Source organism: Tursiops truncatus, chromosome 11, assembly GCF_011762595.2.
Source record: "Tursiops truncatus isolate mTurTru1 chromosome 11, mTurTru1.mat.Y, whole genome shotgun sequence".
Classification (NCBI taxonomy): Eukaryota; Metazoa; Chordata; class Mammalia; order Artiodactyla; family Delphinidae; genus Tursiops; species Tursiops truncatus.
In genome coordinates this window covers 64,427,318-64,499,406 of record NC_047044.1, presented here as the reverse complement: position 1 = coordinate 64,499,406, position 72,089 = coordinate 64,427,318, and the positions used below count along the sequence as shown (strand labels likewise).

The following is a 72,089-nucleotide window of genomic DNA, read 5'->3' as shown; positions in this document are numbered from 1 at the left end:
CTGAGACCCTTTGCTGCAGCACTTGCGCCTGGACGCACATCTCCTCAAGCAACAAAATACAAAGAACTTATAAGGGACCAAAAATAACTGAGTGCATGCGCTGTTGGGGCAAATTAGGGACAAAAAGATACAAAAAGACCAAAAAAAACCCAACTGCCACTACTTGAGAGCCAGGAGCTAAAACAGGTGTTGGGAGCAACAGCAGGGTACTGCGCATGCCCCCTGCATGCAACACCACCAAAGGGGTGGGCAAACCACCTAAGCCACTGAACCCTGGACCCACCCCTCCCCTCACCCTGTATAAAGAACGAGCTCACACTCCCTCAGGGAGAGAGCAAAGGAACCTGTTACTTGTTTTCACTGCCCCCCTGCAGGGGCCCCAGGAAAGCCTTGCAGGAGTTTCTTGTCTGGCCTCTTTTCAAGTTCTATTGATTGGGGAAGGTTAAGAACGCTGGTCAGTATCGGACCCAGACAGGGACCCTAAGAGGGTTGAGGGAAACTCAGCCTCACTGCAGGGACCCCACGTGATCCGAAGCACAGTGCTCTCAAGTGGGTATCATTCTGCTGTCTTTCAGATGAGGGAATTGAAACTCCGAGAGGTTAAATGACCTGCCCGAAGTAGGGTTGCCAGACTTAAACACAGAATACTCAGTTAAGTTTGGATTCCAGATAATAACAAACAATATTTTAGTATAAATTTTCACTATCTGAAATTCAAACTTAACTGAGTGTTCTGTACGTACATGGCAACCTTACGCCCTTCCTTACAGTGCCAACATGGCAGTGTTGGGACTGTAAGGCAGGGCTTCTCCTCTAAGCCCAGGGCTCTTTCCACCAGCCTGGGGTCAGAGGTCTAGACTCCCCACCCAGATCTGCAAATGGACAGTTATCAAAAGCTGCCTCGGGCTTCCCTGGTGGCGCAGTGGTTGAGAGTCCGCCTGCCGATGCAGGGGACACGGGTTCGTGCCCCGGTCTGGGAAGATCCCACATGCCACGGAGCGGCTGGGCCCGTGAGCCATGGCCGCTGAGTCTGTGCGTCCGGAGCCTGTGCTCCGCAACGTGAGCGGCCCGCGTACCGCAAAAAAAAAAAAAAAAAAAAAAAGAAGAAAAAGTTGCCTCTAGCAGATACTCATAGTCAAGTAAACTAATATTTGTCACTATAGCTAAATTAACCTTGTAGCCACTATGAATCTCAAGCCATATACCCTGGGGTCAAAAATTATACCTTTCTTTTTATAACTCGACTTAGTTTCTATTTTAAATCCTCCTCCTCCTCCCAGAATAGTGGAAGCACTACTTCTCAACCCTCTCCCTGGGATGTGCCGCCATAGTGAAGTGATCAAAAAATAAACATTGGTGTCTGTCCCAGTTCCTGGCACACAGCTCCTAAAACCCTTGTAATTTCCTGAGTGATAAAAGCCCTAGGAGCAACTTTTGCTCTCATATTTGGCCTTTGACTCTGGTCTCTGACACAGAGTGTCTAAATCCCTTGGAATTTCCTAAGTGATAGTAGCGTCTTTTGTTCTAACGAAGCAACTCTGGGTGGGCTCCTGGATGGCTCCTGGATGGGGGCTGGTCACCGGAAAGACCGAGCCACGATTAGAAGCTTGGAATTTTCAGCCCCGCCCCTTCATTCTCCAGAGAGGAGAGAGGGGCTGGACGGAGTTAAGAATTGATCACACCTGTGTCCCAAAGCATGGTGTTCAGAGAGCTTCCAGACTGGTGAACACATCTACACCACGTACTGGAGGGGTGATGCACCCCAACTCCAACTCCACAGGGAAGGAAGTTCCTGTGCTCCCGGACCCTCCATACCTCACCCTTTGGATCTCTTCATCTGGCTGTTCATCTGTATCCTTTATCTTACCCTGTAAGTGTTTCCCGGAGTTCTACGAGCCACTGTAGCAAACACTCAAATCCAAGGGGGAGGAGATCATGGGAACCCCTGATCTGTAGCCAAGTTGGATGGAAGTTGCGGATAACCTGGGGACCACCCACTTGTGATGGGCAGCCGAAGTGGATGGAAGGCAGTCTCATGGGACTGAAACCTTAACCTGTAGGATCTGACGCTATCTCCACATAGATGGTGTCAGTTAACTTGTAGGTCACCCGGCTGGTATCAGAGAATTGCGTGGTATGGGAAAAAACAAACCCACATCTGGTGTCAGCAGTGTTGTGAGTGAGGTCATAGCGTGAGAGCAAAGGAGACACACAGGGAAGTGTAGGTTTCCTACGCAGCCACGATCCTGGAATGCGAGCCGGCATCAGGTTGCTGTGGGGTCAGTGTTCCCTCTCGTGACCCTGCTGTCTGCTCACATTAGGCGCTGCTGAAATCCCAAGCGCTGATGCTGCAGGGACACGAAGTCCCGGGCCTTTGGGGAGCTGCCGGAGGCCACATCCTCCCTGTGCCGAGCCCGGGAGCCTGGCTGCCTCTGCAGGCCCTGACTGTGCGCTCTGCTTGGGAGCAGGGTGCAGGTTCTCCCTGCTCTCACCACCTCTCACCCCCCTCTGCCCACCCTGGGGACAAGATGGAGATTTTTCTTTTCTAGTCTTTGAGAGATCACACCTCCCTTCAGTGTCTGACCGGGAACTTCTATCTATTCTTCAGAATCGTTTCCCTGTTCCTCGGAGTTTAGCCTTTGGAAAAAAAAAAGTCAAGAAAATTCCCACCCCTGGATTTTGAAGCCAGAATCCTCACTTTTAACCATGAAGCTTTATTGTTTTTACTTTTTTCTGGCTGTATGTAGCCCACAACTAAGCAGGTTTTTGCCTATTATTACCCAAATTACATTTCACAATATAATCTTGTAACATTCCAAGAAAACCAAACTTGAACACGAAAAGCAAGTGTTCTTATCCGTGCTTCACTACAAATTCTTTATATAACATAGTAAAGGCCAATATTCAAACTCTCATAAATAATGATTATGACCTTAACAAATATACATATATATGTAAAAGTAAATTGCTTTATAAACTAAAAAAAAGGATTCCCACACTTACATACCTCTACCCCATCCGCTTCCCTCTGACAAGGAGCACAGGACCAACTAATTGCTTGCATGCAAAAGAGACAGAAGGAAATTCAGGGAGAAAAGAAAACTCTGTTGGTATCTTAAAATAGTCTTCTGCCACAACATAATGTAAGAGTTATGCTTTTGTAAATAAAATGTTTATAGAACATTTTTCATTCAATACCCTGCTGTCTACAACTCTGCAATTAAAATTAATATAATCATCTCGCATATTGCACCCAGACTAATTTTCTAAAAGCAGACTCATCAAATTACATCTGAACTCAAATCCCTCTAATGGCTCTCCTTTGTCTCCAGGATATAAGCCATGCTCAGCCTTTTCCGCAGCAACAATGGATGCCAGAAGACAACAGAACAGTGTCTCCAAAGTACTAAAAGAAAGTGTAACAAAAACTATGTATTCTGCTAAACGATCATTAAAGATAAGGGCAAAATAAACACATTTTAAATATACAGAAACGAAAAGATTTTTTTTACCACCCACACACTCTCTATATAGAAACTACTAAAGGGTGTTCTCCAGCAAAAAGAAAAGTCAAACTAAAGGTATGATGTGAGCAGCCCAATGAACCCAGAAATTGTAAAATACATTGGCACCTTTCATTAACTAGTAACTATAGTCAGTCAAAAAGCACCATCAGTTACCCCCCACCCCACCCCAGCTCTACCCACGTGTTACTGAAAATAGCAACAGGGTCCAGGACTGTTCACAGCTGACCTTTGACAACATTCTCAATCCAGCACATAAATCTGAGCTTCCATAGCCATTACTACACCTCTAGCTTGCTGTTACGTGTCGTTCTTTGTGGGAGTCTATTTACTCATCCAAAAAAGAGTCACACAAGCATAAAAGGCAGGACCTCCTCTGCTGTCCTTGGACCTCTGGCTTCAGAGCCTGTGGGGGAGGTCCTGGAAATGCTGATGGACAAGGGCTTGGCTTTGAGACACCACTGGTGGTACTTGCTGAACAATTACCCGGCGGCAGAAAAAAAAAGAAACAAACTCTCAGAGCCACTGTGGTCTGGCTGAATGTGCCAAGCAGGCAGAGCCTGGGGGAGCCCCGGCCACAGCAGGAGCCTGGGGCCTCCTTTTCGGGAGATCCAAGTCTTGACTACTGTTCCAAAAATAGGAGGTAAAAGCCAGAGGGCTCCCCAGTGGACTGGAGACCTAATTTAGATAGAGCATGCAGAAGGAAGCCTGACATCTGAACTGACAGCAGATAAAGGGTTAGTATGCTTCTTCCAATACCTGATCCAGGCTCCAAATGAGAGAAAGCGATCTCAACGACATCACATTATTAAAGGCATTCATCAGCATCCCTAATCAAAGTGTGCTCACTGCTTTGGGGCTGCTGCCTCCCCTGTAACAAAGAGCCTGATTCTCGGGCTGTAGGTAAGTGGACGAGAGCTCAGGTATGATCTTTCTGGTACTGTGATGCCAGTGAGGACCCTCGTCACTAACGTCTCTCCTTCAGAGTGGTCTGCTGATTTCGGTCATGGGTGTAACTAGATGGATATGGCTCCTCAGTGAAATCTGTCTGAAACAGGTCTCACCTTGGATGTCATTGAGGCAACCTGCCCTTCACCTCCCCTCTCACCCCATTTATTACATCTTATCGCATTCTTTACATTTACAGATTTGCTCCCCATAATAATAAAACACCTTTATTGTCCCTGACTATGTTGCAAAACCAATGCCAAGCACTTTAGACAAATTATCTCATTTAATCCTCACTTCAACTCTGTGAAGTAAGTGCTATTATTATCTCCTTTTTAAAGATGAAAAATCTGAAGTTCTGAAACTTTGGGTCATGAGAGCCAGAGCCAGAATTCAAACTCCTGGCTGTCTGAATCTTGAGTCTAAGCCCAAAAGCAGCAACAGTGCTGTTCATTCATTCACAAATATTTATTGAACAACTACTATAGATTATTCTAAGCTATATGCTAGGAATAAAACAGGCAAGGGTCCCATTTGCAAGAAACTAACATTCTAGAGGTTAGAAAACAGACAAGAAACAGTAAGTGATAAATGAAAAAGATAATCCAAAAAGTGATAAAGGCTAAGATTGCAATAAATGAAGCGAATATGCTAGAGAATGACGAAAGCAGGTGTGTGGCCGGGAGGGAAAGAGTGACTTCAGTCTGTGTGGGGAAGACCTCGATGAAGAGGTAACCTTTGGACTGGGACCTGCAGGATGAGGAGGGAAGAGAAGGCCAGGCAACGGCTTAAGGTGTGTTCAAGAAATAGAAAGGAAGCTCATGTGGCTAAGGGGAAGTGAACAAGGAGATTCTACCTGATGCTGGAAGTGAGGTTTTTTTGTTTTGTTTTGTTTTTTAACATCTTTATTGGAGTATAATTACTTTACAATGGTGTGTCAGTTTCTGCTTTATAACAAAGTGAATCAGTTATACATATACATATGTTCCCATATCTCTTCCCTCTTGTGTCTCCCTCCCTCCCACCCTCCCTATCCCACCCCTCTAGGTGGTCACAAAGCACCGAGCTGATCTCCCTGTGCTATGCGGCTGCTTCCCACTAGCTATCTATTTTACATTTGGTAGTGTATATATGTCCATGCCACTCTCTCACCTCGTCCCAGCTTACCCTTCCCCCTCCCCGTGTCCTCAAGTCCATTCTCTAGTAGGTCTGTGTCTTTATGGAAGTGAGGTTCTATTTTCAGTGTAATAAACAGCAAACTTCTCCTTTACCACCAATTCTACAGCACTTAGCGATGAGTTCAAGGTACATGTAATAGTCACTGAAAGACAGAACAATACCCAGCTTCCGGCTCTAAGGAAGGAGGTACAGAATGGTGGATCCTGTATCGACCCAGGATGCAGAATGTTCTTCCTCCCACCTCTGCTCTCCCCTGCGAGCCTGACTGGTGGCTAAAAACTCCAGAGACACAGCAGACAAATCAAAGGCTTTTTGCATTTTGTGGAACACCTGTATAAGGCGTAGGAGATGAATGTGTCATTGCTGGGTGCGTGTGTGCGGTTCCCCTATTCACGATCTGCGTAACACCTTCCTTGTTTGGCTACACGCACCATCCTCTTCCATCTCTGGAGGACAAAACATGTGTAACGTATGGGAGGATGCCATTTCCCTGTGGAGCGTAGTTCTCGTTTTGGGGTGACAGATTCTGCAGAGCCATGCTTGCTGCTTCCAAGGCACCCTGACACTGAGCAGGAAGGGAACTGGTGAAGAATCATACCAGCCTTCCCAAGGATGGGGGACGAAGGGCTTCAGCCAGTCTGTAGCTGACACTGTTTGCCCGACTCTCTTCCTTCACACTGCTTTTCTCATCTGTGATATGCCATCTGATGAAAAAGGTTTTCTGGTTATCTCCAAGCCACGGACTCACTGTACAAAGCAAGCATGCAGGCCCCTTTAAATAGCCATTTGGCATATTCTTATTTGGCTGAGAATTTTATCAGCCTATCCAGACAATGCTTCTACACTTCCAAGTGCTGTAGACAGAGAGCACATAGATATGGTCAGAGACAACACCTGGCCTAGAGAGGCAGTACTCTTCTCAGGTTCAGCCCATAGAGTGCCTGTGACCTGAGTGAACTTTGACCTCCGCATTCTACATCTTTATCATTTTTTCCTACCATGCTCACCACTGCCCCACCCCCACGTGACATCATGCTATACTGAGAGAGGCAGATGTAGAGAGGCGGCACAGCTTTAGAAGCAGAACTGGTTTCGAATTCCAGCTTTACTACCACTAGCAGTGTCACCTCAGGCAAGCTACCTAACCTCTACGTGCCTCACTGGGCCAGTCTCCAAAATTAAAAGTGTTGAGAAAATTAAAATGCAAAAAAACCCAGAGCCCCTGGCTCGATATCTGGCATCATTCAGTACTCAACCTTCTCGTCCTTCCCCTACAACCAAACGCCCATCCCCTTGGTTCCCTAAGGACACTGGCTAGCACAGAGGAAGGTGCTCACACATTCATTCTCATGAAGGTGCTAATACCCATTAACAGTTTTATGTGTTTCTCTTCCCAGGGATATCTGTGTTCCAGCCACCAAAGCTGAATCCATGGCAAAGAATTTCTAGTTCTGAGATTTCATGCTACGTGGTCATATCGGCAGAGGGTAAGAGAGCCTTCTCCTAACTACAGCTACAGCACATCACCCCATACCAAGCCTGCAGAACAGGCAAACCAGGGCTGTCTGTGAGTTTACCATGCCCTATCTCCCCTTCTTCATGGTGCTACCATAGTTCACTCAGATAGAAGAGGCTGACTGAAGAAAAACTACATAAAGCTTTGGAAATAAAATTTTAGACAAAGCAAACTTTTACTGACTCTTGGAGGTAGATCAAAACTTCATTAACTCAGAAAAGCATGAAAGTCTATTCATTCAGTCCTGCAGCCTGATTCACTTTAACGCTTTCATAAGTGCTGTGAAAGTCCAGCCTGCTCTCAAACAGCTAACTAGCCAGGATGTGTCCTCTTTCAAGCCCCTCTGCCTTCACATCTCCTCTTCTCTCTGTCTGGAAAGCTCTTATCACCCTTTCTGCACCTGGCAAAAGCCTATTCATTTGCAGGCCTAGCTCAAATGCCATCTATTCTGTAAAGCTTTTCAAAATCTTCATCCAACCATCCAGCAAAATTAGTCACACAATTCTTTATCTCCTAATGTTTTGTTCCTACTTTTGGCATAAGGCTTACCACAGTTTATCCACACAGCACGTTATAGTACAGTTAGTGGTCTGTGCTCCGTCTCCACACCAGACTGTGAGCAATTAGATGGCAAGAGCCCTGCTTTATTCACATTTGTATCCCTGGTATCATGCACTGTGCCTGGCATGAAAATGTGCCCCCCGTAAATGTTGGTGGAATCAAACTCATTAACTTTGGGGGAAGGACTGGATCTCTTCAAGCTTCCATTTCCTCCTTTATAGGAGGTGACAAAGATGTCTACAACAAAACATCAACATTCAGATTCAATGATATGTCAGATGTAAAATATTATCTTGCACCCAACATAAACCCTTGTACGTCATTAGCTCATTAGGAACTGATTAAATTCATCCATTCAATAAAAATTATTTAGATGCTGTGTCCCCAGCGAATCTCAGTAGACACGATAAGCAATGACCCTGATGTCATAGAGTTTATATCTCAGAGCGAGAAGACAGCTGATGGCTAGTACACAAATAAATATAACAAAAATTGCTAGTGATAAAATGCTTTGCAGAAAATTAAACAGGGTGTTGATACAGAAAGTTACTTGGGCAAGGGAGGTGGTGGGAGAGGCTTCTCAGAGGTGACGTTTAAGCTGGAATCCACATGACCAAAAAAACCTGTGAAGATTTGGAAAAAGAGCACTTTGAGCTCTCCAGTGGCAAGTTCATACCCTGAGGCAGGTACAAGTTAGAAGTCTATATGAGAGGAAAATGAGGTAAGTGTGATGAGAGCATTTTTACTTAAGAGAGGAGTGGAGGAGATGAGGTTGGAGAGGTAGGTATGGGGTAGATTATTTGGGGACTTAATAGACTAGGATAAGGAATTCATATTTTATTCAAGGTGCAATGAAAAACCAACTGGTTTTAAGAGTTTCTTAATCACGGTAGTGATGTGAAGTGATTTATGTTTTTAAAAGTTCACTCTAACAAGCGCTTGCTCCTGACTGTAGTAATCTAGGAAGGAGATGATGACTTGACCTTGGCTGACAGAAGCGAAGACGGAGAGGAGAGGATTTGAATACGTTTCAGAGAGAGAGCCAAGAGGACTGACTGTGGAAAATGAGGGAAAGTAAGGAACCAAGCTTGATGTGGAGATTTTGACTTGCTTCTGGGTGAGACTAAGTTTGAAAGTACAGAAAATATTTTCAAACAACTAGCAGTAGGTGTACTTTCCCCTATTTCTCCTGCTAAGTACAATTAAAAATCCTGGACATTATTTATAAATCAAATATAAGAAGACTCTAAAAAGTAGAGCGGAGGCAGATCAGCTAGGGACTCTGGGACCCAAAGAACACAGTGGTGAATACCCTGGGCTTTCCTTTTGCCTCGTATATCCCAAACGTGGGGCTAATGAGGATAGCAATCCAGAAACACCAGGGGGCACAGACCAAAAAAATTCCCCCAAAAGCGTGCTCTCTCTAACCAAAAGACTAGGAAAGGTACAGCCAAGCAAGACAGAAACTTTTAATTTTTTTTTAATATTTATTTATTTATTTTGGCTGCACCAGGTCTTAGTCTTCACTGCGGTAGGTGGGATCTTTTAGTTGTGGCATGTGGACTCTTAGTTGCGGCACGCATGCGGGATCTAGTTCCCTGACCAGGGATTGAACCCCGGGCCCCCTGCGTCGGGAGCACGGAGTCTTACCCACTGGGCCACCAGGGAAGTCCCAAGACAGAAACTTTTAGATAATACCTATTCTACTCCAGGCAAACACTGCAGAAAAATCCGTGGCCCCACTCTCATCCACACCATCAAAACCAAGTAGGAAGCCTAGTCTCCCACCCTTGTAAGGCTCTAATGAGGAGCTCTGATACCCAAGGGGCTGGTATAAGAAAAGGCCAAGTAGGGAGCCAGGAATTTTACCCCCACTGGCCGGTAACAAACACCCCAACCCTCATGGTATTCATGGAGACCACATGGGGCAAATGGACTTCTACCCCCACCCAGCAATAATGAGGTACCCATTCCCCCTCCCCACTGGGATGGGGTCAGAAGAGGAGGAGGCCTGATGGAGAATCAGGACTTTCAACACCACTCAGCAATAAAAAGACTGCCCTTACCACAGTGTCAGTGGAGACCACAGTGGGAAACAACATTCCCATCTCCACACACCAGTAAGGAGGAATCCTCACTCTCACCCCCACCACTTAAGGAGGCTGAATGGAGAACACAGATTTCTACCTCCAACTGACAGTAACAGGGTGGTGGTGCTCCTCCCCACTCTCCTACTCCACCCCACCCCTGCTGCCAGAGAAGTGTCAGATTAAATCAGTTTTTAAAATAAGGATTAAATAAAGTCCAGAACCTCATACGTAATATGAAAATGTCCAGGTTTCACTAAAATAATTCATTATACAAAGAAATAGGAAGCATTCAAACTGAATGAAAAAGACAGTAGATGCCAACACAGAGATTTCAGAGTTATTAACATGACCTGATTTTAAAGCAGCCACAATAAATATGCTTCAACAAGCAACTACAAATATGCTTCAAACAAATAAAAATAGGAAATAAAAGGTATAAAGAAAAACCAAATGGAAATTTTGGAACTGAAAAATACAATGACTGAAATAAAAATCTCAGTGGATGCGCTTAACAGCAAAAGGAGAAAACAGGAGAGAAACAGTGAACTGAAAGACAAAACATTAGAAATTAACCTGAAAAATGGAGAAGAGAGACAAAAATAGTCTCAAAGATCTGTGGGATTATTTTTTTTAAAAAAGATCTAACATTTATGTAATCTGAGTCTCACAAGGCAAGGAGAAAAATGGCAGGGCTGAAAAAGGACTCTAAGAAATAATGGCTGAAAACTTCCCAAATTTCCCAGGAGAAAAAGACCTACAGATTCAAGAAGCTAAGCAAATGTCAAACAGGATAAAACTGAAGAAATCCATACCAAGACACATCATAATTAAACTTCTGAAAGCTAAAAACAAAGAAAAAATCTTGAAAGCAGCCAGAGAAGAATGACAACTCACATATAGGAAAATAACAATAACAGCAGATTTCTCATCATAAACCATGGAGGCTAGAGGAAGTGGTATTATATTTTGCAGTGCCAAAAGAAAAGAACTGTCAACCAAGAATCCTACATCCAGTGAAAATATCCTTCAGCAATGACATGGATACAAAAAATTTCTAAGATAAAGGAAAGCTAAAGTCTTACCACGAAACCTACCCAAAAAGAATAGCTAAAGAAATTTCTCTAAACAGATAGAAAACAATACAAGGAGGAACCTTGGACTATTAGGGAACTAAGTAAATACAACAGGTTTTCCTCCACTTGAGTTTTCTAAATTATGTTTGAAGGTTGAAGCAGAATTTATAACATTGTCTGGTATGGTTCTAAATGTATGTAGAGGAAATATTTAAGACTGTTATATTATAAATAGGGAAGGGTAAAGGGATATAAAGAGAGGTAAGGTTTCTATACTTCACTTGAACTGGTAAAATGACACCACCAGTAGACTGCAATAAGTTTTATATATTTATATATATATGTATATATATACATATATATGTATATATATACATATATATAATGTAATAGAGAACCAATAAAAGAGCTATATTAAAATATATACTTTTTAAAAAGATAAATCAAAATGGAATTTTAAAATAGATTCCAGAAGCACACAGGAAGACAAAGGGAAAAAAAGAAATGAAAAAAAATAGAACAAACAGAAAACAAAAAAATAAAATGCCAGACTTATGTCCTAAAATATTGATAATTACATTAAATATAAATGGTCTAAATATATGAATTAAAAACAGAGATTAGCAGGTTGGATTATAAACCATGACCTAACTATATGCTGTCTACAAGAAACTCACTTCAAGTATAATGATATAAGAAGGTTGAAAGGATGAAAAAAGGCATATTATGCTAACATAAATCAAAGGAGTGCAGGAGTGGCTATATTAATATCAAGCAAAGTAAATTTCAGAAAAAGAAAATTATTAGAAACAAGAAGAGACATTACATAATGACAAAGTAATCAATCCACCAAGAAGACATAGCAATCCTAAATGTACACGTACCAAGAACAGAGCTGCAAAATATATGAAGCAAAAACTGATAGAACTGAAATGAGAAATTGACAGATTCCCAATTATAGTTAGAGACTTCAACATTCCTCTCAAAAATTGATAAAATATCTAGGCAAAAAATCAGCAAAGACATGGAAAAACTCAATACCCTCAACCAACAGGTAGGAATTTATAAAATATACACTTAACAACAGCAGAATCCATAGTTTTATCTCAAGTTCCCACAAATCATTCACCATATCCTGGGTTATAAAGCAAACCTCAACAAATTTTAAAATAATAAGGATAATAAGGGAATACTACAAACAATTTTATACACACAAATTAACAATGAAGAGATCGATCAATACCTCAAAAACCAAAAATTAGCATATATCACTCAATATTAAATAGATCATTTGAATAGCCCTATAATATTAAGGAAATTTAATTTGTAATTTAAAACTCCCAAAAAATAAATCTCCAGGCCTAGATTGTTTCACTAGAGAATTTGATCCAACATTTGAAGAAGAATTAGCACGAGTTGTACACCATCTTTTGCAGAAAATAGAAGAGGAAAGAACATTTTCCAATTCATTTTGTGAAGTTAGTATTACCTTGGTACCAAAACCAGACAAGCAAGGAGGGAAGGAAGGAAGGAAAAAGAAAGAAAAGGAAGAAAGGGAAAGAAGGAAGAAAGAGGAAAAGAAAGGAAAGGAAAGGAGAAAGGAAGAAAGGGAGAGAAAGAACACGGGCCAATATCCCTCATGAATATAGATGTAAAAAAAATTCTTAACAAAATATTAGCAAATAGAACTCAGAATTATATAAAGAGATTTATATACCATGACCCAAAGGGATTTATCCCAGGGATGCAAGGCTAGTTCAATATTTGAAAATCAACCAATATGATCCACCATATTAAAAAGCTAATGGAAAAAAAAATCACATGATAAGTAGTGCCAAAAAAGCATTTGAAAAACATTTAACACCCATTTTTGATTTGAAAAAAAAAAACTTTGAGAAAAATAGAAATCAAATGCACTTTCTTCAACTTGATAAAAACTTTCCTTATGTTCCTTCATGGAAATCCTTTTTATAAGTCTCTCCACCTTCATCTTTCCAAAATTTGTTGGTATCTTATTTCCTAATGCCCTGTTGCCTTTCTTTTTGCTGTTCGTGATTTATTTATTTGTAATCCTTTACTATTATTTTAGTAGGATCTGAGGAGAGGGGGGAAAGTGATGGTGCTTAATCCACCCTCTTTATCCAGAAGTCCCTACTCGTTCTTTTAATTACCACTCCCTCTGAGAAGTCCTCTTGCTGATGTTAGACCATGGAAATCTCTTAACTCCTAATTCATTTAACATATAACTGTCTTCTGTTTCATTTTTATTAGCCTTGTGAGTCCACATCTAGGTTTTAAGCTTTTTAAAGTAATAATGGCTTTTTATATTTCTATTTACCCACTGAATATCCAGTGGGTATATCCAGTATTAAGTGTTCACTATTTGATTGCTAAAAATAAGTAGATTAATTCTATGAATTTATAATATGACCCCATTCCTATATTCCAATTTAATTTTTTATTAATGTTTTAATGTGGTGGACCAATGAACATATTACATCATGGATTTCACAATGCACCAGTCCTATTATACATGACAGCTTATGGGAGAAGGTGTAAGAGTTCACATCCAAGTCCACAAATGAAAAGCACACTGCCATCTCCTGGATCAAAGCTAATAATGCAGCCCTTGAAAAATGAATACAGCTCCGAGTAAAAAGCAGATCTATGAAAAGTAATTATAGGTGAAAATGAGACTCTTTGCTCTCCTTCTAACAAATGTTAAGGATAATATAATTAAAATCAATATTGATCACTATGGTAATGAAAATCTTAGTCCTGAATTCAGGTCATTTACAGCTAGTTAAGGTGACCTGTTAAAACTGTCTTCCAAGTTCATCTAAGGAGCCGCATTCCCTTACATGATTTTCTCCTCTGAATGTCCACCCAGCCTGGACTCAAAGCTCTCATGTGGTCGATATTAGAGAAAACTTTGTTCTGCTTTGCTCTATCAAAAGCAATGACAATTAAATGAAATGAAAAATAAGATGGCAAATAGGCAGTGCAACCTGACTGTAGCATTTCAGACTGCAGGCTGGAGTTTTTACCACAGACTAGAAATCCACATTTTGACTGGCTCTGATTATCCAAATCAGGCTTTCTTGGATGGGAAAGAAGGTGATAGGGTGAGTCAAAAGGGCAAAGTCCAATCCCAGGTACCCAATGTAACAGACAAAATCAAAATCAAGCCAACATTTGGGGACTCACAAGCATTTCTGCATTCTTGTGTGTTTCCCGGCTTTTCTTTTTCCTTTGGGAAGATTCTCCCGTTGTTCTGGGAAACACAATTCGGGGTTTGGTCAAGGGAAGTCCTGAAAGCAGGAATAACACAAGTGCCAAGTGCAGAGGTTGCAGGCTGAGATGCTGAGCCTTCAAATGTAAGGTCCGTCTTCACAGAGAGTAGTGAAACTCTGCAGAGACTATGAGGTTTGCTCATAAACTGTGAGGTTTGGAACTGGGCTTGTTTCACCTGACTTAGGCAGCTTGTAGTGGAGCAGGGGCACCAGTGCAAAGAAGCAGTGGGCTCCGGGAGCAGGGACGCCTGTTCTCTTTTCTGTCCCCTAATGCTCTGATGGCATCCTCAAGTATTCGGTAACGTTTTGTTAAACTCTGCCTTCTGGTATCAGCTGAGTTTGGGAAGCTAACGGAGAGGCCTGTACCCACACGTGGGATTAAACCGGCCTGGGGAGGAGCGAAGCCTGGAGGCTGTGAGGGAAGCCTGCAGCAGCCGTCCAGAGAAGAGCTGACAAGGAGCAGTCAGGATGGACTTGTGCGCGGGTAAGCACTCCCTGGGCTGGGTGTCGCTGGGACCCATTAAAGCCTGGTGTCTTCCAGTGACACAAGGAGGCAGCTCAGGTTGTTTGGGGGCATCAAAGTGAGGAATGATCCCCTAGAGCTGGAGCCCTAGTGATGATACCTAAGTCTATTTAAGTCTGGTATTCTGCATCTTGGGGGCTTCACATGGCCTTACTGTTTGGTCTGCAGTAGAACTGAAGGCAGATGGGGGCCATCTTACAGCATCCTCACCCTCTACTAACCTCAGCCCAGCTGTTACTGAGGTAACAATAACCAGAGCTCTAAGTTAGGAGTGCGTAGCACTAAACTGACTCAGCAGAACGCTCACCCTGGAGACTCATGGATACTCAAAAGTCAAGTTGTGAGCCCGGGACCTCGGCTTCTCCAGGCCCCACTCAGGCAAAGCTCTGAACCTGTGGGAGGCGGCAGGCTCCCTACCTTACGCTTCTCCATTTCCCCAGTTAGATCACCCTTTTCACTTCTGGATTACCCTAAACTCCACCTTGGCTTTGGTGTCCCAAGGCCTGCCTTTGGAGTTTTGCAGAATCCTCTTCTCCAAAGCATGAGGATGGCGTGGGTTTTATCAGATAAAATTATCTCTGCTAATGGGCCGATTCGCTCAAATTCAAACTATTATAAGGCCTGGGCCGAGTAAACTGTTTGTGTTTCCAAGAGGTGTAGAATAGGTTTTCCAGGCACTGCAGCAAGCCAGTGGGGAGACGTATCTGGCAAGGGGCCCTCTGGCACTGCTCAGAGACCGAGAACACGATCAAGTCTACAACCAAGCAGAGCTTCCACCCTTGCCAGACTCTCTGGATAACACTGCTTGGGTCTTGAATTGTAGTCTCCTGGTGCTAAAATAAGATCAGTAGCTAGAGAAACAGATTGGCACATCAGTGGTCTCTATCTATTGCTGGCTAATAAATACATGAGTGCTTTCCTTTGGTCCTCTTGCCATCCTAATAAACTACCACTTGACCAATGAGCAAGTAACTAACCACAGAGAATTCCAGGATGTTTAGCACTCACAAAAGGCTTCATACAAAGAGTAGAAAAGAGAGGATGGAACATGATATAACGTTTGGGATATCAAACCAATGACCACAAAACAGTGACAACTTCTTGGTCTCAACTTGGCCTTTTGCCACTGCAAATGCACTCCTTTCCCAAAATTCAGGATCTGCCTTGATGAATTTTTGCTCTGATGTCACAGAACATACATATTCCATGATTCCATGGAATCAAAAAAGCAAATCACTATAAAAAGCAAAATCACTATATTTTATTACGTAAATGGACTCTATAAAGTAAATATCAAAACAATTTATTGATGGTAGAAACTGGGAGGCAGGGAAAATAGAAGAGAAACAGGTATCCCTGTATGCCGGTAGTTAAAACACACGACTATCATATACAGACACAGCCATTTCCCACCGCACACGCGGGCGTGCATACACACACAAACATGTACTTCCCTCTCTCTGGCCCAAGGAAAGACAGACATTTCTGCACACTGCGTTCTGACTGCATTTTTGGGACGTCTCTTCCTCTTCAAAGCCCGGTCTGATATTTATTTTAGATCCAGGTCCCATGCACTAAAGTACTGAAGGAAGAATACCCTTCCACATCCTACGGGTCCCTAGAAAGACCTTGTGAAAGTGGAAAAGGGGACTCTGCTTGGTGTAGGACGGTGGGGCCTCTGACATGGTCAGTATGGGGCACTGACTTTGGGGTGTGAAAAATGCGTAAAAGGGGTCAACTGAATGGTGACAGATGGAATTTTGGTGGTGAGCACACACTATAGTGTATATGGAAGTAGAAACATAATGTCATACACATGAAACTTAAATAATGTTATATATAAACCAGTGTTACCTCAATAAACAATAAATTCACTTTCATTTTGACTCCTATGCTTTCGGCCACGTACATGCTATTTTCTGACGATCCAGGGGGTGGCAGTAATAAAGAAATCCCAGCTGCCAGCCTGCCTCTCCCGTGGTCCTGCTTTTGTGTTATCACGAAGATTGTTCAGCTGTGACTGCAGCGTAGAAGTAAGAGTGTCTAAGTCAGTCTGACCTCTGCTGGACTCCCAGCTTCACAGGACAGCCTATCTCTCTGAGCATATTGTAAGCATTAAGTGAGATGATATATGCAAAGCCCTGGTACAGTGCCCAGCATACAACAGAGTGCATACAAATGGTAGCTAACAGTATCACTAGTCTGTTTGAACTGTTAGGACCAATAAGAGAGTTCCACAAAATTCCTATTCCCTTTCCACACTAATTTAGTATTCAAAAAATGTTTGCGGGTAGGAGCTCTCTGAACACAGTCCTGTAAAAGAGAACTGAAATAATCCCCATTGACGATGAAAAGGTCTTTAACGTTCAGGCAAGTGCTTTGAGCCAAACTTAAAAGGCTCTTCATCTGGATTCTTCAGCCCATTCTATAGTACTTGAATCCATTCATTCATTTATTCAGCAAATATTTATTAACTTCCTATTATGAGCCAAGTAATGTGCTATGGAAACCATCTCTTGAAAACACATTGCATGTTTATATCCCACTGATATGCAGACTAGTTCTAGTTCCCATTGAGTCCACACTCAGTGGTTTGTGGTGGAAAACTTGACTCAGTAAAGTCCATACCATTACTGGATTCCATGTGAGGAGACCTGATAGAGGTTTCTGGAACCAGCACAGAGTTCTGAGTTATATCACTATTCACATGACTTTGAGCAAATAATTTAACCTAAGTGCTGCCCTAAATCTCTCAAGTTTCAAAGGTCAAATAGGACGAAGTGTCAAGAAAACTATACAGCACAGAGCACACTGTTGTGATAAAAACTGTATGTTCTCTATGGTCCTGATTCTTCGGGACAAAATTCCAGATGTATTCTAAACGGTGCTGCAAATTCCATTCTGCTACGTGATTAATGGAATGATTGAGTCATCTACCCTTGTGTGTCTTCCCCACTCTGGCTATAGGAATGGCTGTTTTTTTAAACTCTCCTTTTGTAAAACTGAATTAATTCAGCATCACTTTTGCCTGGTGTTTGTGGACAATACACAGCAACAACTGTCTCCAGCTCCACTCCCTTCCATTCAGTGAGCATTTATCCTGCGCCCAACTGTGCTCTGCTCTATGCAAATACAGTAGGCCTCCACCCCCAGACAGGAAGCAACTCGGGAGGCTCATCAGTGAAAGACAACCGGACAGGGGTTGGAAGAGCATTTGATGTATTTCAGTAGCGTGTTAGCAGCTGAGAATCTCTTATTACTGACAACATTTTCACACACTTTTCAATATTTCTATACTCAACCTTTATTAAGTTGCATATTTTATCCTGATTTCATCGGCCCCACACCACCCAAGGGATGTCCTTGGTTTCATGAAACTATTTTCCCCCATCATCGGCCTCAGGGTCATCATCAATATGTTCAATTTGATGGTTTTAAATGTTGGTCGGTAAAGCAAGCAGATTAGTTTCAGTAGATTAAACCAGACCACTGGAACTCAGGCATACCTTCCTCATTTACACTATTCCCCAGAGATAATAAACAAAAGAAGGATTCTAATGAGGCCTAAATTTAGTTTTACCCATGTCAACTACATGGCCTGTTCCCTTTTATTCTCTGACCCCTCAAGCTGATTATTTCAAAACGTGAAGTTTAAATGCTGCAGGGTCATTATGTAAAATATAAGATCCTCCAGGAAACACACCAAATGACAAGTCTACTACTGCTCTTCTCCCTGCGACCTCTCCTGCGTGAACAGCACTGGGTTTTGCTGTGCCATTAGGGAACTGCCGTCACAGCAATTTCCACTTTGCCATTTTACTACCCATCTGCCACTCAGGACAGTTAGAATGTCGTCACCCCTCCCCCACCTACCCAGATCCCACCTGTCCTTTGAGGCCCGCTCAGACCCCACCTTCTCCCTGCAACCTTCCCTGTCTGTTCCCCACATCTCCAGCTCCAGAACCGTACCTCCGTTGAGCCTTTCATCACTCTCAGTCCTGCTGGCTTTGCAGCTGTCAGCACAGCACCAGTCGCTGCCAAGGCACCACACGGATTCCATGAGCTACGTGGGAATCTACTGTCTCCCATCTCCCATGTGCTCGGCTGGTTGCCATCAGAGAAGTCAACACAAAGCGAAGGAGTGCTGTCTTCTTAGATAAGCTGCCCACGGCCCCGGATCCTGGGATAGGAAGAGCCTAGGAGAACTGAGACACCAAGCCCTCCGTAGGCCCTCTGCACTATTAACCACAGTCGCCACAAGAGTTGCATCTAGTGCGGCATACACAGCAGATGAACATTTATGAAGTACAATTACCCAGAGGCCTTTTCTGCTTACTTTTAAACTCCACAGTAAGCATCAGTTAATGAAGGTTTCCACATACTGAGGTTCTCAAGTAGGAGCAGCCCTTTTCAGATGTAAGGAATTCTGCCTCCTCACCACTGCCAGGCTGGGATTAGAAGGCCACGTGGACTGCTGTATAGAAGTAAAAGACATCACTCATCTTGTTAAATGTCCTACGGCTAGATGAGCTGGTGTTAGGGCTGAGTTAAAGGGAAGCTATCCATCCTCATGCTTCAAGGAGAAATAGTTGAGTTTTTATACCTGCACAAGCTCAATAAAACAATCATGTTAAAAAGGCTTTTTAACCAAGTCCTTTTTTGCCCCAAATTATTATTGATTTTAATCCTACTGATATGGGGATAACCCATACGATGTATAGTTTCATTTTTCTTCTATTTTCCAAGTGATTTCTGTGGAAAAGTTGTGAACAGTGTAATTCTCCAGTGAATTAGACATTCTGCTTTATTTTGTAATGCCACCTGCTTTATAACTCACTTCATGGAAACAACTGAATCTCTCACCTCTTTTTCAAAAGCCAATGTGCCTGAAAGTCTACTTTCTACCTTTTCAGATTTTTAAAAGCATGAAAACAAGGTTTCTTTAACCACATCTGTGAAGATTAGCTGTAGCAAAATGTCTGCAATCAAAGCCAATCAGTAGCAGCCCCCAAAAAAGGAAGGATTTGGTATGTGGTAAACTAAATTGATAGCTTCTTTGTGAGTTGGTTTCAACATCACTGAATCTCACTAAGGAGAAACTGTTTTCCTAGAGCCAGGATTAATGAGCGTCCTACATTAAATAACCACAGTGAGAGAAGAAATGCACTAACTCTAGCCTAATCTAAGAAGAAAGGTGGTAAGACTGATCTATCAATAAACGTTAACGGAGCCTCTGTCATGAACAAGGCCAATGTTAGCACTAAGAACACACATGACAGTGTCACGACCATCAAGGAGCTTAAAATCTAGTATGGAGTCAGGATGCGCGCACATGAAAAATTAACAAATAAAAACAAATGAAAGGAGGGACTTCCCTGGTGGCACAGTGGTTAGGAATCCACCTGCCAATGGAGGGACACAGGTTCAATCTCTGGTCCGGGAAGATCCCACATGCCGTGGAGCAATTAAGCCTGTGAGCCACAACTACTGAGCCTGCGCTCTAGAGCCCACGAGCCACAACTACTGAGCCCACGTGCCACGACTACTGAAGCCCACGCACCTATAGCCCATGCTCCGCAACAAGAGAAGCCATTACAATGAGAAGCCCGCGCACCGCAACGAAGAGTAGCCCCCACTCGCCACAACTAGAGAAAGCCCGTGCACAGCAACAAAGACCCAACGCAGCCAAAGATAAATAAAAAAATAAAATTAAAAAAACAAACAATAAAACAAACGAAAGGAGACTGTAGCCAATCAAATTCAAACTCTATCCCATACAACAGTCTTGATAGTGCATGGAATTGCCTACAACCCCCAGGGCAAGTCAAGGGGCTCATGACATGTTACATGACCTCCACCTATGCTGATCCCTCTGCCAGGACCTTTTCCCTCCCATCATGCACCTGGACCATCGTTCTCATATCTCAAATCTCATATCAAACACTGCCTCCTCCTTCCCTGTGCCACCCAGTCTGACTCAGAGCTGCACCCTCTGTGCTCCCCCAGTGCCCTCTCCAAACTATCAAGGCACTCATGACACTGTACTGCAACTGCTGGTTTATCTGACTCCCCAGCTACACTGCGAGCTACTGGCGGGCAGAAACTGGGCCTGTGTTTTCCCCGGTGCTTAGTCACCTACCAGCACATTACAGACACTCAAGAAATGTTTGAATAGACGTGAATGAATACCACCACGCCCTGTGGATTCTCCCTCCTTAAGATATCTTAAACTCAACCTGTCTTCCATCCCTTTGCACCAGTCAGCATAGTATAGAATGGTGGTTGGGCAAGTAGCCTTTGGATACAGACTACCTGTTACCAGGTGACCATAGGCAAGTTACATAACCGATATATGCCTCAATTTCCTTATCTGTAAAGTGGAGATAACAGAACCTACCTCCTAGGTTTGTTGAGGATTTAAATGAAAAAAGACATAAAGCCCCTAATGTCAGGCAAATAGGCAGTACTTCATGTTACCCATTATTATTAGTTCAAATGTTATTTATCTCCTGCATTCTTGTATTCTTCAATTGGTCTCCCCGTTTCTAGCCACACCATCACCAATCCACTGCTCATCACTGCTACCAGAATGATCTTAAAACTCAAACCACATGTCACTCTCTTTCTTAAAACCTTGAGTGGTTCCCCATCACTTTCAGAAAACCAGCCTCTCTGTCACTGTGTGGAAGGCCCTTCATGCCCTGGCTCCCACCCTCTCAGCCACCTCCCCACAGCCAAGCCCCCACAAGCACCCTCCTGCCTATCACCTTCTTATTAATGACTGCAAAATCCCTGCAAAATCACCTTCTTATTAATGACTTAAGAAAAACTCAAGTCATTCTATTATTATTATGTATAAGCTATACTTTATGACTAAATTTCATTGCCTGTTTATATATCATAAGACTATACATTTAGCAACATATAACATTAATAAACTCCAAGCATGTAGTAAAACACTGAGCTATACAAATTATGATCTAATAAGTTATACCATGAACTGGGAAAATTATCTTTTTAAACAGATTGATTATTCCTCAAGGAATTGTAGGCATAATAATATGTATGCTGCAACAAAAATAAAGTCTTAAATTTGACTGTCTTATTGATGCTAACAGCTATAGGATGGTGACCTAGTATTTTTTTTAACATGACAGCCTCTAAAATTAAATTGATTTTAGCAATATTTACAGGATGCCCAAAATTTGCTAAGTTGCTACTTTGAACATTTACTAAAATTGATTCCTACCATCAATTCAATTAAATTTTATATTCAATTTAATTTACCAAGTGGGCACCTAACTGTGCAAAGGACTGGGCCAGGGACCATGCAGAACGAGGATAAGTAGAACACTAGCCTGGATTTCAAAAGCTCACAGACACCACACTCACATGAGCCACGCACACACAAGCTATACACTAATTACTACCTTAAACATTCCTAGTTTTTAAACTTTTACACCTTGCTTTAGATTACCTGCATTCAGTTGACATATAACATGGACATGGATATCATGAGGAAAAACAGCTGTAGCACTGAAATTTAAGTACGCTGTGACTCTCTAAGTAACCTATTTACAAAGTCTAACTGAAAGTCTCCTTTCAACATAAATACTAAAAATACACATCCTGCAACTAAGCAATTTTGTGATAGTGAACTGGCACAATGGTACGAAAACATTTTATAATGAAACAATCTGATATCTACTTAACTCCCTCTATATAACTTTATTCATATGCTAAGGAAGCAACCTTGTCATGTGGTTATAAAAACTCATGAAAATATTTTTAAAAATGTAACACTTACGGGGCACTGAGAATGTATCTAAACTTAACATTTAAAATGACTTATAGGACTTCCCTGGTGGCACAGGGGTTAAGAATCCACCTGCCAATGCAGGGTACACGGGTTCAAGCCCTGGCCCAGGAAGATCCCACATGCCACACGGAGCAAATAAGCCCGTGCGCCACAACTACTGAGCCCACGCTCTAGAGCCCGTGAGCCACAACTACTGAGCCTGCATGCCACAACTACTGAAGCCTGTGCACCTAGAGCCCATGCTCCGCAACAAGAGAAGCCACCATAACGAGAAGCCCGTGCACCGCAACGAAGAGTAGCCCCCGCTCACCACAACTAGAGAAAGCCCAAACACAGCAACAAAGACCCAACGCAGCCAAAGATAAAAATAAAAAAAATTTTGTTGATAAAAATAATAAAATAAAATGACATAAAACACCGATCTTTACAAGTATACCTCATTATTTATATTTTTATTTTCAGAAAAAAACGTATAAATAGTTCACTTAAGTATATTTCTCACTAGTTAAATCACAATTCACTTTATATTTAATTAGCTTACATCCAAAAATGGTACTTTTCCTGTATATCATTTTCTTAAAAAGCAAAACATTTTATTTTCAGTAGAAAAAAATTTACATATGAAATCCAAAGGCAATAATTTCAGTAAAAATGGAAATCAACCACCATATCTTTTCTTGAGTTCTTCAACAGAATTATCATTCAATCCTGATTTGTCTATGTGATTGAATAATACACGTGCAACTGAAAAAGAAAAAAAATTCATTTTAATCTCCATTTTTAAAAAGTAAGGCAAAAATTAAAGGGAGTAATCAAATCTGTTAAATATTTTTTACATTATAAAGCAATCATTAGGATTATTTATAAATTCTAATTCAGATATTTAAAAAGCCAACCTGAGAACAGAAAACTATACAGCAGTCCAATGATGTTTCTTAGCAGAATATTTTGCTTTGGCAGTAAAAAATTTCCCCTACATCCTCAATGACATTAACTTTGCAGATGAAACATAATTCATTCTGTACTACCCTAAAGATTTTTGACCTGTGTAACAAGTATACTTTTACTTATTTAATATTCCAATTAACTTTTTCAAAACTTAAATCATTTTATTTTAAAAGAAAAATTTATATCACTACTATAAATTAAGAATTAGCAATAACATTCACAAAAATCATGTTTGATTGGCAAGCTGTACATTTTTATAATAACAATTAAAAGTTAAAAAAAGATTTGCTTATGAGTCATTTAATATCTTTCATACCACTGAAATGGCCGGTCTACACTCAACACTATGGAAAACGCTATTATAGTTCATACATTCCTCAACATTAAAACTAGCTAACAGTTTTTAATAATAATGACATAATAAAAGACAACAGCAGCTACTATTTATTGAATATTAAGTTACACGCCAGGAACCACTGTAAGTGCTTCCCATGTTTAACTTAGTGGACAGTGGTGACCCCACCAAGACAGTACTGCTGGTAGAGGCCAGTCTGAAGGGCCAACTCACATTCTTTGAGCACACTTCAAGTTATCACATCATAGTGGCAAGAAATCCATTCACTCATGCACTTATACTAAGAGGTTATTATGTACTAAGCACCGTTCTACACGCTGAGACCTAGAGAACAAGGTAGACAAAGTTCCTGCTGTCATGGAGCTTCCATTCTATTAGGGAGAGAGAAATAATAAACAAATACTTAAAATACTGTCAGCTCGTTCTGTATTATGAAGAAAAATAAAGCGAGGTAAGATGACAGAGGGTGATGAGGAAAGGGAGGCAGGCAGTTACTGTGAGTAGGCCTGTGAGGAAAGGTGTCTCTGAGGAGGTGACTATTAGGTGGAAACTGCATGAAGTGAGGAAGAGGCAGGGGAGGATAGTCTAGGCTGAGGGGTAAGTCAAACACAAAGACCCTGAGGCTATAAGAAGTTTGGTGATTTGGTATATTAAAAAGACACAAAGTCAGTGAGGTGGGGCAGAATGACTAAAAAAAGTGATAAAAAATGAGGTCTGCATTCAACTGAATGCAGATAATACTTTAAGGGACTGTTTCTGATTAAAGATTAAGCAGAAACTTCTTTTGGTTTACCCCTATTAGGAATCTCTCTAAATTACATGTCCACTTCCCTAAGTTCAACATACAGAGTATTTTTCTTAGTGATTCAGATTCAATGTCACTGCTACATACATAAAGAAGAAACAGAAAAGGAGCCCAAAGTATGTTTAGTCCAGAAAGTATCTGAAAATCATAGTTTTTGCTATTTTTAAACTAAAAAACTGGTACTCCTGCATTCTAATGATTTTTCTCTTTTTCCTAAAACTACAGTATAGCCTTAAAACTCCAAGTACAACTGACCCTTGAAAAACGCAGGTTTCAACTGCACAGATCCACTTACAGGAGGATATTTTTCAATAGTAAACACTATAGCACTACATGATCCATGGTTGGCTGAATCTGTGAATGAGGAACCTCACATCCTGTGGACCGAATATAAAATTGTACGTGGATTTTCAACTGTGTGGAGGGTTGGCGCCCCTAACTCCCATGTTGTTCAAGGGTCAATTGTAATTGAAGTTTCTCCATAGTTTGATTTTACTTAAATTAGCTTTCCCCAAAACTGACATTTTATGCCAAAGACTGAGATGTAGAAATAAACAAGGGATCTAACTCCTCAGGCTCATCACCTGCCTCTTTCTACCCTCTAACTCTACAATCCAGCCACACTGCACTCCTTTTAATTTTCTGAGCTCAATTTGCTCTCTCCTGCCTCAAAACCTCTGCACATTCCCACCTCCTTCATCTGACTCCTGCACTTTTTTGAGAATTCAGCTTAAATCAAAGAAACTCAAGGAAATTAGCTCAAAAAAATGGGTGAGACCTCCGATGCACCCACGCCCGGTTGCAAGCTCCTGTGGCAGGAACCCTGCACGAGCTCCATCATGCCAGGAGCTCAACCATTACATTATCACTGTGTTTTCTAGTAGAAGAGCCCAGAACACCTCAGTTTAACTCCTGGGTCTGGCTTCCTAGCTATGGAACCTCGGTCAAGTTCCTTACCTGTGTATGCTTCAGTTTCCTCCTTTGTAAAACCAAAATGATAATCATACCTACACCTCACAAAGTTGTTGTCAGGATGAAAAAATTTAACTTTACTTAATCTAATAGTAATTCAATTTAATTAGCTTAATTGTAATTAATTTAATTGTACATAATTGACATTCAATAAATATTTGCTATCATTTGTTGAATAAAGGAACACACAAGAATAAAGAGATATGAAAAAGCTTTCTTCACAGAACTCACTTTTCTTCTCAGGTTCTGACATAAACATCACTGCCATATCAAACCTTCTTAGTTCAGAAAGTCTTTGTAAGACTTCAAAGATGAGTGATGGCTTTTCTTTCCTGAAATAATCCAAATAAAAAAACAAATGATCAATTAAAAGCAGCTCATTGTCTGCTTACTAAAATAATATTTCTAATTATATATAAATAAGGTCTTCATGTATCATTTTCCCCTGCATACTGTCTATATTTTAAGTGCCCAAATGAAGAATTTTATCAAGTCAACTGAAAAAACTGTAATATTCTTAAATGTGTGGCACAGCACAGACGTTATTAATCTGCTATAATATTTGCCACTTCCATACTCTACCTTTCTCTAAAAAAATTTTAAGTCATTTTTCCTCCTAATCATTTCCTTTTTCATTGTTTGTACTTGTCATCTCTTTACAACTTCTGCAACAGCTAAATTTATAAGAGAGCTAATTTTGCTATACAAAAGGTAATATGACATGAAAAAGAACGAAGTTCCCAAATCACTAGAAACAGCTGAGCATTACAACATGAAAGCATAACTAAACTTACTTACTCAATGTAAAAGTCATGCAGAATTTTAATGATATGGTTGAATACATCTGGATCTAGATTTTTCTGAAACAGCTTGGGATACAAGGATGGTTCAATTTGCTTGGGAAAAATATAAGGTGTTAGAAAATTCAATTATGGCAACAATCACAAACTATTTATATAATAATTGCTTAGTTCAACATAGTAAAAAATAACTATTATGCATTAGTATTCAATGAATAATAATGGAGTCATACTGAAATGCAACTATGATAGAAGAATGAAAGTTAGAGGAACTATAAAATAATCACTCTGTTCAAGACAGAGAAAAATCTCATGGAGAGATGTGTACTACCCAACAGAAACAGGAAATGAAAGAGAGCTCTCAAGGACCAATAAAAAGAATTAGAGAGTTTAAAAAATAGAACTACTTGAAAAAGACAATGCTAAAAATCCATTATTTGGTGAATTTCATATGAGTTAATTCTTTTTCTTGAGCAAATAAAAGCTCATTTTCAGGAAACTGACGGCCTAAATATTGCAAGCATTGCTTGGCACACAGAAGGCACTCAATGTATTTTAGCTTCTTTCCTCATCTTGAAGGATGAAGAATTAAGTTTAAGTCATGATGTATGAAATTAGATTAAGTTATTTTAGAAAACAAAATTTAACACAGAACCTTTTTCAGAGGTTCACTGGTTGCAAATATTTAAAATGGTCTGACCAGGCTGATATACGTTATCAGGCAAGGGATAAGAGCATTTTCTACAATCATATTATAAGCAAATATAGTACTATTATTATATAGTGACCAAAGAAGTTCTTTGACCTCTAACTTACAGGAGAACTACCAGCTTCCTCCCTCTTACCTTCAAATATTGATACAACATATCTGGAGAATTTTTCAGTTGTCTGAAATCAGATTCAAGCTGAAATGAGTTTGCAGGAACTGGAGGAAGAGCAGTCCTGATAAACTGAGCAGGTGTTTTGTCTACCTCTATAGAAATCTTCTCACTGAAAGTCTGACATACATCCTTTTTCAAATTGACTTCAGGTCTGAAATATTTCAGAAGCATCAAACAATTAGAAGAGAACCACAGGGCTTCCCTGGTGGCGCAGTAGTTAAGAATCTGCCTGCCAATGCAGGGGATACAGGTTTGATCCCTGGCCCGGGAAGATCCTACATGCCGCGGAGCAACTAAGCCCGTGCGCCACAACTACTGAGCCTGTGCTCTAGAGCCCGTGAGCCACAAATACTGAGCCCACGTGCCACAACTACTGGAGCCCACGCGCCTAGAGCCCGTGCTCTGTAATAAGAGAAGCCACCACAATGAGAAGCCCGTGCACTGCAACAAAGAGTAGAGAAAGCCTGCAAGCAGCAATGAAGACCAAAGGCAGCCAAAAATCAATAAATAATAATAATAAAAAAGAAAAACAAAGAGAAGAACCACAAATAGTCAAAGCTTATATAAGGAAACATCAACAGAGATTTTTAAATTTCTGACTTTATTAATACTGTATTATCTATTTATATCCTGCCAGTAGTAAATTCTTTCAGCTGATAATATATGTATACTTTTGGCAAGACAGATTATACTTGTGCAAATTTTCAGATGCTGGTTACGTAATGACTATTCTCATTAGCTGAGCTAATAGCCTGGCCACCTTTTGAGAAAACATTTCTATACACTGCATTATTATATCACATATACTCACAAGTCAACCTTTCACTCTGAATTATGGGAATTACCACAGTTTCAAGAAATATTCCAAGAAGGAAGAAATGCTTCCTCCTTTAAAAAAAAAAAACAAAAAAAAACCTGCCTACTTAAAGTTTTCCCACAATCTATAATGTCACTGTAAACAACTACTAAAGTTCAAAGTTTAAAACAAAAAAACCTTTTAATAGGACTGTTGAGTAGCAATGCAAAAATATATGAATCAAATTTCAACACCCCAAAGTAAACTACTAAACTATGTCTTTTATATTCTCATCATTAAGAAAATGCATGACTTTTTGAAAAATTCCAAACAAAATTTAAAGAGCCCATGAATATCTTAAATATTAATGGCTAGAATAATGATAATGCCTAAATTCTACATTGTTTATGAAGCTTCCCTATAAAAAATTAAAAATCCTGAATTACAAAGTGAAACATATTTACTGAAGTTCTAGAAAAGAAAATGCACAAAATCAATTTGTTCAAGATACTTTCATCACTGTTTGCAGATGACATGATGCTATACATAGAAAATCCTAAAAATGCTGTCAGAAATCTACTAGAGCTCATCAATTAATTCAGTAAAGTTGCAGGATACAAAATTAATACACAGAAATCTCCTGCATTCCTATATACTAACAACGAAAGATCTGACAGTGAAATTAAGGAAACACTCCCATTTACCACTGCATCAAAAAGAATAAAATACCTAGGAATAAACCTACCTAAGGAGACAAAAGACCTCTACTGTGAAAACTATAAGATGCTGATGAAAGAAATCAGAGATGACACAGATGGAAGGATATACCATGTTCTTGGATTGGAAAAATCAATACTGTCAAAATGACTATACTACCCAAGGCAATCTACAGATTCAATGCAATCCCTATCAAATTACCAATGGCATTTTTCACAGAACTAGAGCAAAAAAATTTTTAATTTATATGGAAACACAAAAGACCCTGAATAGCCAAAGCAATCTTGAGAAAGAGAAACAGAGCTGGAGGAATCAGACTCCCTGACTTCAGACTATACTACAAAGCTAGAGTAATCAAAACAGTACAGTACTGGCACAAAAACAGAAATACAGATCAATAAAATAGGCTAGAAAGCCCAGAAATAAATTCACACACCTATGGTCAACTATCTATGACAAAGGAGGCAAGGCTATACAATGGAGAAAAGACAGTCTCTTCAATAAATGGTACTGGGAAAACTGGACAGCTACATGTAGGAGAATAAAATTAGAACATTCTCTAATACCATACACAAAAATAAACTCAAAATGGATCAAAGAACTAAATGTAAGCCTGTATACTATAAAACTCTTAGAGGAAAACACAGGCAGAACACTCTTTGACATAAACTGCAGTAATACCTTTTCTGATCAAACAAAAATAAACAAATGGGACCTAATTAAACTTAAAAGTTTCTGCACAGCAAAGGAAACCATCAACAAAACGAAAAGAAACCACAGGATGGGAGAAAATATTGGCAACCGAAGCAAACGACAAGGGATTAATCTCTAAAATATACAAACAGCTCATGCAGCTCTATGTCTAAAAAACAAAAAACCCAATCAAAAAATGGGCAGAAGATCTAAACAGACATTTCTCCAAAGAGGACATACAGATGGCCAAAATGCACATGAAAAGATGGTCAACATCACTAATTATCAGAGAAATGCAAATCAAAACTACAGTGAGATATCACCTCACACCAGTCAGAATGGCCATCATCAAAAAATCTACAAACAATAAATACTGGAGAGGGTGTGGAGAAAAGGGAACCCTCCTACACTGGTGATGGGAATGTAAATTGGTACAACTGCTATGGAGAACAGTATGGAGGTTCCTTAAAAAACTTAAAACAGAACTACCATATGATCCAGCAATCCCATTCCTGGGCATATACCCAGAGAAAACCATAATTCAAAAAGAGTCATGTACCACAGTGTTCATTGCAGCACTATTTACAACAGCCAACACATGGAAGCAACCTAAATGTCCATCAAAAGAGGAATGGATAAATAAGATGTGGTACATACACATAATGGAATATTACTCAACCATAAAAAAGAATGAAATAATGCCATTTACAGCAACATGGATGGACCTAGAGATTATCATACTAAGTGAATTAAGTCAAAGACAAATATCATGTGATACCACTCATACGTGGAATCTAATTTTTTTGAAAAAGATATAAATGAACTTATTTATAAAACAGAAACAGACTTACAGATATTGAAAACAAACTTATCGTTACCAGAGGGGAAACGTGGAGGGGAGGGATAAATCAGGAGCTTGAGATGAACATACAAAAACTACTATATATAAGATAAATAAGCAACAAGGACCTACTGTATAGCACAGGAAACTCTGCTCAATATTCTGTGATAATCTATATTGAGAAAGAATCTAAAAAAGAATGAATATATGTATATGTGTAACTGAATCACTTTGCTATATACCTGAAACTAACACAACATTGTAAATCAACTATACTCCAATAAAATTAAAATATATTTTTTTAAAAAGATACTCTCTCTTATTTCTAAAGTCCTCAGTGTGGTAAAGGAATAGTGATCATTCCTTCAGCAAAACTTCTCTTACAGTTAAAAGAAAAACTACAATGTAAAGTTGGATAGTTCAAAAAACTATGTGGATGAGTACAAACCAGAAGTCTCATCAGCAATATCTATTTTCTAGTGGGATTACTGCCATTCTAGATGACTATCAGATAAAAGTATTTCTACTCACTGCAGAGCTGAAGTATCACTGATTTCTTCTATTTTCAATACTTTTGCTTTTGGGATATCACTTGTGGGCAGAAGGTCATCCTGGCTTGAGTTCTTCTTACTTGTGCCAGCGGTTGCTGTTACCTTTGCTGGATTAATAGGATTACGCTCTGGAGCAGCAGCAGTAGTAGTGCTATCTGGCACATCAACAGTCTGTATCAAATTACCAGTTTCTTCGATAATAAGCTTCTTGAGTGGTTTCTAAAACAATTAAAATCAATTCTTTGCATCAACATACAAAGGTTTCCTATTTTAGGGGCATAAATTAAAAGGTTACAGTGTTTTTACAGCCAACATCCCAGTTGTAAGTAAATTCAATTTGGAGTCATACTGCCAGACTACCATATGTAGGTCTAAATGGGGGAAAGAAGATGCATATATAAATAATTACAAGGCAATGGAATATGCATTATAAAAGGTACAGGTACAAAGTGCTAAAAGAACAGAGGAAGGAAGATAAAAATTGACATCGGGGGGCTTCACAGAAAAAGTACCCAGGAATGGCAGTGTTGAAGGGTATGGTCAGTGGAAAGGTGAGAAGTCCAGTAGGGCTGGTGCAAGGGGAGGAGAGGTGGAGACAAAGCCTGAAAGGCTGCTTAAAGGCAGCTTATAAAGGGACTTGTGTGCTGTATCAAGGAGTTTGAAGTTTATCCTAGAGGCAACAAAGCCAAGAAAAAAATATGACCAAGTGACATCAGTATTGTGGGCTGAAGGCAAGTAGAACAAGGCCAGGCAATAACCTGCATTCTGTATGAAAGAAAAGATCCTGCATGTCGCAACGAAGATCCTGCAACTAAGATCTGATGCAGCCAAATAAGGAAATAAATAAATATTTTTAAGAAACAAAAACAAAAACCTAACTGCTGGATAAAACCAGCCTAGAATTAAAGATTTGCCAAATAATTTACACAAAGTTGGCAAGTACCTGACCACAATAATGGTCTTTAATTTATTAATATAAATAGCATTCACTATTTATTTCAATCATAACAGGTGGCAAATATTTTCAATTTCTTCCTAAGTTTACATGTAATACTCTTTGCTTTTTAATAAAAGACGTTCTTCAGTATACTCTAAGTTTTCATTCCAACTGTACAGTTGAATTTTAAATCAGAAAGCTGTAAATATGAAAACTTTTGACATATATACTAAACTCAGTGTTAAAACCAGGCATTCCATTAGCATAACTAAGAAAAGACCTAATGGTAACAACTGAGTGTTACTAGATGAATGCACATTAAATAAAAAAGCTATTAAAAGTCTGTTAACAGAATCCCCTTAGCGGTTCTATCTTTAAGGATAATCATGTTAATCTAAGGCCTTTGCTTTGCTGATAACTATCAACACCAATAGTTTTCTATCAAGATATTGACCAAGAATGGATACGTGTTAGTGTTAAAAAATAGTGTTAAAGAACAGACTATAAAAAATAGACTGTAACTACTGAATTGTATCAATGCATGCCGCAACTAGAGAAAGCCTGTGTGCGGCAACAAAGACCCAACACAGCCAAAAATAAATAAATAAAATTATTTTTTAAAAAAAATAATAAACAGAAAAGGAGAAAGAGACAAAGGAGACCAAGCAGAAAGGTGAATTTTTTATATGGGGAAACAGGAAAACGAAAAAAATTAAATATTTTAGTGGAGACCAAGAGATCAGGACAAACTCTCATTTACCACCATCCTACCTAGGAACCCCAGGCCCAGCTGACCTACATTACTGCTCTCCTACAGTCTCTCTATAGAAGATATATTAACAGTACTCCCCGCTGCAAACCCTCAAGCACAGGACACCCCAACCGAGCCTCTCGCTTGAATAAAGTAACCCCAGGACTCTTTTTTCTCCACCTCCTGGGCCTTCCTTTCTTTCCTGACCACTTTCCTCAGTGTCCAGCTGGCCTCACACATATATGACTGAAAAGGAAATTAACATTTGTTTTACGTGAAACTGCCTTAGCATTATTGGACATTATTTCCTTTGATCTCAACTAACCTGTGAGTTATTCTCAACTTAAGTAGAAAAAGTAAGAATCACATAGGGTTCACACTCGCCTAAAATTTTAAAGCTTATGAAATGGGGCTCAAATCAACTCAAAAGCATCATACCAAACTGCACCTACTATTTTTTAAATAATGCCCACTTTTTTAAATGGAGACCTATTATAAAAATAAATAGCAATTTTTCCCCTTCCCACTAGGATAATGATTTTGTTTCTGTTGGATCAGTTACAAAATGGTTTACCCCAGATCTCTCAATTCATGAAGGTGTTCTGTTTTGAGATCCAGCCACAAAAGATTCAAATTTATGTTGCATTTTCACAGCTATTAACATAAACTGATTTTTAAACTGAGGGAGAAGAGTACCCAACAGATTTATAAAAGCTGTTTAGGGTATACTGGCCATGGGACATTCTTCCATACACAGATATCTGATTTACCACATGGTAATGTCTTTATAATTATGGACAGCAAAAGTCTGACAAAGGCTTTGTTTTTACCTTTTGAATTAACTTCTGTGACAAAGTTTTACAAAGAGATAAAAGTTTAAATCACATTGGATTAAACATTTAATCACCTTTATTGTTAATAGAATAATAGCAAGTGAATATGATATTTGAAAATGAACATGATATATGAAAATGTATGAAAGCAACTAAGATTTATGCCTGGCACATGAAACAATTATTATCTCAGAAAATTCAAGAATAAAGTCAAAATAAGAACCCAAGAAAAATATTAAACAAAGAATTTCTCTATCTCTTACTAACTTGAACTATGAGCTTGGCAAAACACAAAACTTTCTTTGCCTCACCTTCCTTCGTAAAAGGAGGATAAAAATATCTGCTCCGACTTCCTTGTAAAATTGTTATTTCTCTCAAAGCATCATCCATGCATAACAGTTACTTCTAGGGTGTAGGGAGATCATGATCAGTGAGGGGCACACAGGGAGATTTTTGGAGGCTGATACCTTTCAATTTTTTGACCTGGTTGGTGGTTTCACAGATGTTCACTTTATTCTTTAAATCTTAATTTGTTCTATGTACTTTTCTATATGCATTTTATCTTTCATTATTTCTATATATAATACCATGTAAATGTTAGAAATTACCATAGAGTCACACACTATATAGATACATATCTATATATATAAACAAAACAAACCACTGCATTTTACCAGCTACTCTTTCTGTTCCAATATTGCAGGAAAAAACTGGCTTTGTTGGATTTAATGAAAAACAGTATGGCATACCAAAAACAATGTGCAGTGTATATTCTTAAGAATAACTCTGCCTATACAGGCAATACCTTGGAGATACTGCAGGTTCAGTTACAGACCACCACAATAAAGTGAATATTGCAATAAAGCAAGTCACATAAATCTTTTGGTTTCTCAATGCATATAAAAGTTATGTTTACACTATACTGTACTGTTTTAAGTGTGTAATAGCATTATGTCTTAAAAAAACGTACATACCTTAATTAAAAAATACTTTATTGCAAAAAAATGCTAACCATCATCTGAGCCTTCAGCAAGTCTTTTTGCAATAGTAACAAAGATCACTGATCACAGATCACCATAACAAATATGATAGTAATGAAAAAGTTTGAAATATTGCAAAAATTACCAAAATGTGACACAAGGACACGAAGTAAGAAAATGCTATTGGAAAAGTGGCGCTGATAGACTTGCTCAGCACAGGGTTGCCACAAACCTTCAATCTGTAAAAAACGCAGTATCTGCAAAGTGCAATAAAACAAGGTATGCCTGTACTAGATGTTTGCCAAAGTGCTAACTTTAGATCAAACCCCACAGAAGATGCAACACTACTGTAATAAAATCCCAATCTCAAATAATAGTAATAGAAATAAAAATATTTAATTACAAAATGTAAAACAGCTCCAAATTCCTTTAAAGCCAGAAAATATGTAGAAATATTTAGTGCTAAATTAAAAGTCGCTTTAAAAAGTTACCCCAGAACTTTAAACAGCTCAATTTTCCCCAATTTGATTATGCCAATATTCCTAAGAAGTATTTTTTAAAGATTCTAAAAATGGCTCTTGGAAGAGATTTCAACATTTCTTTTCAGAGTCTACTAACTCAACATTTGTTTTCAGCTCTTATTAATAGAACACTGATATTTAAATAGCAAGGGAAAAAATTAAAGGGCTTTACTTACAGTTGATCCAAGATGAGGTGGATTATCAATGGGTTTTATCACGTTTTGCCTTTGAGTAGAATCAAGAAAGACATCATCCCAGTGTCCTTTCTCAATTAATTCCTTGAAAATAAATTTGTAACCATGACTATCAAAATATGCTCAAGTTAATCACGTAACAAATAAATGTGTTTATGCTTCAGAAAATAAGACCATATTTTGGTGGAAAGAATGCATACCTTTTTAATTTTGGAAAGTTCAGTCACTGCCTGCTTATTTCCAGGTTCCAGAAGTAAAACAGTTTCAAAATCTAAAATGAATTTTTAAGAAATATAATAAATTAGTGAAAATACTTTATGGAGTTCAAAAAATTATATATTTAGTTAGTAACCCCATATTTATCTCAAGAAGTTTTACTCAGGATGCTAGGAAACTGGTGAGCAATAATAAGAACTAACATTTACCAACTGCTATTCTAGTTGCTTTATATGAATTCTCATGTAACATGACTACAACTCCACTTTACAGTGAAACAACTGAGGCCTTGATCTAGAGGTCATCTAACTTACCAAAACTCACACTGTTAACAAACGACAGGGTAATCACCAAACATAAGACAGAATCTAAGAGAATCCCAGATAATGGAATATTATTAAGCCTTAAAAAGGAATCAAAGTCTGATATATGCTACAACATGCATGAGCCTTAGAGACGTGCTAAGTGAAACAAGCCAGAGACTTGTTTGATTACTACTACTGTATGATTCTACTGTATGATACTACTACTGTATGACTACTTGTTTGATTACTACTACTGCATGATTCTACTCACATGAGGTACTAGAATAGTCAAATTCAGAGACAGAAAGTAGAATGTTGATTACCAGGGGCTGGAGGAAGGGGGAATGGAGAGTTATTGTCAAAAGGGTAGCATGTTCAGAATGGAATGATGAAAAAGTTCTGGAGATGTGTAATGGTGATGGCTGACAACAATGTGAATGTACTCAATGTCACTGAACTGTACACTTAAAAATGGTTAAAACAGTACATTTTATGTTATGTCTATTTTACCATGATAAAGAAATGCATGGGCTACAGCTGAAGCCAGACTTAAACTGCCAGATTTAAATGAACATTCAAAACACAAAGGCTGAAAACCAATTATGTAAGCATTGATGTGTCAAGAAGTTAGAAAACCAGCAAATTAAGCCAAAAGACAGATGAAGGAAGGAAATAAAAAGCAGAAATATGTAAAACAGAAAACACACAAGAGAAGTAAGTTGGTTCTTCAAAATAACTAACAGAATAAATATGTAAAAGATCATGAAAAAATAAGAATAACTAGTATAAGAAAAAAAGCGGGGGCATCACTACAGTCTCATATTATCCTCTACCTCCTGGTTGCTGACTCCCTTTTCATTCTTGCCTTTTTCTTGCTTTTTTCCTTCTCACCTATAATTCGAATTTTTCATTAATTTTGGTCAGATTGTACTGTATGCTATTAAAAGATAACCAGGTCCACTATGGAAGCTGAATTCCTTCAAATCTACAAACGTATTCATGATCTAAACTGTGAAAGAAAATGTACTTTTCTAGGTTCTGTATCCTTGAAACATGGGAAGGCTATGCAAATCTCTGCTTCTATAACAGGAGTGTCAACAGGAAGAGTGAGGGCCGGGTGTTATAAAAATAGTCTTACCTTGTTTGGCCTCATTAAGCTTTCCCAAAAATGTTCTTGCAGTTCCCCTTCTGGCAAAGGCTTTAGAATATGAGCCATCTAATAAAATAGCTTGTGTGCAGTCTTTTTCAGCCTCTTCATACCTATTAAACATGATAAAACAACCAAGTGGAAAAATGTAGCTTACAGCAAACTTCATATAAACTGAGTTTCTAATATAAAAATATACATATAATTTCAATTACCAGCTCCCAAATCTGTGTTTGAGGGAAAAGACTAATTTTTAAATTTTTTATTCTCACCAAATTTTGGAATCATCTGGTGAGGAAAGAGAAGGTATCAGATTAAGGGGAAGTCAGGAATGAGTCTGCTGGAAGGATGAAATTAATGATGATAAAATATGAGTAGAGCAGACAAAAGAACACCACTGCTGGCAGTGTACCTCCCCTCCAACTCTCAGTATGTACAGCTACTATAATAAAAATTATAACTGGCATTAAATCTCCAAACTTCATTAATATTTACCCACAGTACACATCACCTAAGGAAAACAGCACACACAGAACTCAGGATCCATTATATACGTGAAAGCATACCACCTACTACTTTTCATAAATTCTACTCAGTCATGCAACCAGCAATTAATTCAGTCTGAGTACTGCTTTATGACAACAAAAAGCTAAGAAAAGCTAAAAAAAAAACCAAACAATAGAAAAAACTTGAGACCCTCATATATATTAAAATGACATTAATGAATTATTGTGAATTTATTTGGCATAATAATGGTATTGTGGTTATGTATGAAACATCCTTCAGGGATGAAATATCATAATGTCTCTGATTTGCTTTACAATAATTCCGGGGGAAAACAGCTGAAACAAATATGACAAAAAAGGTATGGCTAGTGAACACTAGATGATTTGGTACATAGAGCTTATTATGAAAAGTTTCATAATAACAAATATTTTTTTAAAAAGGAATCTTCTGTGATCACATTCTTCCCAAGGCCTAAGTGAATGCCATTCTACCTTCAAAACAAGACCTAGGGTGAAAAAGATTAAACACCTCTGAATTCTTTAATTCACTTTTCAGCAAGAGAAAGAACATGTTTGTGTGTGTTCGTGTCCATGCCCCAACCAGTATATGTTCTACTTGACTGATTATATCATTCTCCCATTCAAGATACTGCATGGTCCCCACATATTTTACAATAAAGTCTGCAGAGCACAAAGTCGGGGGCTTGCATGACGCTCCAGCCTTATCTCTATCACTGCCCCTGCATGCCAGCCATCATATGAACCACTTGTCCTTTCCAGAGGTACCATGGAATTTCCAACTCCTGTGCCTGTGAACCTGCACGAGGACACTCGACCTGTTTTTTCACCTCACTAATCATACTATCCCTTTAGATCTCGGTTCAGGTCAAACTCCTGTTTGAAAGAGTTGCTCTTCTCCTTGTTCCTCATCTAGTCTGTAATATCTGACAGCAGTCACTATGTAGAAGAGAAAACTTCTGATATTAACTGAATCTAAAAGACACACTAGAAAAAGATACAAATAAGAGTCACGTAGGGAGACCTTCAAGATGGCAGAAGAGTAAGACGTGGAGATCACCTTCCTCCCCACAAATACATCAGAAATACATCTACATGTGGAACAACCCCTACAGAACACCTACTGAACGCTGGCAGAAGACCTCAGACCACCCAAAAGTCAAGAAACTCCCCACATACCTGGGTAGGGCGAAAGAAAAAACAGAGACAAAAGAATAGGGATGGGACCTGCACCTCTGGGAGGGAGCTGTGAAGGAGGAAAAGTTTCCACACACTAGGAAGCCCTTTCACTGGTGGAGACAGGGGGTGGGCAGGGAGGAAGCTTCGGAGCCACAGAGGAGAGCGCAGCCACAGGGGTGCAGAGGGCAAAGCGGAGAGATTCCCGCACAGAGGATCGGTGCCGACCAGCACTCACCAGCCCGAGAGGCTTGTCTGCTCACCCGCCGGGGCGGGCAGGGGCTGGAAGCTGAGGCTCGGGCTTTGGTCGGAGTGCAGGGAGAGGACTGGGGTTGGCAGCATGAACACAGCCTGAGGGGGCCAGTGCGCCACAGCTAGACAGGAGGGAGTCCGGGAAAAAGTCTGGACCTGCCTAAGAAGCAAGAGATCCCTGTTTCGGGGTGTGCGAGGAGAGGGGATTCAGAGCACTGCCAAAACGAGCTCCAGAGACGGGAATGAGCCACGGCTATCAGCGCGGACCCCAGAGACGGGCATGGGATGCTGAGGCTGCTGCTGCAGCCACCAAGAATCCTGTGTGCGAGCACAGGTCACTCTCCACGCTGCCCCTCCCAGGAGCCTGTGCAGCCACCACTGCCAGGGTCCCATGATCCAGGGACAACTTTCCCAGGAGAACGCACACGGTGCACCTCAGGCTGTTGCAACGTCACGCCGGCCTCTGCCGCCGCAGACTCACCCCACATCCGTAACCCTCCCTCCCCCCGGCCTGAGTGAGCCAGAGCCCCCTAATCAGCTGCTCCTTTAACCCCATCCTGTCTAAGCTAAGAACAGACGCCCTCAGGTGACCTACACGAAGAGGCGGGGCCAAATCCAAAGCTGAACGCCCTGTAGCTATGCGAACAAAGAAGAGAAAGGGAAATCCCTCCCAGAAGCCTCAGGAGCAGTGGATTAAATCTCCACAACCAACGTGATGTACCCTGCACCTGTGGAATACCTGAATAGACAACGCATCATCCCAAATTCAGGAGGTGGACTTTGGGAGCAACGATATATTTTTTTCCTTTTTCTCTATTTGTGAGTGTGTATGTGTATGCTTCTGTGTGAGATTTTGTCTGCACAACTTTGCTTTTACCATTTGTCCTAGGGTTCTGTCTGTCCATTAATTTTTGGGGGGTTTTTTGTATGTTTTTTAGCATTTGTTATCATTGGTGGATTTGTTTTTTGGTTTGGTTGTTCTCTTTTTTCTTTTCTTTTCTTTTTTTATTACTTTTTAATTTTTTTATTTTAATAACTTTATTTTATTTCTTTTTTTTCTCTCTCTTTCTTTTTTTCTCCCTTTTCTTCTGAGCCATGTGCCTGACAGGGTCTTGTTGCTCCAGTCAGGTGTCAGGCCTGTGCCTCTGAAGTGGGAGAGCCAAGTTCAGGACATTGGTCCACCAGAGACCTCTCAGATCCACATAATATCAAATGGCAAAAGCTCTCCCAGGGATCTCCATCTCAACGCTAAGACCCAGCTCCACTCAACAACCAGCAAGCTAGTGCTGGACACCCTATGCCAAACAACTAGCAAGATAGGAACACAACCCCACCCATTAGCAGAGAGGCTGCCTAAAATCATAATAAGGTCACAAACACCCCAAAACACACCACTGGACACGGACCTGCCCACGAGAAAGACAAGATCCAGCTTCATCCACCAGATGCAGGCACCAGTCCCCTGCACCAGGAACCCTACACAACCCACTGAACCAACCTTAGCCACTTCGGGAAGACACCAAAAACAATGGGAACTACGAACCTGCAGTCTGCGAAAAGGAGACCCCAAACACAGTAAGATAAGCAAAATGAGAAGACAGAGAAACACCCAGCAGATGAAGGAGCAAGGTAAAAACCCACCAGACCAAACAAATGAAGAGGAAATAGGCAGTCTACCTGAAAAAGAATTCAGAGTAATGAGAGTAAAGATAATCCAAAATCTTGGAAATAGAATGGAGAAAATACAAGAAACGTTTAACAAGGACCTAGAAGAACTAAAGAGTGAACAAACAATGATGAACAACACAATAAATGAAATTAAAAATTCTCTAAAAGGAATCAATAGCAGAAAAACTGAGGCAGAAGAACGGATAAGTGACCTGGAAGATAAAATAGTGGAAATAACTACTGCAGAGCAGAATAAAGAAAAAAGAATGAAAAGAATGGATGACAGTCTCAGAGACCTCTGGAACAACATTAAATGCACCAACATTCAAATTACAGGGGTCCCAGAAGAAGAAGAGAAAAAGAAAGGGACTGAGAAAATATCTGAAGAGATTATAGGTGAAAACTTCCCTAATATGGGAAAGAAAATAGTCAATCAAAGTCACGAAGCGCAGTGAGTCCCATACAGGATAAATCCAAGGAGAAACACGCCAAGACACATATTAATCACAGTATCAAAAATTAAATACAAAGAAAAAATATTAAAAGCAGCAAGGGAAAAACAAAAAAATAACATATAAGAAAATCCCCATAAGGTTAACAGCTGATCTTTCAGCAGAAACTGCAAGCCAAAATGGAGTGGCAGGACATATTTAAAGTGATGAAAGGGAAAAACCTACAACCAAGATTACTCTACCCAGCAAGGATCTCATTCAGATTCGATGGAGAAATCAAAAGCTTTACAGACAAGCAAAAGCTAAGAGATTCAGCACCACCAAACCAGCTTTACAACAAAGGCTAAAGGAACTTCTCTAGGCAAGAAACAGAAGAGAAGGAAAAGATCTACAAAAACAAACCCAAAACAATTAAGAAAATGGTAATAGGGACATACATATTGCTAATTACCTTAAATGTAAATGGATGAAATGCCCCAACCAAAAGACACAGACTGGCTGAATGGATAAAAAACAAAACCCATATATATGCTGTCTACAAGAGACCCACTTCAGAACTAGGGACACATACAGAGTGAAAGTGAGGGGATGGAAAAAAGATATTCCATGCAAATGGAAATCAAAAGAAAGCTGGAGTAGCAATTCTCACATCAGACAAAATAGACTTTAAAATAAAGACTATTGCAAGAGACAAAGAAGGACACTACATAATGATCAAGGGCTCAATCCAAGAAGAAGATATAACAATTGAAAGTATTTATGCACCCAACATAGGAGCACCTCAATACATAAGGCAAATGCTAACAGCCATAAAAGGGGAAATCGACAGTAACACAAACATAGTAGGAGACTTTAATACCCCACTTTCACCAATGGGCAGATCATCCAAAATGAAAATAAACAAGGAAACACAAGCTTTAAATGATACATTAAATAATATGGACTTAATTGATATTTATAGGACATTTCATCCGAAAACAACAGAATACACTTTCTTCTCAAGTGCTCATGGAACATTCACCAGGATAGATCATATCTTGGGTCACAAATCAACGCTTGATAAATTTAAGAAAATTGAAATTGCATCAAGTATGTTTTCCAACCACAATGCTATGAGACTAGATATCAATTACAGGAAAAAATCTGTAAAAATTACAAGCTCATGGAGGCTAAACAATACGCTACTTAATAAGCAAGAGATCACTGAAGAAATCAAAGAGGAAATCAAAAAATACCTAGAAACAAATGACAATGAAAACATGACGACCCAAAACCAATGGGATGCAACAAAAGCAGTTCTAAGAGGGAAGTTTATAGCAATACAATCCTACCTCAAGAAACAAGAAACATCTCAAATAAACAACCTAATCTTATACCTAAAGCAATTAAAGAAAAAAGAACCAAAAAACCCCAAAGTTAAGAAGAGGAAAGAAATCATAAAGATCAGATCAGAGATAAATGAAACAGAAATGAAGGAAACAATAGCAAGATCAATAAAACTAAATGCTGGTTCTTTGAGAAGATAAACAAAATAGATAAACCATTAGCCAGACTCATCAAGAAAAAAAGGGAGAAGACTCAAATCGACAGAATTAGAAATGAAAAAGGAGAAGTAACAACTGACACTGCAGAAATACAAAGGATCATGAGAGATTACTACAAGCAACTATATGCGAATAAAATGAACAACCTGGAAAAATGAACAAATTCTTAGAAAGGCACAACCTTCCAAGACTGAATCAGGAAGAAATAGAAAATATAAACAGACCAAAAACAAGCACTGAAATTGAGACTGTGATTAAAAATCTTCCAACAAACAAAAGCCCAGGACCAGATGACTTCACAGGCAAATTCCATCAAACATTTAGAGAAGAGCTAACACCTATCCTTCTCAAACACTTCCAGACAAAGACGTCTCAGAGAAAAAAAATTACAGGCCAACAGCACTGATGAACATAGATGCAAAAATCCTCAACAGAATACTAGCAAATGGAATCCAACAGCACATTAAAAGGATCATACACCATGATCAAGTGGGGTTTATCCTAGGAATGCAAGGATTCTTCAATGTATGCAAATCAATCAATGTGATACAGCATATTAACAAACTGAAGAATAAAAACCATATGATCATCTCATTAGAGGCAGAGAAAGCTTTCAACACAATTCAACACACACATGATAAAAACCCTCCAGAAAGTAGGCATAGAGGGAACTTATCTCAACATAATAAAGGCCATATATGACAAACCGACAGCCAACATTGTTCTCAATGGTGAAAAACTGAAACCATTTCCACTAAGATCAGTAACAAGGCATGGTTGCCCATTCTCACCACTATTATTCAACATAGTTGTGGAAGTTTTAGCCACCGCAGTCAGAGAAGAAAAAGAAATAAAAGGACTCCAAATTGGAAAAGAAGAAGTAAAGCTGTCACTGTTTGCCGATGACATGATACTATACATAGAGAATCCTAAAGATGCTACCAGAAAATTACGAGAGCTAATCAATGAATTTGGTAATGTAACAGGATACAAAATTAATGCACAGAAGTGTCTTACATTCCTATAAACTAATGATGAAAAATCAGAAAGAGAAATTAAAGAAACACTCCCACTGACCACTGCAACAAAAGAATAAAATACCTAGGAATACACCTACCTAAGGAGACAAAAGACCTGTATGCAGAAAACTATAAGACACTGATGAAAGAAAATAAAGATACAAACAGATGGAGAGATATACAATGTTTTTGGATTGGAATAATCAACACTGTGAAAATGACTATACTACCCAAAGCAATCCACAGATTCAGTGCAATCCCTATCAAACTACCAATGGCATTTTTCACAGAACTGGAACAAAAAATTTCACGATCTGTATGCAAACACAAAAGACCCCGAATAACCAAAGCAATCTTGAGAAAGAAAAACGGAGCTGGAGGAATCAGCCTCCCTGACTTCAGGCTATACTACAAAGCTACAGTATCAAGACAGTATGGAACTGTCCACAAAAACTGAAATATAGATCAATGGAACAGGATAGAAAGCCCAGAGATGAAGCCACGCACATATGGTCACCTTATTTTTGATAAAAGGAGGCAAGAATATACAATGAAGAAAAGACAGCCTCTTCAGTAAGTGGTGCTGGGAAAACTGGACAGCTACATGTAAAAGAATGAAATCAGAACACTCCCTAACACCATACACAAAAATAAACTTAAAATGGATTAAAGACCTAAATGTAAGGCCAGACACTATAAAACTCTTAGAGGAAAACATAGGCAGAACACCGTATGACATAAATCACAGCAAGATCCTTTTTGACCCACCTCCTAGAGAAATGGAAATAAAAACAAAAATAAACAAATGGGACCTAATGAAACTTCAAAGCTTTTGCACAGCAAAGGAAACCATAAACAAGACCAAAAGACAACCCTCAGAATGGGAGAAAATATTTGCAAATGAAGCAACTGACAAAGGATTAATCTCCAAAATATACAAGCAACTCATACAGCTCAATATCAAAAAAAGAAACAACCCAATCCGCAGATGGGCAGAAGACCTAAACAGACATTTCTCCAAAGAAGATATACAGATTGCCAACAAACAAATGAATGCTCAACATCATTAATCATTAGAGAAATGCAAATCAAAACTACAATGAGGTATATCACCTCACACCAGTCAGAATGGCCATCATCAAAAAAATCTACACACAATACATGCTAGAGAGCATGTGGAGAAAAGGGAACCCTCTTGCACTGTTGGTGGGAATGTAAATTGATGCAGCCACTATGGAGAACAGTATGGAGGTTCCTTAAAAAACTAAAAATAGAACTACCATATGACCCAGCAATCCCACTACTGGGCATATACCCTGAGAAAACCATAATTCAAAAAGTCATGTACCAAAATGTTCATTGCAGCTCTATTTACAATAGCCAGGACATGGAAGCAACCTAAGTGTCCATCGACAGATGAATGGATAAAAAAGGTGTGGCACATATATAAAATGGAATATTACTCAGCCATAAAAAGGAACGAAATTGAGTTATTTGTAGTGAGGTGGATGGACCTAGGGTCTGTCACACAGAGTGCAGTCAGTCAGAAAGAGAAAAACACATACCTTATGCTAATACATATACATGGAATCTAAAAAAAAAAATGGTTATGAAGAACGTAGGGGCAGGACAGGAATAAAGACGCAGATGTAGACAATGGACTTGAGGACACCAGGAGGGGGAAGGGTAAGCTGGGACGAAGTGAGAGTGGCATGGACATATGTATACTACCAAATGTAAAACAGATAGCTAGTGGGAAGCAGCTGCATAGCACAGGGAGATCAGCTCAGTGCTTTGTGACCGCCTAGAGGGGTGGGATAGGAAGGATGGGAGGGAGACACAAGAGGGAGGAGATATGGGGACATATGTATATGTATAGCTGATTCACTTTATTATAAGGCAGAAACTAACGCACCATTGTAAAGCAATTATACTCCACTAAAGGTGTTTTAAAAAGTCACATAATAGTTCTTTCAAATTAAAAAATACTGTTAACTTGTCATAATATACTTATGTGGTTATCAACTAAAGTAATAAAACACAATAAATTAGAGCTCTCATAAATGTAAATATAATCACCTATTAGAAGGTATTATTCTTGGCACTAGTCAAACCTAAAAATGTAGGCCTTACAATTTTTAAATCATGTGCAATTCTGGAATAGCAAAATTCAAAATTTTCCTAAGTTAGTAAGATATGCAATGATCTTTACTCTGACTAATCAAAATAATACACTTCTAATGTGTCTATTAATTTCAATGAGGTTAAATATACAATCAAAATTTTCTTATATGATAGAGGTTCCTATCCTGAGATCCTGTGAGAGATCTGAAAACTTGGTTGGGAAAAATACTGTACCCTTATTTTCATTAACTTTTAAATGAAATGCAGCTTTCCTTTCAATTACAAGTGTAGATAACAAACCACAGTAGTAAAAACAGTACCTATGACTTTGTCACCAATAAAAATCAGTTATTTTCATATCACATTACATTTGTTACAGACATCTTTAAGATAACACAACTACTTCAGGAATACAGTGGCAGTTTAACCTGCTGTTTGTTTGCATGTGATCATAGTACCCCTGTTTATAAATGCTCTTACGACACAGCTGGCCAGCTACCAGGCAATGCTGTCCCTAGCAGTCACTCGGATGCCAAAGAATGAAGCCATATGTTATCACACTGGTATAATGTAATCATCTGTGCTGCTTTCTGGGCATTACCTAGACATACTGGTTGATCAATATGTGGAAGATGTGTCAAAGAACACCCCCAAATTCTAGTGGCTTTATTCAAACTTTCACAATAATATGTCTTTAAAAAATTTTTTAACTTTAACTTGCCTGTATTTTTATTTTTAACTTGCCTGTATTTTAAACATAGTTTCTCATTTTGTACTATGTTAATTTTTAAAAGTATGTATACCAATGTATCACAAATTTTAATATTTTTAAAACTCTATTTCAACATAGTTGATTTCCTTTGTAATCCTAAATGTATCACTATGCAGTTAAAAATATTATCTTGAGAAAGGTGCATCATGCAGCCCAAGTGGTCTACGGCACCAGAATAGTTTAGAATCCTTACTTATAATATTTATAGGAATTTTTAATTCTGTAACTAGTGTGTAAAGTATTATTACAACAGATTCAAAGACATAGTTTCTGTCATCAGATATTATCCTGCTGACTGTCCAACATGGAGCCCTTGAGCGCATCCAGAAATATGTGGTTAGTATCACAGGACCAAGTTTTAGTTGTATATGTAATCAATCAGCAGTTTCAATGACAGCAATTCCCTTTTGTTATATATGTATACACTTCCAGGTAAGATTCTGCCCAAAGGGTTCTGAGGTTAAAAATAACTTTCAAATCGCTAATTCAGAATAACATAAAGAAATAAAAGAAGCGTTAAATTGTGTAATGACAGAGCATTAAAACTGGAAAAATATTTTAGAGCTAACTTTTACTGAATATGTACTATGACACACATACACAACTCTCTCTCTCTCTCTAACTTTAATGCTTAGAAGTAAATGAATTAAATTTATTATTTAGCTAATATGCCAATTTATGGTAAATTTCATTTTTCATCTTGAAAAGAATTAAAAGTAACCAATACTTACTTCTGAATCTTCAGATAGGCCATTGCTCTATTAGCTGGAAGAAGGGCATTAGCGCCATCTGCTGCTATCCCTCGAGTATAGCATTCGATTGCTCTTTCATATTTCCCCTCTTTGAAAAATGCATTCCCCTGTCATTTTGGAAAGAAGTATGGAGAAGAATAAAAAAGAAAATGCAAAAAAAAAAGTTAGTTGAATTCAAATCTTTAGCAACACTGCAAGTATACCCATCATTATTATATCAGTAATTAAACTATATTTTAATTGCTAAAAATCCATGATACTTGTTTTAGAATCTGTTAGTTTGGATTGCTTTTCCAATGGTGTTAATCTCTTTTCAGTACTAAAAAAAAAAGTATGCTACTATATTACCTTGTGGCATTAACCATATTTTATTAATTAAGATTGGACAAAGCTTAAATTAAAAACACATTTTAATAAATATAGGCCCAGGGGTTTCCCTGGTGGCGCAGTGGTTGAGAGTCCGCTTGCCGATGCAGGGGACACGGGTTCGAGCCCTGGTCTGGGAAGATCCCACATGCCGTGGAGCAACTAAGCCAAGGTGCCACAACTACTGAGCCTGCACTCTAGAGCCCGTGAGCCACAACCACTGAAGCCCGTGCGCCAGAACTACTGAAGCCCGTGTGCCTAGAGCCCGTGCTCTGCAACAAGAGAAGCCACCACAATGAGAAGCCTGGGCACCGCAACGCAGAGTAGCTGCCGCTCACGGCAACTACAGAAAGCCCACGCGCAGCAACGAAGACCAACATAGCCAAAAAATAAATAAGTAAATAGAATTTTATAAATAAATAAATAAATATAGGCCCGAATATTATACTCTTTAGTAATATTAGAATCTGTACAGGGAATTCCCTGGCGTTCCAGTGGTTAGGACTCCACGCTCTCACTGCTGAGGGCCTTGGTTCAAACCCTGGTCAGGGAACTAAGATCCCACAAGCCACAAGGCACGGCCAAAAAAAATAGAATCTCTACAGAAGAATTTCAAAACTCAAATAATTTTTGTGAAAGAACAGAGTATCAGACTGTACAGCTCACTCTTCAGTAACATTAATATACCTAAACATAGGATAAATTAAACTGTATTGGAATGTGTATACTAGAGTTCACTGTAACATTTATTTCTAATCAGAATCAGATATATCACAATCAATAATCATTCCATAAGTATTTGTTGTGGGTCCATGAAAGGCTATAATATGTTAAATTAAATCTCAACTCAGGATTTCTAAAGAAATTTTTATCAGAAATAGTTCAGTGGGAGTTAATGAAAAATAAGTAAGAATGAATTGTAATTTATTTGTATTTTAAATTTATAACCACAATATGTAAATATATGTTAAAATGCTCAAAAATAATTTGTTTCCTAAACTTAAATACTTTTTTAATATTATGTATTAAGTCATCAATTACTCAAAGTTTTAATTAGTAGGCCCCAGAAGTTTTAGTATATTTAAGTCTCAGTTTCTACTGAAGAAGAATTTTAATATAATATTAGGAAAGACAGAAACTTAACTGATACACAAAAAGCTAAGAGTAAGCTCAGAGAAACATATATTTGTTGGAATCCTGGATTACCCGATCTTTCTCTGAAATGGCCTGCTGTTTATTCTGTTGCTCTTCAATTTGTTTTTTCTCTCCTTCAGCTGACTTAATCATTGTATCAGCTTCCTCTGGATATGAGTTTTCTTTGGAAGTTAAAGCCTAGGAGACATAGCAGTCAGCTAAAATAAAACAAGTAATGGAAGACGCATACATATTTGACTTTAAAACAATAAATTATTCAAATATATTAGAATTCCTGCCACATTTCAAATAATTAAAATAATATTTATGCCAATTCAAAATCTTTCTACTTACTAAAATAAAAAGCAAAGAAATTTAATGTGTATCTTATTCCAATTAAAATAAGTAATATTCACTAAAGACAGTTGTTCATTTATTTATTCAACAAATATTTATTGAATTTCTACACTGTTCTAGGAACAATTTTCAAAAATAAAGAAGGTATTTGAGACCACATCACCAAATTTCTCAAATTTAATATTCATAGTCATTATTTGACCTAGGACAAAACACGAAAATACACAATACAGTTCACAATTATAATCAAGTTGATATATCTACCAACAGATTTTATGTGCAATAAGTAATGGCAATATTTAAAGGCAGACTTTCCCCAATCATTGTCACTTTTTTATCAAAGTTTCAACAGATGGCAAAATAATTATAACTGATTCAACAGCAAAGTAAAAGGAATATGTAACTGTTCAGTATCATTTGACAGCAAATTTTACATTTAAGTACCTATTTTCTTACTGTTAAAAAATTAGTATTATTTTTGCTATATAGACCATAAAGATGGAGCAACTTTAAAACTATACAAAATCAAAGAAATATGCAAAAGTACAAAAATCAAAGCACAAGCCAAATCAGAAAAATCAGTGAGATAAAGAAAAATGATTCTGACATCTAGGAAAAAGTGAAGCAGCAGTAGTTCTAAATATCTCAGACAACTTTTTAAGATAATAACTAATTAAGAATCTTTAAATACCATTATACCACCTCTAGCTTACACATTTGTTTAGTAAAAAACTCTATAGTACAAAGAACTAAAAGTAGAAAAATGTCTATGTTACATAGTACAAAGTCTATGCAAAAACCTTTACTTTATCAAATAAAAGTAATAAGTAATGTACTTAATTTAAATAACCAGTTTACCTGATTAATTTTCCTGAGTTCATTTGTAGCTTCAAAGTTATTGGGTTCCAGTTCTAATACTTTTTCATAATCTGAGTAAAACAGAAGATAAAGAATATTTGAAAGACATATGAGATTAAAAAACCGGTATAGAACAACAATCATTTGCTTACATGTGACAAATAGCTAACTATCCTGTAGCAAAACTAAGAGGAACTAAGAAACACTAACATTATGCCACTGGACTGCCTCCATTCCCCCAGGACAGACAAAACCCTGACAGAATCCTTGTGACAGATCACCTTCTTCTACCAGCCCCGGGAAGAATACTTGCTATCATAAGTTATACTTCATAAAACCAAGAAGGAGCACAATCTTTCAGACATCAGCGTCATTCAGATTTTGTGATTTGTACTATGCAAACCTATTTTATGGAATAATGGAAGGCTTAGAATTTACAAATAAATAAAAATGTGTTAAGGCTTTACATGCATTACCTCTAGCCTCATAATAGCCAACAAGATGTTTTAATCCCTATTTTACAGATGAGAAATTGAAAATCAGAGAAGATACGTAACCTTCTCCTGGTCACACAGCTCATGGTCAAATGAGAATTTGAACCAAAGTCTAATTGGTGGCAAATAACATGCTCTTTTCCCAAAATATCAAGACACAGTTTAAATTGCAAAAATGAGTTTTATTCAATAATAGACAGATCTCTGAAGGTAGTAACTATCATTCTCTATTATTCTTCATATAGCATCAGTTAAATTAAAATTTTAAATAATTTTTTAGATATGGATGACTTGGAAAATATTAATACCTTTTTTGGCATCCTCTAATTTTTGCAAAGCAACTCGAGCAGCACCTCGTCTTGCATAAGCCTTTGTATAACTTCTATTCAAGGCAATTGCTAAATTACAATCAGACTCAGCAACAGCAAATCTACAATTTAAAAAAATAAATAAAAATCATCTGTTAAACCAAAACTTCAAAAAATTTGTTTCTGAAATCTCTGAAAAGGGAATTTACTTCCCAACTGAAGGCATGTTTCCCATCTCCTTTTAGTGAAGCCCACTAAAACCAATAATTCCTGATGCTGAGACTTGAGCACTACTCCCTTTAAAGCAAAGAACAAAAATGCCCACTATCACCGCTTTTTCTCAGTACTGTGCTAGAGGTCCTGGCCAATGTAGTTCCATAAGAAAGAAATAACAGCCAAAAGAACTGTAAAGGAAGGAACAAAACTGACATTCTTAGATGATATGATGGTCTACCAAGAAAACTCAAAAACAATCTGGAGACACTGTTAGAAATAATGAAAGTTTAGCAAGGTGGCTACTCTACTAGAGATCAGCAACAAAAAACTGATAAATCTAACAAAAGATGTACAAGATCCATATGCAGAAAATTACAAGACTGTCTTCAAAGACATCAAAGAAGTAGAGCAATTTCACATTCATCTATAATAAGACACAAAAACACAACAATATAATTCTCTCCAAACTGATCTATAAATCCAATGCAATTGTAATTAAAAGTTTTCAAGGAATTTGACAAGATGATTCTAAAATTTATATTGATAAGTAAAAGTTCAAAAATACCCAACATTCCTAAAGAATAATAAGGTAGGAGAATGCCCTATACCAAATACCAAGAAATTATAATTATAATGCTATAATAATTAAAGAGAGTGTGGAATGGTTATAGTAATGGGCAACAGATCAACGTAAAGAATACAGAGATGAAAAAGAGATCCGTGCAAACTTGACATATGACAACAGTGGAATTGCAGATTCATGGGGAAAGCATGGATATTCAACAAATAGGTCTGAAACAACTGGGATATTCATGTGAAAAGATATGAAACTGGAATTCTACCTTCAGCATATATAAAAAGACTTAAGCATGAAAAGTAAAACTTTTAGGAGTAAATATAGGAGACTGTTACGAACTCAGGGAAGGAAACTACTTTAACAAATCATATTTTTCAAAGTGCCAACATTTTACAAAAATCAATAAATGAAACACATTAAAATTAAAAATTTCTGGGACTTCCCTGGCAGTCTGTAGTTGAAACTCTGAGCTCCCAATGCAGGGGGCACAGGTTCAATCCCTGGTTGGGGAACTAAGATCCCACATGCCACATGGTGGGGTCGAAAAAATAATAATATACTTTTTAAAAATAAAATTAGGTGGCGCAGTGGTTGAGAGTCCGCCTGCCGATGCAGGGGACACAGGTTTGTGCCCCGGTCTGGGAAGATCCCACATGCCGCGGAGCGGCTAGGCCCGTGAGCCATGGCCGCTGAGCCTGCGCGTCCAGAGCCTGTGCTCCGCACCGGGAGAGGCCACAGCAGTGAGAGGCCCGCGTACCGCAAAAAATAAACAAATAAATAAAAATAATAATAAAAAATTACATTAAATTAAAAATTTCTGCTCACCAAGACTCCATAAAAAAAGGAAGACCAACTACAAATTGAGACAAGATAATTATTATAAATAAACACTAAAGAATTAGTATCTAGAATAAAGAACTCTTAAAAATCAACAGCAAAACAGCCTAACAGAAAAATGGTCAAAAGATAAAACAGACGTTTCACAGAAAAAAAATAAATAAGTGGTGAATAAACATATAAGAAGATGCTCAACCTCATTAGAAATTGGGGAAATGCAAGTTAAGGCCACAGTGAATTACCATTTTACACCCCCTAGACTGAAAACAATTCAGAAGCCCAATTATACCCGTGTTGGTAAAGATACGGAACATTCACTCTTATACACTGCTAACAGGAATGTTACAACTACCCTTGTAGCAACTGGTTACCACCATTTAAAGTTGAACCTGTGCACATCCTATGACCCAGCACCAAGAAATAGGTACAAGGGTGTTCACAGTATCACTGTTGTTAAATAAGAAAGGGAAGGAGGGTGGAAGGCAGGGAAAGAAAGCAGGGAGAAGAAAAGGAAAGAGAGAAAGGAACAAACCAACAATCCAGCAACCGGAGAATGGATACATAATGGTATATTACTAAAAAGGAACTGCATGTAACAGTGAAAATGAGAGATCTACAGCTATATGCAAAATACAAACAAACCTTAGAAAGATACTATTCAAAGAAATAGACAAGCCACAGAAGACTACATCCAGTATGAAATACTTTTAAAGCTCAAAAATAAGCAATGTTATACAATATATTATTTAAAGATACATACATATATAATGAACTTTTTTTTTTTTAAACCAAAAGAATGATATACAACTCAAGATAATGGTTTACTGGGAGGGACAAGGGTCAGGATATGGAAAAGAATATCAAAGGTAGCTTCAAAAATAATGTTCTGGTTCTTAAGCTGGGTGGCAGGCTCATGCAGGTTTATTTAAAATTTTTCTTCATCACTTACATAGTGTAGATATCAAATATTATAAAATGTAAATATTCCCCTAATTTGTCAGGATATGAATAGCACGAGTTTCAAAGATCTAAAAATATTCTATTTCAAACAGTAAAAACTCAGACACCAATATAGTTCGTATTTCCAAATAATTAAAACAGTAAGCATGTCCTCCTTGATGGTATTTGTCTTTTTAAAATTTCTTATGATAGGTCAGTTCCCTGCTTAGGATTAAGACCATACACATTTATGTTCTTCAACATTAAGTATTTATTTAAAGGGTATGACTTAAACAAATGTTGAAACACATTTTAAGTTTACCATAATAAAATTTCTCTGTGTTAAATAGTGGATAAATAATTTTTCAAAATAATGAAGCAAAATTAATTTATAAAAAACTTTTACCCAGCTGACGTTTTTTGCACCTGTGAATTAGGTAAAGAGCATCCTTACTCAACTTTTAGAGGAGGAACACCTCGGTAAAGTGGGCTACAGGAGCAGGGTTTGAGCACCTGAATGTTTAAAACGGCTTAAGTAAAAGAACTGAATAAAAGGGAGTGAGTTACAAAAATTTGTAGTTGAAAAGAAATGTAAAACTTTTTCAAGCGTTCCCACACATTTTATCACGAAAGTTTTTTTTTTCAAGTCTCCATATACACATACAATATTCACACACATTATGGAAACTCCTTACTTTTTCAGTCTAAAGTACGCTGATGCTCTGTTTGTTGGCAACACAGGGTTATATGGGTCAGCACTCATGCCTTTGGTGTAGCATTCGATCGCTTCATCATATTTTCCTTGTTTGAAGTGTTTATTACCCTGAAAAAGCATACGAGTCAGATATATACTGGCACAGAATTCCAGAGCCATTTTCTTTCATTATTATCCATCTCTTCCTATCTCATTAGCCATGTGATCAAGGCTCACAGGAAAGGCAAGGGAATTAAGCAAAGTGGTCTTTTTACAAGTGCTAAAATTCACTACATAGTCATAGTTTGGTCACAATCCAAGAGCCCTGGCAGAAAAATGAGTAAAATCCCTAGCATTATATACTTCTTGTTGACAATATGAACCCACAGAAATGTAACAAAAGAAAGGCACAAAGATAAATTTTAATCTGAAAGAGTGCCACCTCTTTGAAAAGCAATACAGCCAGTTTTACAATAATGAGGCATTCCTCAGGGAGATGTTGAACGTTCCAAAGAGCAACCAAAGATGGTCTGTGATATGGAAGAGTGGGATATGATGTCCATGTCAAGAATCACGCGCTGATCTGATTAGTATTTCAGTCTACTACTTAAAGCCCTGGAGTAACTCTCTGTATGCTCCAAGCACTTTACATATAATAATTCATTTAATAACACAACCACCCACTGAGGTTTAGTAATAATATTAATCTTATTTTACGGCTGAGAAAACTGAGTACATACAGGCAATTTAAAGAACTTGTCACAGGATGTGAACCTAGATAATCTGGTTTCAGAGCACATACTCCTAACCACTACACTGTACTGCCTCCCAATAGCGATATAGCCAATAACAGCTTAAAGTTTGAACACCCCCTAAATTATGCTGTAGAAATCTTGGGATGGACATGATTTTCTACATATCCTGCTTACTTGAAGGAACCAACGGCTAACCTAAAGAGTACCTTTTCTTTTAGAGCAAGAGCCTTTTGTGAATCTACATGAATCCCATCTTCTTCTGACTCCGATTCTTGCGACACAGAATCATGGGTACTCTCTTCTTTGTCAAGCTCATCAAGGATACTGTCCTGAAATCAAAAGTAGGGAAACAGTGTTCATAATTACATGACCATTAAAAACAGAAGATAAACTCCGCCCCCCCAAAGAACATTCAACAGAACGTTAAGTTGTTACAATCTAAGGACCCAAAGGCCTACAAAAGCAACTCAAGTAACCTCTCATTCTTAAGACTAAACCCAGACAAAAGGGTATTCTTGCTTAGAAAACCAAGATCCAAACCACTTAGAGAATCTGACTTTGAATTCATAAAGTAAGCTAAGTCAATAGAGTCTAAAAATCACCGCTAAATCACAAACTATTAGCAGTGAAGTATTATTCCTTTACATAAGAGAAGTTTGCAAATAACCCCAAATCTATGTAATTGCATCCAACAGCAGAGAAAGGTTTTATCTAAAAACCTTTTTTTTCTCTTATTTTTAAAACAAAAACTGCTTGTAGAGCACAATTAACTCCTGATTCTCACAGCAACCTATGAGGTAGACATAATTACCCATGTGTTTCACTTGAAGGAAATGACAAACAGAAGTTAGTTAACTCACTCAGGGTCACTCAGCTAGTAAGTGGCCAAATGAGGATCTGAACCCAGGCAGTCTGCCTCCTCCAGAGGGCTCTCAATGACTATATTATACTGTTTCTCAGTCTATTCCAAATATAGCTGACTCTACCAAAGAAAATACGTAACATGCTAGTCCAGCAATTCCCAATCTCTTTTGACTCACACATTCCTTTCATGGTAATGAATCATTTCATGGACCCCATCAGTATTTTTTTAATCATTTTTTTTAGCACATATAATAAAAGAATGATTTTTAGTTAGAGATTTTTCTTTTTTTTCCCGCACCACTTGGCTCACGGGATCTCAGTTCCCCAGCCAGGGACTGAACCCAGGCCACGGCAGTGAAAGCCCAGAATCGTAATCACTAGGCCACCAGGGAACTCCCTAGTAAGAGATTTTAAACCAGTAACCATTAAAGAGTTCATTAAAACTCATGTAAACGGGGTTTCCCTGGTGGCGCAGTGGTTAAGAACCCGCCTGCCAATGCAGAGGACACGGGTTCAAGCCCTGGTCCGGAAAGATCCCACGTGCTGCAGAGCGACTAAGCCCGTGAGCCACAACTACTGAGCCTGTGCTCTAGAGCCCGTGCTCTGCAACAAGAGAAGCCACCGCAATGAGAAGCCCGCACACCGCAACAAAGAGTAGCACACCCTCTTGACGCAACTAGAGAAAGCCCGCACGCAACAACGAAGACCCAATGCAGCCAAAAATAAGTAAAATAAAATTTAAAAATTTATTAAAAAAACCTCATGTAAACAAAAACTTAATTATTATATAAACAAAATCCTTTCTGTATTTAACAATATACTATTTTAAATAATTTATGTAGGAAAAAATTGTTGATAAATTAAAAAGCAAAATAAGACCTATGCTTAGTTTCATTGAATGAACATTCAAAGATGGACTGAAATTTAGCTATGTGTTTTAGCATGAAGATTCTAGAAATTCCATCAGCCTACCAAGATTAAAGCCAAGACTGTCCAACCCTGTTACACACACATGTGTAGAAAACTAACAGCAGCAGAACACCAAAGCCGCTGCTCAGATCTGAACTAGAATGGAACAACCATGACTGCACTGGCCACACAAACCAGGAGTTCAATCAATATCTGTTGAATGAATAAATGACTGTAGAAAGCAACTCTCTAAGAAATCATCTGACATGATGCCTTTTAGGAAAGGGCATTCTAAGAAGATTCCAATTTATGAAAAGGAAAAGGCTACATAGAAGGGGGTAAAGTTACAAAAAATGAAAGCAGATTAAATAATACTTAGCAGAGAATAAATCATGTTCAGAAAGTATCATTTCCAACAGTAATAAATTCAAGACCCAAAATCATACTTCTCTTGCATCGAGACATTACTAAAGCAGATGACATACTATTTAAATAATAATGTGTGCTCTCTCTGGACTCAATTAGCCTTGGTTTCATTAAGAAAAATACAACCAGGGCAGAAGACCTAAATAGACATTTCTCCAAAGAAGACATACAGATGGACAATAGGCACATGAAAAGATGCTCAACATCACTAATTATCAGAGAAATGCAAATCAAAACTACAATGAGGTATCACTTCATACCAGTCAGAGCAGCCATCATCAAAAAGTCTACAAATAATAAATGCTGGAGAGGGCGTGGAGAAAAGGGAACCCTCCCACTCTGCTGGTGGGAATGTAAATTGGTTCAGCCACTATGGAGAACAGTATAGAGGTTCCTTACAAAACTAAAAATAGAGCTACCATATGATCCAGCAATCCCACTCCTGGGCATATAACCGGAAAAGACAAAAACTCTAATTTGAAAACATACATGCAGCCCAATGCTCCTAGCAGCACTATTTACAATAGCCAAGACATGGAAGCAACCTAAATGTCCATCGACAGAGGAAGGGATAAAGAAAATGTGGTACATATATACAATGGAATATTACTCAGCCACAAAAAAGAATAAAATAATGCCATTTGCAGCAACATGGATGGATATGGAGATTATCATACTAAGTAAGTCAGACAGAGAAAGACAAATATCATATGATATTGCTTATATGCAGAATCTAAAAAATAAAAAAAAAAGATACAAATGAATTTATTTATAAAACAGAAACAGATTCACAGACTTAGAGAACAAACTTACGGTTACCGGGGGGAAGGGTCGGGGGGTAGGGGTAGATTGGGAGTTTGGGATTGACATGTGCACACTACTATATCTAAAATAGATAACCAACAAGGACCTACTGTATAGTACAGAGAACTCTGCTCAATATTCTGTAATAACCTAAACGGGAAAAGAATTTGAAAAAGAACAGATACATGTATATGTATAACTGAATCACTTTGCTGTACACCTGAAACTAACACAACACTGTAATCGACTATGCTCCAATATAAAATAAAAATTAAAAAAGAAAAAGAAAAAAGTGATACAAATGAACTCACTTACAAAACAGAAACAGACTCTCAGACATAGAAAACACTTTATGGTTACCAAAGGGGGAAGTGGGGGAGGGATAAATTAGGAGTTTGCGTTTAACAGATATACACTACTATATATAAAACATAAACAATAAGGACCGACTATAGCACAGGGAACTATATTCAATATCTTGTAATAAGCTATAATGGAAAAGAATCTGAAAAAGTACAGATAAGTGTGTGTGTATATATACATATAAAACTGAATCACTTTGCTGTACATCTGAAACTAAGTTGTAAATCAACTATACTTCAATTTAAAAATTAATTAAAAATAAATGTTTTATAAAAAGAGAAATACAACTAATTTGAAAAACCATTTGGCAGTATCTTCTAATGCTAAATGCATATACAAACTATGACCAAGCAAATACCATCCCAGGTGCTATATCCATCAAAAGACATGTACAAGAATGTTCATAGCAGGTTTATTCATAACGGCCCCAAGCTGAAAACAACTCAGTGTATATCAACAGGAGAATGGATACACAAACTGTGATATATCCACACAATGGAATTCTGATCAGCAATGAAACAGAACAAACTACTGCTACTGACAGTACAGATCAATCTCAGACAATAACAGCAAAAGAAGCCAAACAGAGAACAGTGCATACCGTATGATACAACTGTAAGAAATTCCAAAACTGGCAAAACCTATCTACAATGTTAGAGATGACTACAGTGGCCACCTTTGGGAGGTAATCAACCGAAAAGGGAGGTTTCTGGGATACGAGAAATGTTCTATATCTTGATCTGGATGGTAGTTTCTCAGTTTTGTACATGAGTGAAAATTCAGGAAGTTGTACATTTAAGATTTTGGGACTTTACTGTATGAATGTTATACCTCAATAAAAATGTTAAACAAAAAAGTGCAAAGAAAATAATACACATAAAAATCAGAATAGTAGTTACCTCTGAAGATAGAGAGGAGAAAAGAAGATGGGACAGGGAAGGAGCACAATGGCAGCTTCAATGGGATTGAAAAAATTCTCTTTATGTTAGGTGGTGGGTTTATGTATTCATTTTATCATGCTTTAGAACACGTATCTCTACAAACTATTTTGTATGAATCAAATATTACATAATGAACACTTTTAAAAAGACTAAAAGCCAGTGTGTATTCCAAATCAACCTAACAAAATCAACCCTTAGGGTGGGTCAGAGTCTAGAATAAGGCTGGCCAACAGGTTCCCGTTCACAGGTTGGCCTGACAGTGGCTGCTTGGAATACTGGGTAGAGGGTTATGAGGCAGAGTAATTAATTCTCCAGCTACACTGTGTCTCATGTGTGGGAGATGGGAGGCATGCACCACACCAGCCTAGAAGGGCCCTTCCTGAAATCAAGATAGCCCTAATTCTACTGTCACGCAGCCCTAGCCCTAAGACTAAACCCAAAGGCATTCTCTTTTAGCCAGTATTCTACAGGTCCTTCAGTCTATTAAAAAAAAAAAAAAAAAATGTTGGTAGAGTCCTTCTTTTCTCATATTATTACTATCTTAGAATTCTGGCTGTTTACGGGTTAGAGATGATGAAGAGGAAGGAGGTAGGCGCAACTATAGGTGGAGAGGTCTTTGTGGTGATGCAATATTTCTGTACCTTAATTGCAATGGTGGTTACCCAAATCTACAGGTCATAAAATGGCAAAGAACTATACATACATTGCACCGATATCAATCTCCTGGTTTTGATACTGTACTATAGTTAAATAAGATGTAACCATTAGGGGAAACTGGGTGAAGAGTACACTGGATCTCTTATGTACTATTTGTGCAAAAGGAGAAAAAAAGAAAAAATAGGAAAAAAGAAAAGAATCCAGCTGTTTTAGCCACTATTCACTGATAGAGGACTGTAGGAGAAAAAATAATCTAGTTAACTGAACAGCTAGGTATTTAAGTTTTTATTCCACACAAAATAGTCTATAAGAGAAAGACACAGGTCCTAAGAACTCTACATGATTTTTCATTTAATCCATGACTCTTAACTAACTCCAAGAAAATTTTACTCAAATACTAAGAAGCATATAACCAGATTAACTTACCACATCAAGTTTTGCCCATGCCTCATAATCGTAAGATTTTATCCTGTTTTTTGTGTTTTCATCTTTGGTTTTTTTAGATGACTCTTTAACTTTGCCTTTCTTCTTTTTCCTAAGATTCCCATTTCGAATAGGAGGTAAATTCTAGGAAGGGAAAACAACACAACGTTTTAAGACTGCTCTTTTCTTTTCTGTATAACTAGCGATGTTCAAAATTCTCACTAAAGTATATTTTCAAGTAAAAGTAATTTTTAATTTAATTTTCAAGTGGTTAGAAATACCAATTCACTCATTTATAATGATAACTTATGCCTGAAAAGTTTAATTCATCCTTTGACAAATACTGAACATTGTTCAGTCATAAGAAAAGTATTGATATTACCTAGAAATTTTAATTATACACTTTGCATTTTAGGATTTGCAATCCTAAATTCAAAAACTGCCTGATCTTCAGCCTTGGTACAATGATTTAGCAGCAGTACAATGGCACACTGAACTGACTCCACATCATTACAAACAGTATGAAAACGCTATCCGTATTTGAATGCACTGTCTTAAGAAAACCATTTGGTTGAGCCTAGGTACTACCTAAGTTTTTACGGCAATACTGTACGTTAATATATCACTAAATATATAATTACATATGATATACAGAATTATATACACACCCACATATTTTATGATTCTGTTCATTTACCTTAAAATTATCACATGGTCTTCCTTTCAGGAACTATTCACTAAGCCTTAAAATGTCTTAATATAGTTAATACAATTATTACAAAGACTTTAAAAAGTAGAATTTTTCAAAATGTTGGCAGAAAGCAAATCACTTCAATCAGTATTTCCACAAAACATTTTAAAGGTGGTGCTTTACTTTAAGATAGTTTTGCTGGATGCTAAAGTAGGAATTTAATTAAGCAATTTACCTCTTCAGGAACACCACTCTGTCTTCTAAGTTCCATATCCTTTTGTTTAATATCTTTTTCCCAGTTTTCTAAATCCCTCATAAAGTCTTGTAACTCTTCTGCATTTTGTTTCACTTGTAGTTGTAATTCAATTGCTTTACTTGCTGAAGTCATTGTGGCCTGCACAGTTTTTATCAACCAACCTCTGATAAGAATTAAATAGAATTATTTGGTTTATTTTTTTTGAAACCCAGCTAATTAATGATCTTTACCTCTTCATAAATGGCCAAGATACATGTAAGGAAAGGAACCTACAGTGATGCAGAAGAAAGAAAATATCAGTATATTATGCTTAAAATGAGTCAATCAATGTTTGCTGAATAAACAAATGCAAAGTAAACAGATAGGTTGGGCATCCATGCAACGTGAATGAAAGGCAACAGGGAGGAAATCACTGAAAATTAGCAAGCAGCCTATGGTAGCAGATTGGCTGCTCATCTCTGGAGTTTATAAGTTTAGCCTAATTACCTCCTTTACTCTTTTTTTTTTTCAACATTTATTGAACTTTGGCTATGTGACAGGCCCTGTATCAAGATTTAGGGATGCAAAAACAAGACAAGGTCCCTTCTCTAGTGGAGGAGAAAAGAAAATGATCGAAGTACTGAGTAACAAAATATTATGCTAGGCAGGGTTTCTCAACCTTGGGACTACTGAGATTTTGGGCCGGATAATTCTTTGTTGTGGGTTGGCCGTCCTGTGCATTGTAGGATGGTTGGCAGCATCCCTGGCCTCTACTAACTAGCTGCCAGTATTACTTCCTTCCCTCTGGACTGTAACAAGCAAAAATGTCTCCGGACATTTTCAAATATCCCCTGGTTGAGAACCACTGTGCTAGCGGTACATGCAGATGCTAATGGGGCTGACCACAAAGGACAGGTATAAATCAGACAGTAGAGTGGCAGGTTCAAGGAAAGAGTCCCCAGAGGTGCTGAAATTTAGCCATGTTTCAAAAGGGGCCAGCCAAGTGATTAATGTGGAGGAGTGGGCCAGGAGAATGAGGGACTGGGAGGGAGAATAACGGAAGAGAAGACAAATATGGGACAGATCAGGAAATGCCAGGCCATGAGATCTGACCTACAGTCTGAAAGCTGTGGGAAACATTAAGGTGGTAAAATAAAAGGGACATGATGACTCATTAGACTGAGGAGTTGGTGAGCAGAGAAGGACTCAAAGGCTTAGATTTCTGGTTTGGGAGCCTGGTAAGATTAGTGGTACCACTCTGAGTCAGGAATCACAATTTTAAAAGGAAAAGAGGTTTCAGGATTGCAGAACATGTGTTAAGACAGATTTTTTTCAGTTTGGGATAAGGTGACTGAGTTCTTATGGGACATCAGGACATAGCCAGTATGTAGTTACAGAGGGCTAGAAATATAAATTTGGGTGTCACTAGCATAAAGGTAGAAGCTACAATCATGAGATTTGGATATGTTTAATTACTGTGACAATGGGGGGGGGGGGGCGCTGGGGGAAGCCTGAAGAACACATATCTAGGGAACAAACCAAGGAAGAAATGCCAACACAGTAAAAATCAGGCAGTGGCATCTAGAGAGCTGGGAGGAAAACTTGGAGTACTGTCACAGAAGAGAAGTTTTAGTTCAAGAATACGGAAAGTTAGCAGTGTCAAAGGCCACAGAAGTCACATGGAGGAAATAAAGTGCATTATATTTAGTCATATAAAGATTTAGTTTTAATGGGATTTTTTTTAAGGAGAGAAATAAAATGAGCTGAGTAAATGAGATTATATGGGGATTAGCATAATTTTGCCTTTCATAACCTAAAATTGCCCACGAGTATAGGGGGGAATCGAGGAGCAAGGTAAAAGAAAATATAGGAAAGGGGATGCGTGATGCGGCAAGGTCCCCAAAAAGGTGGGAGGGAATTCAAAGCTTAAGTGTGTATGGGGTGGACAGGGGGGTGAGGGTTGGTTAGGATGGGAGAGACAGAAGAGATTAGAAAAGGGATTCGTTTAGGAGGAGGAACAGATGTTTGCAACCGCATATAGGTCTTCTGACCCCCCGGCCTTGCGTCAGAAAGTAAACTAAACTTAAGCTTCTTTCAGGCAGTGCCCATGTTTGATCACATACGTATATCTCATTAAAAAACAAAGCTAGTACAATGTTTTGCCGAAGGACTCAAAAATGTGAATAAGGGCTTCCTTGGTGGCGCAGTGGTTGAGGGTCCACCCGCCGATGCAGGGGACGCGGGTTCGTGCCCCGGTCCGGGAGGATCCCGCATGCCGCGGAATGGCTGGGCCCGTGAGCCATGGCCGCTGGGCCTGCGCGTCCGGAGCCTGTGCTCCGCAACGGGAGAGACCACAATAGTGAGAGGCCCGCGTATTGCAAAAAAAAAAAAAAAAAAAAAGTGAATAAAAGCGCAGCAAGCCACTGAGATACGTTGGGGGGTGGGGGGGAGAAGAAACCTTTTCCATTTCACCTATCACCTCTGCTCCCACGGAACCTGCGTCCAGGCAGGCAACCAGAAACTTCCACCGCCTGGGGTATCAATTTCATACCCAATATCCGGGCGAGCATTGCACACCCACGCCAAAAGGGGGCGGGCCCCACCGAGGTACCCTAGGGAGGGTGGATCTAAGGTCCTGACCAACGCAAATCGCCCAATAATCCAGGCAGCCGGGGTGGAGAGACCGACAGCAAGGCTGTCCGTCCAGGCCCGGGCTGCTCGGGGCGAGCCCCTCCCGGAACGAGCTCGCCGGTGCGCCTCTACCCTAGACACCGCCGCGCCGCCCCAACGCCGGGCCCTGCCGTCCGCCCTTGCCCTCTCGGCCTCACCCGGGACCCACGGCTGCACCCCTCCTCCCGCAGGGCGACCCCAAAAGCCTCCTCGCTGCTGCAGCCGGTGATAACCGCAAAGCCGGCTCACCTTAACGTGCTGTTACCGTCCCCACTGCCGCAGCTTCCCGCCCGCAATGACTCACGCCGGGCCCCGCCTTCCTGGGCTTTCCCACAAGTCCCCGCGTGCCCTCGCCCCGCCCCCTGGAGCCGGGTCGGAGCGTGCGCAGAAGGTCAGATACACTGTGCCCTCTTCGGGGTAGAACCAGCCTAGAGCGTTGACAGGTGTGTTAAAGGAAAATCTCCTGTTTTGCCTGCTTCCGGTATGACCAAACTTCACACTAGGTAATCCAAAAACTGCAGGATCATCCTGACTTGTTCTGATTCCCCAAATAATAACGCCTTGAATAATTCCTTGGATTCCCCTCAGTTTTTTTTTTTTTTTTGCGGTACGCAGGCATCTCACTGCTGTGGCCTCTCCCGTTGCGGAGCGCAGGCTCCGGACGCGCAGGCTCCGGACGCGCAGGCTCAGCGGCCATGGCTCACGGGCCCAGCCGCTCCGCGGCATGTGGGATCTTCCCGGACCGGGGCACGAACCCGTGTCCCCTGCATCGGCAGGCGGACTCTCAACCACTGCGCCACCAGGGAAGCCCTCCCCTCAGTTTTAATATTTGCCTTGCTGTGTGTAATGGTATTTTACAACCTTTGTATGATAATCATGTGAGAAAGTTACTGTTTGTCTACCATAAACAGGCTATGTAAACTAGTAACTCTAGCAATTTTTGTAGTAGTTTTTTTTTCTTTAAGTTCTTGTATTCGGCAAACCAGTTTCTCAGTCTGCCTACCTTGCACCTTTGCAAGTAAACTCTTTCCTTTTCTAAATATCTATTTCTGAGTCTTTCTTGGATGTGTGTCGGTATTAAGGTCTGTCTTTAGATTTCCCTGGCCACAAAGAAAAAAAGAATATGAAGCTTTTAATATTTTGTGCTTCTGCTTCCTGTACGAGTGAACTTTCTCTCATTTTTCATGGCAACTCTAAAACTGTAAAACAAAAGTAATTTTAAAAGCCCACAAAAACAAACAGAAACAAACAAACCTTTCCATTTGAAATAGCTCTGTGATCTTAAACATTAGACCAAAAATTCAGATTAGTGGCTCTCAAGCTTGACTGAACTTTGGAATCACCTTGGGAGTGTGGGGAAAAGAAATACTGATTTCTAGGACCTCTCCCCAGAGACTGTGATTTAATTAGCACAGCCTGGGCATCCTGATTTTTTTAAAAGCACAAGATATAGCCATGCAGTTGAGGCTGGGACCCACTAATCCAGGTAAGGATCAGTGAAAAACCACCCTGGGGACCTTCCTTACAAAGTCATCAGCACATCTTTCCCACTGTATAATTATTTGGTATCTTTGTATTTTCAACTCATAGTAATCAAATCATTAACTGTCACCAAAATATTTACTAAGGGAATGATTCTTTTGTCTTTTGTGTTGGCGGACAGAAAACTGACTTTTAAGGGATTTTTTTGTGTGTGTTTTAAAATTAATCTAATAATAAATAATTTTAAAACAGATTTATAGATGTTCTTAACAAAAGCAACTCTGTTGGGGTTTTTATGGGTTTTGTTTTGTTTTGTTTTGTTTTGTTTTTACCACACCGCAGGGCCTGCTGGATCTTAGTTCCCCGACTGGGGGTGGAACCTGTGCTCCCTGCAGTGGAAGTGCAGAGTCTTAACCACTGGACCACCAGGGAAGTCCCAAAGCAAGTCTATCTTTAAAAATTAATTCTGTCAGAGTCAACTGAGATGAGAGAGAAGGGGGCCAGCTGGCTGTTCTAGTAATACCTCATAGACCCTCTCACATCTTTCTGTCTCTCTCTCTCTCTCTCTCTCTCTCTCTCTTCACATAATAATCAGTTGTTGCTTGGTGAGTACAAAATCAAAGTGAGAGGAGTTAGTCAGATGGTCTTGATGGCCACCATCACCTAATCCTGAGGCTCCCACTGTCCTACAAAAACCTATGCCTGTAATGGCAGCCTTCCCTCTGCAAGGGAGGTTGAGGGTTTTTTATTATTGGCAGTCATGTGCTCATCTAAAAACAAGAATTCAGTAAATAAGGAAGGAGAGGAAGGGAGCAGATACTGAGGGGCAACCAGTAACCTCTATCAAAGGCCTTAATTATTTGTCAAAAGAATAGTGAATGAATGAGTTGATACTGCTAGAAATCCAGCCTCACTATAACCTGAGGAAGAAGGTTGAATTCTGCAATGCTGATTCTTCCACTTACTGAAAATGTAATCTGAATGTAATCTGTACACTGAGGCTTAATGTAAATTAAAATTAAAATGGAGAAGATAAAAATACCTACTGGAGTAAGAAAATGTATGTAGATGGCCTACTTAGCACAGCTTGGGACATGGTAGGAGCTCAACAAATGTTATTTCCTGTCTCTCCCTCCTGTAAAGCTAAGGTCCAGACCCGGGGATTTAATAACTCTCTCCTACATCTCTCCCTGTCTCCCACTTGACTGTCTGGAAGACCTCTGAAGATGTCTCTAAGAAGCACAAGTACTGGGCACCAGGAGATAAAGGTTAAGGTTGATAGCAGGGAAGGTAAACTGCCTCTCCTAATGCAAAATGAAATCTGTATAATAAGGAAGACAAGTAAGAATTGTAATAAGACATAAGCATGTTATTTTACATTCCTCATCTCACAGCAATGGTAATATTATCCCCATTTTACTGGTAAGGACGCTGACCTGAATAATTATGAAATTTGCCCGTACAGCCAGCAAATGACAGAGCCTGGTGAGGTACCTGGGCAGTCTGTCTTCAGAGCTGGCACCTGTGACTGCCCGTTCTACTACGCCCTGTCTGGCTCATTTGACTGTGACCTCCCTTGAGGAAGGGTAAGAGTGGCCCTATTTCTTAAATCTGCACTCTGTGACTTACCTGAGGCACTACTCCATACCTGTCATTTTCCTAGCATCTGTGGCCTAAATAATCTGTTTACAGGTGAGAAGTCTCCTTGTATCTCTCTGGCACTCCTCCTCCCTCAGTTTGGTCAACCTCTGCAACCACAGAAGCTGCATCCAGAGGTGTCCTTATGTTCCCTGTGTACGTGGTCAAGGGGGCTGGTTACCAAGGCTAGGGACCACCAGTCTCCATGTATCCCCTCAGAGTCTATGTGCAATGCTCCTTCCGTTCTTTTTTTTTTTTTAAAGACTTTATTTTCTGAGAGCAGTTTGGGTTTACAATAAAATTAAGATAAGGGTACAGAGATCTCCCATACACCCCCTACCCCAAGATATACATAGCCTTCCCCCTTTATCAACATCACTTGCCAGAATGGTACATTTTTTACCAGGTATGAACCTACATTGACACATCATAGTCACCCAGAATCCATAATTTAACTAAGGGTTCACTCTTGGTGTTGTACAGTGGGTTTGGACAAATGACTAATGGCTATATATCTATCATTATAATACCGTACAGAGTATTTTCACTGCCCTAAAAATCCTCTGTGCTCTGCATATTCATCTCTCCCCCTCCACGCTCACCCCCAGCAGCCATTGATTAGTTTTACTGTCTCCATAGATTTGCCCTTTCCACAATGTCAAATAGTTGAAATTATACGGTATGGAACCTTCTCAGTTTGGCTTTTTTCACTTCGTAATATGAGCTTCAGATTCCTCCATGTCTTTACATGGCTTGATAGCCCATTTCTTTTTAGCTGTGAATTATATTCCATTGTTCGACGTACCACAGTTTATCCATGCACCTGCCGAAGGACACCTTGGTTGCTTCCAAGTTTGAGCCATGATGAATGAAACTGCTAAAAACATCCATTTGTCGAGTTTTGTGTGGACAGAAGTTTTCAGTTCCTTTGGGGGTGTAATTATGAAGGAGTGTAATTATGAAGGAGTGCAATTGCTGGATTATATGGTAAGAATATGCTTAGTTTTGTTACAAAATCAAACTGTCTTCCAGAGTGGCTATACCGGTTTGCTTTTCCACTCTTGATGTCTGAGAGATTCTATTGCTCCATATCCTTACCAGCATTTGGTGTTGTCAGTGTTCCAGATTTTGGCCATTCTAACAAGTGTGTAATGGTGTCTTGTTTTAATTTGCACTTCCCTGATGACATATGAGGTGGAGCATCTTTTCATATGCTTATTTGCCATGTGTAGATCTTCTTTGGTCTATTGATGGTTGATGTCTGTTAAGGTCCCATTCTTTAATTGGTTGTTTACATTTTGTAGTTTCAAGCATCCTTTTTATATTTTGGATAACGGTCTTTATCAAATATTTTCTCCCCATTTGTGGCTTGTCTGCTAATTCCCTTGATATTGTCTTTCCCAGAGCAGAATTTTTTTTTTTACTTGAAGTATGGTTAATTTACAATGTTTCAGGTGTACGGCAAACTGATTCAGTTATATATATAATTGGGAGCAGTACTTGTTGGCATTAATGGTTTGGTTTTTCTGGAAGGAGCTCATAATAGAGGACTCCCTTCCAATTCCACCATATACACAGCATCACCTTCTTTGGATGAAGATTGGCCTTTGGTGTGGTTGGTGATGGTTCATTTCACTTGCCCCACGATCTCTTCCATTACACATTATTGTACAGTATCCACTTTTCATCACCCATCACAATTTGTTTTAAAACTGGAACGTTTTCGTTATGTTTAAGTAGAGAATCGCATGCGGAAATATGGTCAAGAAGATTTTTTTCGCTTAACTTACGTGGAACCCAAACATCAAAGCTATGAATATAACCAAGCTGGTGCAAATGATTTTCAACACTTGATTTGGGTATTTTGAGTATGTCGACTATCTCCCATGTGGTATAGCCACGTTGATTGTTCTCAATTAATGTCTCAATTTCATCGCTATCAACGTCAACTGGTCTACCCGACGGTGGAGCACCATACAGCGAGAAATCTCCAGCATGAAACTTTGCAAACCACTTTCAACACGTTCAATCAGTCACAGCACCTTCTCCGTACACTGCACAAATCTTTTGTGCATTTCAGTTGCGTTTTTACCTTTCTTGAAATAATAAAGCATAATATGCTGAAAATGTTGCTGTTTTTCTTCCAACTTCAGTATTAAAATGGCTACACAAAAATTCACCAATTTTGATAAGTTTTTTTTTAATGCATGCTGATATGCTGTCACAATACAATCTAACAAAATTGTTTCGAATGAAGTTAAAGACAAGCACTACTAGAGCCATCATACAGAAAAAAATCAAACAGACTCTGGCCAACCCAGTAGTTCCCTGTGCTATACAATAGGTTCTTGTTTATCTGTTTTATATATAGTGGTGCGTATCTGTTAAACCCAAACTCCTAATTTATCCCTCCCCACTCTTCGCCCTTTGGTAACCATAAGTTGTTTTCTATGTCTGTGAGTCTATTTCTGTTTTGTAAGTATGTTCATTTGTATCATTTTTTTAGATTTCACATTTAAGTGATATCATATGATATTTGTCTTTCTCTGTCTGACTTACTTCACTTAGTATGATAATCTCTAGGTCCATCCATGTTGCAAATGACATTATTTCGTTCCTTTTTATGGCTAAATGATATTCCATTGTGCGTGTGTGTGTGTGTGTGTGTGTGTGTGTGTGTGTGTGTATGTGTATCACTTCTTCTTTACCCATTCATCTGTTGATGGACATTTAGGTTGCTTCCATGGCTTGGCTATTGTAAATAGTGCTGCTGTGAACATTGGGGTACATCTTTTCAAATTAGAGTCTCTGTCTTTTCCGGATATATGCCCAGGAGTAGGATTGCTGGATCATATGGTAACTCTGTTTTTAGTTATTTAGGTAACCTCTGTACTGTTTTCCATAGTGGCTATACCAATTTGCATTCCCACCAACAGTGTAGGAGGCTTCCCTACTGTCTGTTTAGGTCTTCTACACATTTTCTGATTCTGTTGTTTGTTTGTTTTATATTGAGCTGTATAAGCTGTTTGTATATTTTGGAAATTAATCCCTCATTGCTTGCATCATTTGCAAATATTTTCTCCCATTCTGTGTGTTGTCTTTTTGTTTTGATTATGGTTTCCTTTGCTGTGCAAAAGCTTTTAAGTTTAATTAGGTCCCATTTGTTTATTTTTGCTTTTGTTTCCATTACTCTAGGAGATGGATTCAAAAAACTATTCCTGCAATTTATGTCAGAGAGTGTTCTGCCTATGTTTTCCTGTAGGAGTTTTTTGGGGTTTTTTTGTTTGTTTGTTCTGTTTTTGTTTTTGTTTTGCGGTACGCGGGCCTCTCACTGCTGTGGCCTCTCCCGTTGTGGAGCACAGGCTCCGGACGCGCAGGCTCAGCGGCCATGGCTCACGGGCCTAGCCACTCCACGGCATGTGGGATCCTCCCGGACCGGGGCACGAACCCGTGTCCCCTGCATCGGCAGGCAGACTCCCAACCACTGCGCCACCAGGGAAGCCCCCTCTAGGAGTTTTATAGTATCCGGTCTTACATTTAGGTCTTTAATCCATTTTGAGTTTATTTTTGTGTATGCTGTTATAGAATGTTCTAATTTCATTCTTTTACACGTAGCTGTCCAGTTTTCCCGGCACCACTTATTGAAGAGACTGTCCTTTCTCCACTGTATATTCTTGCCTCCTTTGTCATAGATTAATTGACCATAAGTGCATGCGTTTATTTCTGGGCTTTCTATCCTTTGCCATTGATCTGCGTGTCTGTTTTTGTACCAGTACCATACTGGGTTATTTTCTGTGTGTGTTTTTTTTTTTTTTTGGCTGCACCACACATCATGCAGGATCTTAGTTTCCTGACCAGGGATCAAACCCATGCCCCCTGCAATAGAAGCACGGAGTCTTAACCTCTGGACTGCCAGGGAAGTCCTGAGTACCATACTGTTTTGATTACTATACCTTGTAGTATAGTATGAAGTCAGGAAGCATGTTTCCTCTAGCTCAATTCTTCTCTCTCCAGATTGTTTTGACTATTTGGGATCATCTGTGTTTCCATACAGATTTTAAAATTGTTTGTTCCAGTTCTGTGAAAATTGCCGTTGGTAATTTGATAGGGATTTCATTGTATCTGTAGATTTCCTTGGGTAGTATGGTCATTTTCACAGCAGTGATTCTTCCAATCCAAGAACACGGCATATCTTTCCATCTGTTTGTGTCATCTTCAGTTTCTTTCATCAGCGTCTTATAGTTTTCAGCGTACAAGTCTTTTGCCTCCTTAGGTTGGTTTATTCCTAGGTATTTTATTCTTTTTGATGTGATTGTAAATGAGGTTGTTTCCTTAATTTCTCTTTCTGATAGTTGTGTTAGTGTACAGAAATGCAAGAGATTTCTGTGTTATAATTTTATAACCTGCAACTTTACCAAATTCATTGATGAGCTCTAGTAGTTTTCTGGTGACATCTTCAGGATTTTCTAAATATAGTATCATGTCATCTGCAAACAGTGACAGTTTTACTTCTTCCTTTCCAATTTGGATTCCTTTTATTTCTTTTTCTTCTCTGATTGCTGTGGCTAGGACTTCCAAAACTTTGTTAAATAAAAGTGGCGAGAGTGGGCATCCTTGACTTTTTCCTGATCTTAGAGGGAATGCTTTTAGTTTTTCACCACTGAGTATGATGTTAGCTGTGGGTTTGTCATAGATGGCCTTTATTATGTTGAGATACGTTCCCTCTATGCCCACTTTCTGGAGAGTTTTGATCATAAATGGATATTGAATTTTATCAAAAGCTTTCTCTGCATCTACTGAGATGATCATATGGTTTTTATTCTAGCAGAAGTTTTTAGTGTTAATGAAGTATAGGTTATCAATTTTTTCTTTCACGGATTTTGCCTTTGATGTTGTACCTAAAAAAGCATTACCAGGGACTTCCCTGGTGGCACAGTGGTTAAGAATCCACCTGCCAATGCAGGGGACACAGGTTTGATCCCTGGTCCGGGAAGATCCCACAGGTCGCGGAGCATCTAAGCCTGTGTGCCACAACTGCTGAGCCTGCACTCTAGAGCCTGTGAGCAACAAATACTGAGCCCACGCACTGCAACTGCAGAAGCCCTTGTGCTCTAGGGCCCACGTGCCGCAGCTACTGAGCCCGTGTGCTGCAAGTGCTGAAGCCTGCGTGCCTAAAGCCCGTGCTCCGTAACAAGAGAAGCCACGGTGAGAAGCCCGTGCACCACAACAAAGAGTAGCCCCCGCTCGCCGCAGCTAGAAAAAGCCCACGCGCAGCAACAAAGACCCAACGCAGCCAAAAAATAAATATTTTTAAAAATAAAAAATAGGGCTTCCCTGGTGGCGCAGTGGTTGAGAGTCCGCCTGCTGATGCAGGGGACACGGGTTCATGCCCCGGTCCG

At 38.9% G+C, this 72,089-nt stretch overlaps 1 protein-coding gene and 1 long non-coding RNA gene across 3 annotated transcripts; one reads left to right on the top strand and one right to left on the bottom strand.

Annotated features, from left to right (window-relative positions):
* Positions 1–22,961: 22,961 nt before the first annotated feature.
* RPAP3 (RNA polymerase II associated protein 3) lies at positions 22,962–63,892 on the bottom strand. Of its 2 annotated transcripts, none has more exons than XM_019934557.3 (17): positions 63,820–63,892; positions 60,901–61,084; positions 59,978–60,118; positions 54,794–54,916; positions 53,834–53,961; positions 50,570–50,691; positions 49,768–49,838; positions 48,625–48,750; positions 47,032–47,159; positions 36,761–36,882; positions 35,302–35,372; positions 35,084–35,185; positions 30,866–31,104; positions 27,252–27,438; positions 26,405–26,502; positions 25,838–25,938; positions 22,962–23,270 (listed from the first exon to the last, which is right to left on the bottom strand). In XM_019934557.3, exons 2-17 carry the CDS (start codon positions 61,051–61,053, stop codon positions 23,185–23,187), a joined length of 1,998 nt encoding a protein of 665 aa, XP_019790116.2. In that variant the 5' UTR covers positions 61,054–61,084; positions 63,820–63,892; the 3' UTR covers positions 22,962–23,184. The 2 variants fall into 2 exon arrangements, with proteins under 2 accessions (XP_019790116.2, XP_073644877.1); XM_073788776.1 differs by having other exon boundaries at positions 60,901–61,190; positions 63,820–63,834.
* Positions 63,893–63,926: 34 nt separating this feature from the next.
* On the top strand, positions 63,927–64,503 carry LOC141275885 (uncharacterized). The gene is made up of 2 exons (XR_012324429.1): positions 63,927–64,073; positions 64,186–64,503. It is a non-coding gene; the product is annotated as an uncharacterized lncRNA (long non-coding RNA).
* The last annotated feature ends 7,586 nt before the right edge of the window (positions 64,504–72,089 follow it).

Coding starts and splice junctions, on each gene's coding strand:
- RPAP3 (XM_019934557.3), bottom strand. CDS start 61,053: ATGACTTCAGCAAGTAAAGCAATTGAATTACAACTACAAGTGAAACAA. Junction 53,962..54,793: donor CTCTTGCTCTAAAAGAAAAG/GTACTCTTTAGG, acceptor ATGCTTTTTCAG/GGTAATAAACACTTCAAACA. Junction 36,883..47,031: donor GCCTATCTGAAGATTCAGAA/GTAAGTATTGGT, acceptor CATGTTTAATAG/GTATGAAGAGGCTGAAAAAG.